Raw genomic sequence first — 69,817 nt, 5'->3', positions numbered from 1 at the left:
GTGCTCAGCTCTGCATCCTCTTGAGTCCCATAAAGCGCCGGCGCCATGTCCTGCCCCGCACCTGGGGGTGGGGGTACCCCGGTGCGACAGGGAATGTCGGGGGGGCCCTGCCCGTTCCTCATCCCACGTCCCGACAGTGTGAGCGCTGCGGGCGGCACACCGCCACCGGCACGGCCGCACTGCCCCCTCCATCCCGGATGACCTAAAGTATCGCCCACGGCCGGTCCAAAGGAGGATCTAGCGCACGCGGGCTGATCCGGGCACTGAGAGCAACTCGAATTTCTCCAGATAGCAAAGAAAGGCAGACGCGTTCTGAGCGCCGAGTGCGGACCCCCAACCCGCGGTCACCCCCAAACTCATCGTCCTCCTATCGGCTGGGGGATAACACCCACCGGGGCCAGGCTGTAGCCACGCGTGGACGGGGCCGTACGGGTGGCAGCACCCCACGCTTTGCCCAGCTCGGCCCACAACACGCAGCTTTTCCAAACGCGGAAAATTGAGTTTAATTGCCGGGGTTCGTGATGGAAAGCCCCGCTGCGGGAGCACCTGCCCGCAGCCCTGCGCCGTTCCCCGTTGTTCTGCTCGGGGAGGCTGCGGGAGGAGTCACCTCGGAACCCGCTTGGCAGCTTCGCAGCGCAGAGCTGATGCCACGACGGGGAAAAAAAAAATGGGTTGAAAAAGTGCTAAATCGGACGGGGCTGAACACACGCACAGACAACGCGTCTGCGGGCAGGTTTTGGTGAGGCTAGAGAAAATACCCCGGGATTTCAGCAGAGCCTCGTTTCTTGCAATGTTCCTACGTTTATTTGAACACCACAGGCGATGGTTCAGGGCGGTTCGCACGCTTTTGTTGTTGTTGTTGTTATTATTATTTTATTTTTGATCTTTTCAAGACTAAATCACCACGAAATGACTCTTTGTAATTGAAACTCCCGGGAACTCACGCGTCCGCGGGCACGGCCGAGCCCGACGGCTTCACACGCTCCCAACCACCGAATCGAAACGAGCGAAGCTCCGGCGGTGCTTCAGCCGCAGCCGCAGCGGGTTTGGAGCTGGTTTTCCTCGGAGACGTTTCTTCCCGGTGTTATTTTCTTTTTCTAGCTCACTTTTTAAATATAACAATTATTTTGTTTCGAGGGACGGGAGTCAACAGCCGCTTTCTCCCGAATGTAACAAGGAAATAAGTAGAGATCCCCAGCCAGTTGCCTCGTATTATTCGGAGGGAAATAGCTGGCATTCCTGCCCCGGTTTATTTTGGAGCCGAAATTTCCCACCCTTCCCGCAGCGGTGGTCCCCGCGGAGCCGGGCCGGATTCCCCCGACCATTCGGAGCTCGGCTGCCGAGAGAGGGGGACTCGGGGGGGGAGATAGGGGGGAGTCGGGGCCGGATCCCGACAGCCGTTCCCGAAAGCAAATCCTAAGAACGACGAAATTATTTCTTCGCTCCGAAGGAAGGGACCGTGCTGGCGGCCGGTGGGGACCGGTCCCTCTGCCCTGTCTCAGAGCAGAGTTAAATCAACAGAATTACCAGGTCAGGAGAACGCGGGGATGTAAATTCTCCTTCCCCTCCTGCCGCCCTTTCCTGGGGACGAACCGACGGGGAAAACTGGAGAAAAGGTTTCTGTTGTTTCCCGGACCGCTGCTGGTCCCTGCTGCGCTGTCAGCTGCAGAGAGGAGGCCGCGATTCCCCAGGGAACAGCAGAGCCCCGGGAATGGGGCAGCGCTGAGGGAATGGGGACAGTAAGGGACCCGACGGGGCGGTGAGGGGCTGGAGCAGCGATGAGACCCTGGTACGGCTGCAAGCATCGCCCCGGACACAGCGGGACCACGCGCATCTGGGGATGTGCACGGAGAGGTGGGGGCCCTGCTGGTGAGGTTCCCGTCCCCGATATTGTGGGTTTTATTGCAAAGGAGAGCGGGAGCTCTCGCTCGGAGAGGAAAAGCGCTTCGCCACGTCGGAAAACTCTCGGTGCGTTCCCCGCTGGTTCCTGCGAGAAACCAGGAACCGGGCGGGGGCATCGCCTCCCGCTGGGACAGCAGAGAAACCCAGGAAAAAATAAAGCCGGGAGCCACCCACAGCCCGGGGGCGGGCGGACACCTCCATCCCTGCGGCTGGAGGCGGGAGGGGAGTCACCAGGAAAGGGGGGGACACGGATAGTCCTCGGGGGCCGCATTCTGTCCCCGTCCTCCCGGCGCCCACGGCCCCGCTCCAGGGGAGAACCGAAAGGAGCGTCCCCCCCGCCGGGAGCGGAGCTGGAGGGACGTTATCCCAACCCCCCCTGCCGGGAGGAGCCCAAACCTCGCCGGGACCGGGGCTACCCCGGCGGCCGTCACGTGGGCCGGGCCGCACCGGGGCCCCCGCCGTAAAGAGCCGGAGCCGCCGCCGCCGCCGCCACTTCCCCGCCGGGCGCAGTCGGGGACGCACCCACGGGAGACGGCGGTGAAGGGAAGGAGGGAGGAACGGGGGAGAGAGCACCGGCCCCGCACGGCTCGGGGACAGTGGTGGTAGTTTTCAGTTTTATTTGGTGTTTTTGTTTTGGTTTGTTTTTTTTCCTATAAACTTTATTTTATTTTATTTTATTATTATTATTATTATTGTTATTCTGGTTTTCCTGGGATTTGCCTGCATGGTCTGTGCTCAGCTTCATGCCCACCCGGCCATGCCCGGCTCCGCTCCCGGCCCGCTGCCATGTGAGTATCGGTAAGGGATGAGGCACCCGGGGGTGGGATGCTCTTTTGGGGGGTGAGGTTCCCCTGTAACTGCGAGGGCTCCATCAACACGGGGAGGCCGATGGAGCGTTATTTCTCTTTTCAACAAGAAAACGGCAGCGTTGGCGGCTGGGGGACATCGGGGCCTCCCCTGGGCCGAGGCCGCTGCCCGACATCGCCGGGACCCCAATGCCCCCGGCCGCAGCGCCCCGTGGTGCCTGGCACAGCCCGCATCCCCCTTCCACCGGCCCTTCCACCAGGCCCCGGTGCCTGCTGCAGGCCCGAAGCTCAAAAAAAAGATATGAAAGGAAATACTTTTAGTTTATATATATATATATAAATCTGTTTTTTTCGGATCTTTGGAAATGCCCGAGCATCTGGGACGGGGCCGGGTAGGACGGAGCTGCTGTTCGTTCAGTGGATTTCTTTGCTCGACCCTGTGGGATGGAGCGGACCAGAGGAAAGCTTAAAGGAGAGATAAATCTCTCTGCGTATACATAAGTTAAAGCTCCCGCTTTAAGGAAAGCTGCGCTTTCACGAGGGGAAGCAAGAAGGGCCCCGGGCCGGGGTCTGCGGGCTCTCACGCAGACGGGGCTTGGAGCGGGGGACGGGCCGGGGGCCGGGAGAGTTGCGGGGTGCTTCGGTCTCGCTCAGACGCGACTCTCGGCTCTGCCCTTCAGGTGCCTCTGAGTGAGAGCTTCGGCAACGTCGGGGCGCAGCCGGCCGGGCCCTGAGCGGCCGCCGCGGCCGAAGACGGAACATGTATCAGGGCCTGGCTCTCGCCCCCAACCATGGCCAGTCGGCTTATTCCCACGACTCCGGCAATTTCCTGCACTCGTCTGCCGGCTCTCCCGTCTACGTGCCCACCACCCGAGTGCCCTCCGTGCTGCAGACGCTGCCCTACCTGCAAAGCTGCGAGCCGCACCAGAGCCACCTCGGCAACCCCCCGGGCTGGGCTCAGAGCAGCGGCGAAACCACAGCCTTCAACGCCGGCAGCCCGCACCCGCCGTCGGGTTTCTCGTACCCCCACAGCCCCCCGGGCAGCAGCCCCCCGGGGCGTGACGGTGCCTACCAGGGTCCCCTGCTGCTGGGCGGCGGGGGCCGGGAGCAGTACGGCAACGCTTTGGTGCGTTCTGTTAACGGGTCCTACTCCAGCCCTTACCCCACCTACGTGACCCCCGAACTACCGCCTTCGTGGACGGCCGGACACTTTGAGAGCAGCGTGCTGCACAGCCTGCAGACGAGGCAGGCGGCCCTGCCCGGCCGCAGGTCAACCTTCGGTAGGTCTCCTTTTCCGTCGCTTCTGGGCTTTGAGATTCTCTCGGTTCGAGTCGGAGCATCCCCCCCGTACGCGGTGTTTTGGTGGGGGTGAGCAGCGCCGTGGGTTTTGTTTCCCGTCGAGAAGATTTTAAGCAGGGATGGAAGGATGGTCCGGGGTAGAGGGAGAGTGGGGCTGACTCTAAACGGAGCGTTCTGTGTGCTCGTGTGTGTGTTTGTGTTACACGGAGGGCAAAGAACGCGTTTCAAAGGAGAGGACAGAGGAGCAGAGGCCGTCCAGCACCCCCCCCCCACCCCCCCTCGCGATATCTCCTCTCCACAATATCGACTTTGTGCCTGTACTTCAATACTTACCCTTGTGTTTAAATTAGCGGGGCAGATTTATAGCTCCCACCCTTTTAAGTAATTTATTGTGGTAAATGAGTTTATATTCGGACAGACTCTCGGTCTCCTCATTCGCCTTCACCCAAACAGGTCCGCAGCTGCAGCGTCCCGCGGCCTTTGGAGGGGTTCATGCGTTGACCCTCGAGCCCCTCACTGTTCCCTGCACCCAAACCTCAGAGTCCCTTTAAAGCAGGACCCAAATAGAAACAATTTGCGGGTCTCTCTGTAGCAATGCTCCCCGGGGGTGTTCCCGCATCCTTGTCCGGCGGCGGCTCGCAAAGCCCTTTCAAAGCCACTTCAAGACCTCAGCCGCGTTATCATCTTGACTGCGGTGATCCAAATTATCTTATCTTTACCCCAAGAACAAAGCGAAACGGGGACACAGCCCCCTCCCCGCTGGCGTTACCTCCCACCCGGGGATGCTCGGGAGCGCTTCGCTTTCAGGATTTTCTCTTTGTCTCGGAAAATCCGTTGCGTTGTGCGGGGTCGGGTCTCCCCGCTCCTACCGAGGGAGGAAAGGTCTCCTGCACTTCGAGTTCGCTGCTTTGGGACCCGGAGGAGAGACTGCCGTCCTCTGTGCCGTTTATTTTTGCTCTTGAATAGTGTAAACCGCTGTTAAGTAGCGTAAACTATACATTTTTTTTTCCCCAGTTAATGAATTATGGGTTGCTTTTTAAATTATTTGTTTTAACTTTTACTTTTCTTCTTTTCTTTTTTTAATTAACTCTTTGTAATTTTTTATCCCCTCCCAACACACATTTTATTTTTATTTCTTTTTTTTTTTTTCTTTACCTTTTTTAATCCCTTCTTTCAGACGGATCGTTTTTAACGCGATCGAAAATAAAAGGGAGGGGAGGAAGAGAGAGAGTATTTTTCTTTGGAAGAAAACAGCGTTTAGATCGAAGGAAATTATTTCTAAAGGGGGATTGGGGGGGGGAGGACAAAGTGGGAAAATACTGATCTCGAATCGGAGGTTCGCTCCGTTCTGCTCCGGGCTGCAAAGCAACGCGCAGTGCTGGAGCCGGGCGGCTCCGGGGGTCATCGGGAGAGGAGAAATATCCGAATGAGCCCCACTGAGGGGATATTTGGGGCCGGGAGGGCCGTACGTGGCTGCTGGGCATTGCGTGGGGCCGGCGGTGCTGAATCTCCATGCAGAACCTGCACAGAGAGGAGCTCCCGGTGAGCACCGCACAGTGATGGAAGTCGGGAAAAGCGCTCCTTTTTACCCCGAGTTCATCATTATCGTGGTGATAATTAGGAATATTTTTTTATAGCCCAATCAGGGATGACATCACAGCTGGACTCTGCTCTGTTCCTAGGGGCATCCATAGCCCTTCTGGGATTTTTAGGTTGAGGGTAGATGAAAATCCCCAATACTTTGCCTCTGAGCAAAATACTGAAAGATGAAGTTGTGGGGGGAGAATATAGGATTTTTTATTCCATGCTCTGCAGGATGGAGGCAAGCTCCTGGCTGTCCCGTGCAGGGCGACAGCAGGGTATGGGGGATTAGGGCCCTGCAGTGCCCCATACAGTGGTGGCACGTTGGCATGGGGCCGGCTCCTGACCTCGGCTCTCTCTTCCAGAGTATTTGGAGGAGTTCCCCGGGGATGGTCGGGAGTGTGTGAACTGCGGGGCCATGTCCACACCGCTCTGGAGGAAGGATGGCACCGGCCACTACCTGTGCAACGCCTGCGGGCTCTACCACAAAATGAACGGCATCAACCGGCCGCTCAAACCCCAGAAGAGGCTGGTAAGATGGGGGCACTGCTGCGCTGCACGGGGGTGGCTGGAGGGCAAGCTCTGGGGGCTGCTGTTGGTGCGTGTGCTGTTGGGATCTCTGTGTTAAGGATCTGCTGGATTCTCAGTCTTATGGTGAATAAATGCTGTTGATGTCAGCCAGAGAAGTTCAGAAGGAGTGAAACTGTGGAACTATTGCTCCTGAAAGGTTGGAGCTCAGCACCAAGAAGGGTGAGCGGTGACTGGAAGAGTTCCTGCAGTTTGGGAATGTATAGGGCTCTACAGGCTGCTCTTGACTCTGTTCCCAGTGTTGTTGCTTTTTTTCCTGTTACAGTAGTGATTGTGTGCTGGTTCTGAATGTGCAAGCAGAGCAGTTGGAAAACACAGGGCTGATCCCAAGCAGGTTGTGGTGGCAACGAGGTGGGGAACAGTTACCACACCTGGAACCTCCTAAGGGAAGATTTGGGGTTTGGTAGTTCCTTGTTTCACAGCAGCATAAAGCATTAATTCCCAGTATCATGGCATTGGGCTTCTTCCAATTGGAATCTCATCGTGAGAGAGGAAAGGAGCCCCCTTTTCTTGTGCGCAGTCACTTTGGGATGTTTAAATTTGGTGGTAACAGTTTTGGTTTCAGAGCCTGTCATCAGAAGCAGTCATTACAAACAGGATGTTTGTCTGAGCCATGCTGGGGAACAGCTGGGAGTTCCTTTTGCTGTTGCTCGGGTGTATTCCCGCAGTTATTTTGTGTGTTGCAAAACAAATTGTTAGCAGTAACCCAACAGTGACGAGTTTCTGTGCAAGGAAACGATAAGAAACAAATCTGGGATTGCATAAAATGCTTCATTCAGCTTTTCATCATGGCAATTTGATTCTATTTGCAAAACGAAATGAGCAGAGGCTCCGTGGCAGATCATTCTGTAATGACAACTCACCCAAATCAGTGCATTTCTGTGATACATTTTATGTTATCCAACGGGATTTGCCCATCTCACCAAAAGGTTCCTGGTCTCTTTTAGTGTAATTACGTTACATATTCACCCCAGCAGCAGGCTCCAGTCTTCACTGAGCTGCAAATCTCAGAGTAACTCTGCTCATTTCTTTGGAGCAAACACAATCTGTGTATTGAAAGTCAAACTCAAACCCTGCGTTTCAGAGCCTGCCATCAAAACACAACAGCGGCTGAATTTCCAGGGCTCTTTGAGCAGCTTTTTCCATGCAGGCATTGGGACAGGTCTAGTCATTACCCAGTATTTTGTCCATTGCTGTTGGCACGGGGCGATCAGTAGCACCCGTGAGGCATTTTTTTTTTAGTAAATATTCCAGCAAAGTTTTCTGGTTTAAGATTGTTTTGTGGGGACAAGACGGGAATTATCACAGCATTTCCAACCGTTTTGTTATGTTGGCTATGAATGCAGTGATAAAGCCCAAGTGAAAGAGCTGCTATTCTTACACAGGGGAAACACTTCAGTGAGGCTGAAATACCTGATAGGGTTTTATTGCATGGAAAAGGAAAGAGGCTGTAATTTTGACTTCCCATTCTGACTTGGGAATGAAAGATTTCAAAACCGTGTCTGCTCTGCCAGTTTGCAGTGCCATATTGCAACAAGGCAGTGGACAGGAGGACCCACTGCTGATGGACAAGAAGGCTCTGGGTGTGCTCTGCAAAGCCACCACCTTGACTGCTCCCTGCTTCCCAGGCTTGGGGTATTTCTCCCCAAATAATTTCACTACTGAGGCTGTCACAGCACCCATGGGAGATGGCTGCCCACAGTGAAACACGCTCCTGGAGGAGCAATGAGAAACAATGAAATACAGGCACAGAGAGGAAAAAGGGTTTATTTTGAGTTTTCTTTTCGTTATGACCTTTGTTCTGCAAGCAGGCGCTGTGCTGCGGTTATTCCAACTTGTGTTTTCACAAAGCAAGTCCCCAGCAGGAACAACGTGGCACATGGAGCACCGTGCAGATGGTGCCTGCAGCTCATGTAGTTGTCCTGTCATAACCAGTCCATTTTTTCCTCTTCTTTTTTTCTGTGACGATGGCAGCATGGACAGCTGCTTTTCTTCGGTCTGTATTAGGACACACAGCGCGGTGGCTTTCAGAAGGAAGGATATTTCTTAGGGGAGGAGGGGAGCAGCACTTTATTTTAGGCAGGATCTTCCTAGCAAGAATTTCTTGATATGTTTCACAGGATGATACCTCAGACCCAGCCCTAAAAGCCAGACCACCTTCCTCACCCCAGAGCAGCTGCTGGTGCTGGGTGCCTCTGCTCATGAGCAGCCCCCCAGCACAGGAGCATGGTACGAGCAGAGCTGCATAGGGCAGCACTGGCAGCAGACCCAATCCTGTGCCCTGCAGCTCCCACACCATACTGACTTAGAATCGTAGAATCATTAAGGATAGAAATGAGCATTAAGATCATCAGGTTCAGCCATCAGCCTATCACCACCGTGTCCACTGACCCTGTCCCTCAGTGGCTTGGAGTCTTAGCTAGTTCAGTGTATCAGAACAATGTGCTGCAGACACTTTCCCGTTGCCATCAGCTGCCCTCTGTCATGCTGTATAAAAGCAGCAAAGCAAAGTCTTTTACAGCTTTTGGCCTCCCTTTGGAGGGACCTGTCCTGCTGGATCCAAATTTTTTGGGATGTCCAAGCAGCACTTGCACATGGTTAATGTGATAGGCACCAGCTCATCGTTCCTCGAGCTTATCAGCAGCACTTGGCTGTCAAGCCGGGTCCGTGAAGAGTTTTTGTTTGAGTGTACGGTGCATTTGTATAAATAAACACTGGAGCACAATGTTGAAGTCAACAACTTCCTAGACAAGGTCAGAGTGGTACAAAAGCAGTGGGGTGGAGGCAGACAGCAATGTGCTTTCTTTTAGGGGAACTGCTGGGAAACCAGCAATAATGTATTGTACTGTCGTCCTTCAGTGAGCAAAAGTAGCCTTGACTGTCTTTTCTTGCTAAATGGGCAAACTGTGGGGTAGGGACAACTCTCACAGGATTTCTGGGTTTTCTATTGTAATGTATGGCCATGGAGGATGGTGTCTGCTGTGCAGGAGGTGCAAACATAGGCAGGTACTGATGGCTCAGCAGATAGCCCAGCAAAGTGTGACACCAGGACAGTGTCTCCCTCCCTCCCAGGGGCCTGCTCAGAAATTTCGGGGCTTTCCAAAGCACTTTGCGTTGGCCTTTATCCATCCTCAGGTGATGACAGATCTCAGCAGCCCATGCCAGGCTCCAAATTCCCCCTCACTCCTGTGGCAGGAGATGTACCTCAGGGCCTTGCCCTTATGGGAGCAGAGTGGGGTGCTGAGCACCTTAGGATGGCCACCTATGCAGAGGGACCTCTGGGTGAGGGTGAGTCTTGGTGGCCCTAAGGCTTTAAGAAAGCTCTATAGCAGGTCCAGGATCATTCTGTGACACCATGCCCCATATTATAGACAAGCTTTTGAGACCTCTGTGCCCAGCTTGTTAGCTCATACCTCAGCATATTATTATTTTTGCCCTGTTATTTCTTGAAAGGCAAACTATTTTCTGAGAAACACTTTGCAACCACTGAATCAAAGCGTGGGCCCATCACTGGTGTCTCTTGAAACTCAACGCTGATCTCTCTTTGACTGCTAACCTTGTAAAAACATTTCATTTTTATTCCTGCTCACCCCACCTCATTTGTCATATTGATTACTTATGATATCAGGGAGTAATGGAAAGATAAACAAACAGGGAGTTCTTTATTGCCTGCATCACCTATCGTCTGCCTTTGAGAGGAATCAGGGTAATTCTTCTCAGGGCTAAATAATGTATTCACACACCTGAATGCAGAGAGCCCGTGATGCTACTGAGATCACTGGGATACTTACTCTTATTAAAATAGTTCACGTGTGAGGCATTAAGCGACGTTGAAATGAAACACCTATTAAGTTGACATGTCTGTATATAGACCATGGATTTTCCAGTGGCTCAGAGTATGGTTGTTAGAAATGATTTTGCTGCTTCTGCCAGAATATTTCCCTTCTTCGTTTGGAAATATTAACGTTGCAGAGCCAGCAATCACAGCACTCACAAAATATGTAATTAGTTAATGTTTGCGTGGTGTTTCTGCAGCCTGTGAGGGAACAGATTATCTGCGAGACGTGCAGAACATAACTCTCCCGGTCCACTCACGGGCCAGTTCAGCTCGGCTCTGCTCAGCTCAGCCAATTGATTCCAGTTGTCTTAAACAAGAGATTAATTGGGGTGTTGCTAACTTTAGTGGTAGTTGTGAGTGCAGAGAAACAGAAGTGGAGTTCACTTAAAGCAACAGCAGGTTTCGGCTGTTTGTGCACTGAAAGCCTGGCAGGTATCTTCCTTCTGTCTCCATCTGAGATACACGCTCTGGATCCTGATCACTCCCAGCACTCGCTGGAGGTTTGTGAAATGGACTGGGAGGAGATCTGCCAGGATTATTGAGCTTAAGAAAAAAGTGCTTGCAAATTAGAGTGATCTCATTTGAATGCAATTTCTTTCATCTGAATTTTGCTATCTTCACATTGCGTGCTCCGTGTTTTCCAGGAAATCATTGTAAATGGAGATTTTGTTTTTGTATGAAAGGAAACTTCTCCTCTTTGCCTTTTCTATGTGTGCATTCATGTGTTTCTTTGCTTGCTTTCAAGTCTTCATCGAGACGTGCTGGCCTATGTTGCACTAACTGCCACACAACCAACACCACCCTCTGGAGAAGGAACGCCGAAGGGGAGCCCGTCTGCAATGCCTGCGGCTTGTACATGAAGCTCCATGGGGTGAGGGCAGGGGTGTGCTGGGTTATGGGATCACTCCTGTTGGGCATGGGACACCAGTATGCAGGAAAAAGCTAGAGCAGAGCCTGAAGAGCCATTGCTCGGTGCAATTAAAGCCCATTCTACTGGTTACTCAGAATTAGATGAAGGGGTAAATGGGACACTCTTGGCAGGCATGTTGATAATACTCATCCACAGAGGGTGGAAACTTTTGGTACCATGTCCGTCAGCCAAGAGAAGTCTCCATCCCCCTGTACAGACTTCTTCAAGCTTCTGCCATGGAGGTTCAAGTCTCTTTATCCCATGACCGCTCCCTCTGGGTCATGTAGGCCCCGGCCATCAGTTTAATTTAGTAGTGCCCTCTCATAAGGGTCACCAATAAATCAGGAAAAGGAAAATAGGAAATAAAGGAAAAAATAAATTGTGGGAAAGCTTTAGCTGTTAGCCTTATACATCTTCCAGCCAAGGCCTGTTGCAGAGAAAAATAGCACTTAGCGAAGGACAAGGTCTTTAGGAGCATTGCATGAGCTGCAGTGTGTAAATAGGAAAGCAATGCATGTGCGGGAAGGAGCTAAGTAAAACACAGTATTAATCATTCCAAACCTTATGAATGTCAAGGTACCAAGACCTCTGGCCATGAAAAAGGAAAGCATCCAGACAAGGAAAAGGAAGCCGAAAAACATTACCAAAGGCAAAACCTCAACAGGTACAGTTCTGCTCCCATCCATCTTAAGAGTTTGGGGTATATAGTTCATCTCAGCAGGCTTTTCTCTGCAGGAAATTATGCAAAGTAGAAAATCATACTGTGTTTTTTCTCCCTGATGATTGCTTTTGCTTTAGGGTCTTCACTTAGTCATAATCCTCAGGTGAGAGGAGGATGTGGGTTGAAAAACCTTGTTGGTATCTTGATCCCAGAGGGATCCCAGTTCTGTGGGGACCAGGTTCCAGACATACAGTACTGAGCTACAGTGGGCAACAGGAAAAAATGGGGCCAGGGATGGTGTGTTTGGGAGTCCAGTTGAAGGGACTGGGACACATTCAGCATCTGCCCCTCTGAGCCGTATAAGGAGTGGCACTGCTGGGCTGTGAATGGATTCTCCATCATTCTTCACAGGCATAGAATCATAGACTGGCTTAGGGTGGAGGGGACCTTAAGGGTCATCTAGTTTTAACCCCAAAGCATCATGCTGGCCAAATACAAAGCATTGCCTTGATGGTGGAGAAAGAGAGCAGTAGAGTTGTGCCATACGGTGCAATGCTAGCTATTGAAATACAGATCTGTTTAGGGGTAAATCTGTGCCTAACATTGTGCCTTCATTGCTCTGTGCTCCTTTTCCTGCAGGGTCCACCACTTCGGCCACAAACTCCCCTTCTTCCATTACGAACTCAGACAGCACGGTCACTTTAAAGTCGGAGCCCAGCACAACCTCACAGTACCCCGGCCAGGGCATTGTGTCAGTGTCCCAGGTAAGGCACAGGGGCTGTGCCCCATGCACACCCTAATGGCTGACCTGGGGGGCCCTGATGAAGCCAAGCAATTTGCTCATTGCATTGAGAGGACACCCAGTGAGCCAGTGGGATCAGCCCTGGTTGGGAGGCTCCATAGCTCCTAGGAAAAGGCCCTTTGGCCATTTCATCTTCCTGGAGGAAAAAATGGCTCTAAGTCAACCCGCAGATGGGCATTTGGTGACCTGTCCTTTGTTAGTGCAGTGCCTGAGCCCATTCAACCTGGTCATGCATGTGGGTGAGATTTTTTTTTTGTCCAAAACAGATAAATCAGATCTGTGCTACACTCTTGAAAAAATAGACATGTACCCAGTGATGTCTGAAGCATACATGTTGTCAATAAATAAGTACAGACAGGTGCTGGGATGCTTTCTCCATGCTCACTGGCCCGGGGATGTACACTGGGAACCTCTAATTAGCACTGTGGATAGCATACTGTGCCCATGATCTGTCAGAGCCCTGCCACAGCATTAGGATAAGCATAATAACTACCTCCTGGCTAACTACAACTTTCCCTTCCCTCCTGGGGCAGGTGCAGAGCCAGTCAGATGAGGCGCTGGCCGGCAGCGAGTTCAAGTTTGAGCAGGAGGACTACCCCTTCTCTCCCAGCAGCATGGCCCCACAGCCAGGGCTGAGCGTGCCGCTGCGGCAGGACTCGTGGTGTGCCCTGGCACTCGCCTAGAACCCTTCGTGCCCATAGCCTGGCTCACCATGGGACGGGCTTCTCTTGGAGGATGTGGGAGGAAGACACCAGCTGGATGGGGTGACCAGAGAGCTCCTCCGCATCCAAGGAGACCCAGGGTGGCCTCCCTGAGACTGCCTGTCTTCCCCCAGAAAGCCGTCCTCCTATGAGATGCAACCAGCAAATAAATGCATCCCAGAATCTATGTTTATTCGCAGTGATTTCTCCCTCCTATGACTCCTCTGTGTGCAATTTATTCCACTTTCCAATAAAGACTGTAATAACGTGGCACCGAATAACTTAATTTTATTAAAATGTAAACTGCGTGGCCTCCCTTCTGTTTTATTGGCCACAACAGGGAGAAGAAAAAAGAAAAAGAAAGGGAAAAAAAAAGCAATAATTGTTTTAAACATTTACTGTTTTATATTAAAAACGAACATCTCTATGGAGTGTTAGCTTCTGAAGCATTCAGTGTACCAGCACTGAGCTGACGAGTCAGACATGAAATAAACACACTGCTCTTCCTTTCCCAGCTCCAAACAAGGATTCTTTTTTATTATTATTTTAGGCAAACCACATGACAAGAATGGTCAAAACCACCCAAATAATAAAAGAGTTCCAAAATGCTGTGTTTCTTTTGTATTTCCTCATGGTTTTCAACATTGCCAGCTCCAAGAATTAGAAAATCGGAAATGAGTCTTCCAGAAGTTCAGAGAAAAGCTTGAGGGGTGGAAAACTGGAGGCAGTGCTGGAGGTACTTTTTGCTTGCATCAGCTTTGGGCACATTTCAGGTGAAGAATTTTCATCTTTAAGCCCTGTGGGTCAGAGGTTTCATTTCACCCCTTCTTTTTCTATTGAAAGCCAAGCAGGAATTAATTTCTTGGGGCTGTGTTGTAGCAGATGATGGCCAGCAATACAAAACCCACTCTTCATTTCCATAAGTTGACACCAGCGTGTGCTTGCAGTGCTGCTGAGGACAACGGGATCACTTCACTCCTCTGGGTTCCCTTATGAGTGGTTATTTGGGATTGCATCAGCACAGCCATGGGCTCAGTGTGGGTTTTGGGGCTGGAATCCAAGTGGGGCAATGAGAAGATATGGGGCTTGGAACTGCACCAGAAAGATGGGCAATGGGCAGAGGTGCTTTGCTGGGGGTGAAACTGTATTGAGCATGGAGATGGGTGGAAAATGAAGGGGGAGTGAGGTCATGAAGTTACGTCTAAGGCCTTCTTTATTTGTTATTGCTAAATAAAAACCCCCAGCCTGCCTGGACAGCTATTTATGGCCAGGAAACTGTCAAGTAATAGCTCCTTAATATAGAAGTTGACCTGTCCAGGGCTTCCTGGAGCAACTCTTCCTCTTGTCAGGAGAGATGGATCGCTTGACTTTTATTATAAACAACAGCTAAAGATGATCAGGGAGAGTGAAATCTGGAATCAAGTCATGACTCATCTGAGATGGAAGAGAGCAGACGCTTTGGGCACTGAAGAGATCGATCCATCCAACACCTCCATACCTCATCAGTGAGCCCACAGCCAGTCCCTTAATGTGAGGGCATGGGGAGTGTGGGGGCAGAGAGGAGCGTTCAGCGGCTCCGCCACTTTAATGCCACCTTTCCTACCTCTGCAGTGAGAGCTTTGGGCATGTTTCACTCTGAATGTAGCCCTCAGGGATTTCAATGTAGTTGAGTCCCTACAAGGTGAGCAGGGTGACACGGACCCCAAATCCAGCTCAAACAGTACCCATGGGAGTTGAGAAGATGGGTGACATCATTGTTCATTGCAGGAGAATTGGAACAGATGACCTTTAATGGTCCCTTCCAACACAATCAATGCTACAGTTTTGTCCCAGGCTCAAGGAAATGTAGGGTCCCAGCTTGACATGCTGGGACACGGGAAGGAGGAGCCCCGGGTGCAGCATGAGCAATGCTCCTGGGCACCTTCCCAAATCTCACATTCGCCAGCAGCACAATGTGAGCCTCAACGGAATGATTTCTGCGGGCGAAGGCAAGGGGTCCTCACTTTCTCATCTGTGTGACCCTGAGGGGCAGAGTTATTTTAAAGGCAAACAAGAAGACCCAAACAATGCCAAGATGTTGACACCAGTGGCTCCAGCGGTTTTATTTATTGCCTGTTGGTAACCGTCGGCGGGCCGTTGGGATACTCTGGGGCCTGGTGGCTGACAAAACGGGGCAGGGTGACAAGAAATGAAACAATTGGGATGTGTGTAATTTTTCCTTCCTGCACTCAACTGGACAGCATCGTCCACGAGGCCAGTTTCATGTTTCTCCAAGGTTTCTTCCAGCCTTATGCTCCCATTCTTCAGGCAGGAGCAGATTTCTGCCCCTAACAGAAAGCTAGCACTGCCTGCACAGCCCTATAGGACAGAAAGAACAAAAAACACATGGGAAACTCGGGGTTGTCCAGGTCCACGCTGTGTGCCCTGCCATGCTCCAACTACCCTGCTCAGCCTTTGTAGGAGTTTGAACATTCAGGACGGCAATGGAGCAGACTGGCCCCCAAACCTGGGGAGAACAGGATGCTGCGGCTGACCTGGTGGTGTTGGGATACCCATGGGATGCCCCAGCAAGGAGGCTACCCTCGTGCCCCCATCGGGCTGCCACCACCACACGCTGTGACCCACCTCACCCCTGCCCACACAGCTCCAAACAAGGCTGATTAGCAGATTAGTTCAGAGTCTGACTTTTATTTCTCCTCCACGAACCTTTCTCCCTCCCCTTGGTGCTCACTCATTTGCAGGCACGTGTGTATTTGCTCTTCTACAGGTTTGGTGGCTTGTGGACAATAATTATCTTTACTGTTGTTGTACAGCTGCCTCGGAGCTATCAATTGCCTTTGTTCAAAGGTCACCTGCCCAGATGATTTTACAACATGACTACGATGATCTGTTCCATTTTGCACTTTATACCAATGCCACAGTGATTTTTACCAAGTCAGCAAGTGAGTAATGAAGCACTTGAGCCTATGAACGCCCAATTCTTGTTTATGATCATATTAATAGCACAATAAAATCAGCTCTCACCCCAGCAGTTGCTTTCAAGAAAAAAATAACAATTTCTTTTTTGTTTCTGCTTGGAACATTGAACGTTGTGGTTTAATTACTACGGAGAACCCCAAAGCTGTGGACTCTGATGAAGCATCTCTTCTGTGTTAGAGAGAAACATTATTCTTTTCAACAGCGGGCGAAGAAGTTTTCAGCACAACTTTTGTGGCTGTGTCTGAATAGCAAACACTGCTCAGCTGCAGGGAGGTGAGCTATGGCTTCTCCTTTGCACAACCTGAGGGACACACCTGTGTATGGCTGCAGCTGTGCACCCATCCTTGGTTAGGCTGACTGGCACTAGCTGGGGTCTGAGCCTACGGAGGTTATAAGGATGAAGGCACACATCTTCTCTTTGTGCTGTTGTTATTTGGCTGCTGTCTGGTGAGTTCTTGTGGCTCCAAGAGTGCTTTCCCAGGAAGAAGGTGGAAATAGGGCTGTGAGCCAGGTACAGCAACACCTATTGGTATTGAAGGGGGTTTGGTGTCCTGTGGGTGTTCTTTGAGTGCTCTGGGAGCTTTTTGTAGCACAGAGATTTGAATTACTGATACTTCCCAGTCTTTCTCCCTGTTATTCTCCAGTTCTTTTTATTGCAAAGTTGGTTGTGTATCAGCCAGGAAAACAGCCTGTGTTGCTCTCCAAGTCCATGTGCTGCAGTAATTAAGTATCTGAGCTTCTTGCTTCTACTGCAGTTCACTCCCAGCTGAATATTCAGTTTCACTATTGTATGCATACAAGAAGCAGCCAAACAGCCAGCTCCTTTCATCCCATCAGGTGGTCCTTCTCAGAGAGGGCTTTGTGGGTAGGGGTGCCAGGAGGCAGTGTCCCCCAAAACCTCTCTTCTACAACATGAATTTACATTGAATAACTCAAAAGCCACTTAATGAGGGACAGTGACATCTTCAAAGTGTTTCCAGAAAGCTCTTCCACAAGGGGAAGCTTGGTGAGAATCAGCACATACCAGAAAGGAACATATCCCCATAGCTTAGTGTCCCCATAGACTGCTGTTTTCTCTAAAACCTCAGCTTTCCATATAGTAGTACAACTTCTACCTGGTAAAAAAGACAAACAAAACCAAGCAGCTTAACCCCCAGTGCTCTAATGGTGCTGGGACCATAGGCATTAACCAGCTGCTCTCCTGCTCTTGCAGGCTGTCTTTACTATTATTGGGAAATGTATTGGTATTGGAATTTAAATAAACTTTTAGAGTGAACAGTTCCACTGCTGCATTAAATGTGGCCAAGAGAAGGTTGTGATTACTGTGTTTGATAACGTCAGGGCTTGAGCTGCATTCAGAGCCAACTCCTTTGCTGACATGGGGTACTGGCATTGAAGCTTTGTTCCACCTCCATCTCTTACCTTGTTATCGAGATGCTCTTTGCATTTCCTGGTAACCCTGGTCCCCATCCCACCTCTTCTTGCATTTCCCTTGGTGTGGGACTGCCCAGAGGCTGAATGAGAGAGAAAGAGAGGTGGGCACAGATGGATGCAGTATGGGGCCCTAATGTTGCTATTACTTCAGGTGTTGGTATTATCCTTCCCATCTGTTCATTCTTTGCTTGTAATAAAAGAGAACAGCTCTGGCTTGTGGAATGAATGGAAATGATGGGCATTTAGCTGCAGGAGCCTGCAGTTAACATCTGGCTGCAGCGCAGTGCTCAGGCTCCTCTTAGTGCTATGGCCCCTGTGAGCAGAGTGTGGAATAGTGCTGGGGAAACCATCCCTCCACGCTTGAGCAGGACTAAGGGGAGCGGCAAGGTGAAGCTGGCTGTGTTAATCATTTACCATGAGAGCAATGGAGGCTATAATAGAAGTTCTGTGTAAGTAAAGGTCTACAGGTATAAATGCGAAGTGGGGAAGCTGCTGCTCAAAGGGCACAGTGAAGTGGCCTTTTGGGGAGGCAGTTTACTCAGATTCACCTTTGTTTGTTCTGTGGGAGTGTTGGCTCTCTGTCACCACTATGGGATGGTGTGGATTGGGACTGCAGGGTGACTGCTACTTCTGAGCCTGACCTTGAGAGCTTTGAGCCAATTAATGATCAACATTAAGCAGGAGTGGAAAGCTAATGAGGGTGATGGCTAATGGTGGGTGTGCAGGGATAGTGATAGTGTTTCTGAGCCCCTCTCTGTAGAAATTCACCAGGAAGGTAACGAGCTTGCTTTTCTGTGTTTTACTTTATTTAAAACATACTATGTCTTCATTAACACATGTACATCATGGTATCTGTATTACTGTATAAAATACATCTAATAAGGCTGGAGCTTCATATGCAACTGGTATTTAGATGTAGCTGAACATGTTGGCATTGCCTTTCCTTGTTACAAGGGAGAAATACATGCTGTCACTCCTCCATAACCAAGTAAATGCCAGCCAACAGTAACTGACATTTCACCACTTTTGGTTGGGGTTACTGGTGATCCTTCCTGCTCACTAAGATGCAGAATCCCGTGGCAAAATGAAAAGAGGAAACTGTTCTCTTGGTGCATCCTAGAGCTTGCTCCAAAATCCAGCCTTCTGTCCACATGTCAGGGTTGGTCTGCTAAGCCTCACTCACCTGCCAGCTTTGCTCTGAGCTCCACATTCAGAGGGAAGGTACCTGTGGTGTTCAGGACAGCCCTGCAGCATGGAAAAGCCACATGGCCTATTGGAGAAGGCTGAGGTCCCAGGAAAGCCGCTCCCAGATTCTCCATCCCTGCAGAAATTTGGTCTCATCAGTATTCCTGTGGTGGGTTTTGTTCCACGCCCAGGAGTGACTGACATTGTCTTGAGCTTTGCTTTTAAATCATGTGGCTATGCTTTGTATTAAAACATGATTAGAAAGGATTTAGCAATTTGAAATATTAATAATGGATAAGTCATTTCCGAGCAGCAAGTTTTAATAGCAGCATGCTGCCTTGGACGGGCTCTGCTCTGAGGTTATTGACTTTGACATTGCTCTTGCCCTTATCTTTAGATACAGATGTAGCTATTGTCCCTAGCTTGTTTTCTTTCCCTGGGCACCTTTATATATACATATATTTTTTTTGAGCTGGTGTCACTCCAGCAGGATGAATGGCCATGAGCTCAGGGAGGGAAGAGCCACCTCTGGTCCAATAACCTTGAGGTCCTATGGCTGGGAGAGCACGAGCAGCAGCTTGGCATGCCTTACCTCCTTCCATGAAGGTCTCTGCTACATCTGTAAAATAAAGGGGAAAGCACTGCATTGCTGGTTTTGAACATGGCACCTGGGGCAGCCTGGAGGCATCCCTGACTGCTTTGAGATGTTATCCTCAGCAGCTCCAGGTTTTGGAAGGTCCCAATGTTTGCCTGGAGTGTACTTTCTTGATTCTTCTTTTTGAAGTCAGTAGTTGCTCTAAAATGAAGATACCTCCTGGTTTTTCCCTTTCTGGCTTGCTTTTCCTTTCTGGCTTGGTTTGTGCATCACCAATCATTTGTGGTGTCAATGGGGCTTGTAACGTAACCGCAAAATCAGTTACATCTGGAGTGCGTTCAGCGAGGTCACTGGGGACAGAGTTTCTTTTTTAAAGGCAGCCTGAATAAATGGCAAGCAAGCCCTACTGCATTTGCAGGAAGCAATAGCCAAAACCACAACAGCATCCATGTTTTCCAGTTAAAATAGCTGTCTTCTATTCTCCTATTGAAATTAGGTTTTCGTTTTTTCAGAGGAAAACAGGCTGGGGGTCTGCCCATAATTAGTAGAAAATTGGCTTGGAATCTGCTTATCTCTTCATCAGAAACCAAGTCTAAACAAACCAGAATCTGACTTGAGGTTTATAAGCTTTTTAACGGAGCATTTGAATGCTTCTGAATTTCCCACTGGATCCAGTGGTAGATTTATTTTTATTTTTTTTTAAGGAAAAAACCATTCCTGATGGTTCCATAGTGCTGTTCAACCAGGAAACCTGGGGACTTCCTTGGGAGGTTTCTTAGAATACTGGCATGCTTTTATTAACCACCGATGCCTTTTTTTGAGGTGCACAATGGGCTGTAGAAAACACCGTGAACATTTAGGTTATTTTCCTATGCTGGGTCAGGCTGCCTAAATGTGTTAATTCATTAAGCTTGCTGTGTTCCTGCTAATTGCCAGCCTGGGTTTAGGCTTCGGGCTGTTCTGAGTGTGTCCTCGAAGCGGAGGCTTATCTCGAAGCTTCCTGAGTCTGTGGAATTGAATGAAAGTCTCACCAGGAAAAGTTGGTTTGTTTTGCTTTTGGTTTGTTTTGTAAGAAAGCAGAGAGTTTCCCTTCCCAGCCAGGTCTGAGTGACCACAGAAGCTCACATGTTTCAGCGCTTCAATCTTTCAGGCTCTCCAGACTCCTGAAGTGCTAAATTAAAAATAAATAGAAATAAAAAGAATCCAGCCAGACATTTTCAGTCCTCCATCAAGATCAGGTGTTAATTCAGATGCAATTTGGATAGAGGATGTGAATGTGCAGCCCTTCCCCATGCAGCTATTCCCTTCCCCAGAGAGGTTTTGTCCAAAATTGAGACACAAGGTCAGAATTAAAATTAATATTAATTAATATTAATTAATATTAACCATCCAGGCAGATCTAGAAGTGGGATGGTTTCATCACACACAACTGTAGGATAGCTTGGCTATTTGGTATACCTGGAACCAGGCTCAAAAGTCCCATTTGGGGATTTCTTGCAGGTCAAATGATAAACATTTTGGGATGAAGTCATCAGCATTGCAGCTTGAAGACTCTCCTGTGCTAGGACTTAGGGTTTCGTTGTCGTATGCATAGCCCTGCTGAGTATAAATGCTGAATAACCCAGAAATCCAAAGGAAAGAAGCATGTTTGGCAAGTCTGTGCTATGAAACTGGTAAAATGTTTAATCTCTGGATTTCGGGCTTGGCTCCCTGACATTGTGGTGATTTGGATGCTTTTTGGCCCACTCCTGATGTGGATGGTCATCTGTCATGTGTGTGTTTTGTCAGTGATGGAGCTGAGATGCGGTGAGGCAGCACGACATGCCAAAGGTCAAATGAGAGGTCAGTGGCAGCAATGGCCCCAGTTCCTGGTTTCTGGATTTTGTCATGGAGGCAAAGCTTGGCTTGTGTTTCAGAATTGCAATTGCTGGTGGGGTTGGCCAGCAGGCATAGAATCATAGAACAGAATAGCTCAGGTTGGAAAAGACCTTAAGGATCATCAGGTTCAGCTGCAAGGGGCATAAGCATGGGGTGGTCCTGCTGAGGGAACCCAACCTGCAAACCTGCCCTGCACCTTCTGTGTTCCCAAAACAATGGGGACCTCACTTGCTACATAAGGGTCTGTAGGGTATTGATACCACGATGGCGATGCTCAGACTAAGATTTCATCTACATATACATCTGACTCCGTGGGTTATTTTTTTTACTGTACATTAAACTATTCCCTAACAAATGGGCTTCCAATCCTCAGTACAGAAGTCCTTCTCTCTAAAAGAAGTAATTTAATGAAAGTCCTCCATCTCAGTACAGGATTTTGTTGGGGAGGGAAATAAACTAAATTTGGAAAACAATTAGTAACAATGTTGCCTTAATTTAACAACAGCTTTTATTAGATTGCACTTGTCCAGTGAGATTAATGGCCATTTTCCTTTGAAACTCTGGGAGTCTTTCCTAGACACTGGGAATAAGTAGTCTCCTTCAAATGTTCTGCTTCCTACAGGATTTACTGGTGAAAGATTTAATACAATTCAGCACAAACATTTTAACCTTTCCATCTAAAACGCTGAATTCAACCGTTTCCTGAATGTGTATAATTTAAAGGCTTGTGTTTTCCTGTGTCATGCTCTCTGAAGCATTTTATGTCGCCTTGCTCCTATTGACTCTTTTAAGAAAACACTGCGTAAGTATACAGTCACTTTCAGATAACTCAGATGTTTACTTTATGAATGAAGGAGGAAATTGAATACTCAAATAAAGTTATGCATCTAAGTGCCAGAAGCTAACTGCCCTCTTAAATTTGCTTGTCTTCTTGAAAGAGCCTTTAAATACAATTTATGATGTAAAGAGCTTTTCCGCACTCAGTGCTGAGGAGGATCTCCACTGACACAGTTATAAATGGATGCTCTCAGCAGGGATCTCCCATACAGGGATGCTCGTAGGGCAGGGACTGATGCTCCTTTGGGAGCACGTGTGCATCCTATTGATCTAGTGTGGGGCTCATGCCAGGATGCCTGCAGGGTTTGGCTACAGCTCTCCTGCAGGCTCTTGGCTTGTTCATAAGCTTATCACCTGGCACAAGACTCCTCAGGTCCGTGTCCAAGCACAACCCTTTGACAGGTATTGTTCTATTTATGGGAAGAGGAAAGATCATTGAGTCTCTTTGGGTCTGTCATGTTGCACAGTGAGGAAACAGGGCTTACTTTCATATTCAGCAATACTCAATGAAGGCTTCTGTCCTTCGGCTCCATGTTCAGATACCAAAACACACCCCTTCCTGGAGGAGAGAGGCTATGAAAAGCCTCCTGCTTTCTGATGTCTGTGTCCAGAAGCAGGGACTTGGGCCAGGTTCTACGTTAGGCAATGACCTTTGAGCCAAGGACTATGGTTATCTGCAGGCTGGGCGGGGGGGTGGAGGCATTACCCATGAAGGAGTTACTTGGAGCTTCTGCCAAATCCACTCTGATTTGTTCCACTCCAGTGGATTCTCATAAATTCTTATTAGACTTGGAATATTTGATTACTATTTTTTCTCTTGGAGACGCAGCTTCTAGTTTTATGCTATTACGTCTGAACCTGTGCTTCAAAATGGAACCATTTGTCTCCATGAATAAGGGCTTGGATCACGCATGTCCAGCAACATGAGATGGAGCCCCAGGTGACTGTGCTGCTGGCTGAGAGTATTTTGGATGAAGGCTATGGGTTTGGAGGGATGAATCCAGATGTACTAAAGCAGGGTGAGCTCAGAGGTGTGCCTGTGGGGGGCAGGGAGAGTTATTGGGTTTTCTGCTTCTTGTTCTGTGCCCAAAGTGGGGAGCAGTGAGACTGCCCTCTTCTCCCAGAGACACTGCTCTGTGCTGTGTGGAAGTTGGGATTAGCAGAATAAACTGCAAATAATGGTTGTTAGAGGAGGTATGGAAGTACTGAACTAAAAATGTGAGGTCCCTGTAAATCTGAGCAAGAACTCAGATGTGCATGTGACCTCATGGGCAGAAGAGAGGGATGGATCCAGAGAGAGGATGGATGAGAAGAGAGGTAGCCTTCCTGTTATAAGGAAGGTTGTAGGGTGTCAAGGAGGCCCATAGAGCCTCTCCCAAGCACTTTGCAGGAGGGAGAGGGCTGGGGAGGAGTCCTGGACCCTTCCCAAAATCCAAAGTACTTGTGTTGGAGCAGAGGTGTGCCTGGGCAACACAGCAGGTGAAGGCAGCCTTGTTAGCCAGGCAGAGGTCACCCCCAAGGTCCCATCTGTCCCCCGGCACTGCCAGCGGGATCCCTATCACACGCTAATATTGGATTATGATCACGAGCCTCCACAATGTCACACTGATAACAACAAGGTTTTTCCCTGGTACAAGCCTGTTTCATTTTGACACATGGGTATGTCAAGTGAAGGGAATATTTTCCCTTCTGCATCAGACTCCAGCTTCACTGAGGTCAGTCACAGGAACGTGTGCGCAAATGTCAAAGCCAGCAAGGATTGTGGATGAGGGTGGAGGGTCTTTGTGAGGCTTTGGAGAAGGGAAGGTGCCCCACTGTGTTCCTCAATGGGAACAGGATGCTGTGGGTCAGATAGTGTTGAAGGTAAGGCTGGCACTGAGACGTGCTAGCAGACCTGCCTGGCTCTGCATTTCAGAAGTAACTGCATAGGCAGCTAAATCCTAAAGAGTTTCCAGCTTTCCCAAATGCTCCTGGACCAGTCTGGAAGAATATGCTTCCTCTACTTTTTCAGGTTCTTTGACATGATGAAGAGCTTGGCATTGGAGGATGTCATGTCCCCATTTACTGTGTCCATCAATGTTGGACAATGTTAGGGGTTCCCAATGTGGAACTGAACCAAGAGGTCATGGTGAAAGCAGCTCACTTAGCTGGGTGGATGAGAAGGTTCTTCCTCAATTCTGTAAAAGAACTTCCATCAGAAATTGATGTTGCTTTCCCAGAAGTATCCTAGGGACTGGGACTCTGCTTCCACTTGAATGTGATCTGTGTGCGTCCAAATCAAGTCTCCTCTGAGGAAGGTGAAGTGACAGTCATCTGAAGGAGAAAATACAGAGACCAAAAGAAAAAAGCAGTTTTGTGTTGGGATCTCCACTGACCAGAGCTAGTTCCCATGCAGGCATTACCTTCTCTCTTCTTCTGAATCCAAGGGTACCTAGGGGAGAAGACAGCAGGACCCTGAGGAAGTGCAGCAGCATCCCTTGAGCTGAGCTCTAACTCATGTACTGAAATGGACAAATACATTGCATCTTGTGTTGCCTGGTCATTTCCTGCTGACATACCCCCTCCAAGCTTCTGCAGGATCCATATGTGTGCGTGTGTGTGTGGATAGATAGATAGATAGATAGATAGATAGATAGATAGATAGATAGATAGATAGATAGATAGATCCAAGTCAATACTGCCCAATGAAATGTCAGTGGACAATAGCAACTAAAAATAGGAAAAACCCAGGAATTTGTCTATAATATTTTTAAACTGGGAGGATGACAAAGCTATACATAGAATCTCAGCATTTGTTGGGGTTGGGAGGGAAAAAAAAAATGAATCTAGTTTTTTCAAAGAGGAAAACAAGGTGTTGTCACTTAGCGTTGTATAGGTTTGGTGCAGGCTTCATTCCAGTGCCCTCCTTGGGTGCTGCATGTTCTCCTGGGGCTCTGTGCTCCTGGGGCCATTGTGTAATAGGGTCAAATGCTGTACTATAATGGCACTGACAGCAAGTGGGGATTTTAGTACCTTCTCCAGTTTGCTGTTTCACTGAGAAGTGGATGGTGTGAAGCTGTGATTGGTGCCGTGCAGGAAATATCTCGGGCACCAGCTGCTGCTTAGCTTTCTGGTCCACAGCATCATGCTGTTTCTGCCCTTGCCTTCAGCCTTCCAGTTTGTGCTGGGCTGGCCTGGAAGCCTCTCCCCAGGTTGCTCCTTGAAGGGTGAAGGAGACTTGAGGCTGCTGCTCCCTCTGCTGACTCTGCCGAGAGCGCTTTGCTCAGCGACGGGAGGAGCCCCACTCCGGACGGGAGTGATGCCCGGAGGGATGAGGGCAGCAGCCCCGATACCGGCACCGCTGCTTCAGTCCGTGTTCCGAAGAGCAGTTTGCATTGCAGCAGGAGGTGAATAAATAGCAAATAGGAGGTTAAGCGTTTCTTTTTTTTTTTCTTTCTGCATTTCTGTGACAAAGTATGGCTTTTATCGAATGGGATAATAAGTACTTTAAAAAAAATCAGGATCCATTCTTGAACCAAAGCAAACTTTTGCCTTCAAATTTAACAGGAACGTGCTGCAGTCTGCAATCTGCAACTAGAGCTCTTTGCTTTCTCTCCTGTAGATCTCCTTAATCCTTCAGCAACTATGAGCATTTTCCAAAGAGGTTTTCTGTATAACCCAGAGGAACAAAGTCACAATGGGAAAGTAGTTCTCCTTATAAACTGTGACCAACTGCAGCTTCCCTCCAGCCCCGCTGGTAACGCCCTGTGGATATTTGCTTCTCAGAGATTAGAGGAACAAAGAGAGAAGAGAGCAGCGTTCCATTATGGTCGAGCGTATAATATTGTGATTATTAATCATACCCCTCCAAATAATTAATCATTTTGTGTGTTATTTGAAGACAAACAGGGCCTTTGGTTCATTATCGCTTATACATACACAGAACTGGAGTCACATCGGTGCTGTCAGACGTGGTTAATCCTTGCCTGGGTTTTGTACATGTCTGGGTATCTGAATCATGTACATGGCAAATGATCTACTAATATGTTTGCTCCACCAGTTTGTTCATATGGAGCCAAATATATGAAAGCATTCAAGCTCCGGAAAGGGCAGATATGGTCCTAATGGAGTTGACAAAGGCATCCAATGTTCAGGGTTGTGTTTAAAAAGAGAAAGGACTTGCTGATGAAATTCTGCTTTATTATTTGGCATGGAGGGGCATGGTTAGTGGGCATGGTGGGGGTGGGTTGGTGGTTGAGCTTAGTGGTCTTTTCCAGACTAAATTATTTTTATTTATATTTTATCCTGCTTGATGATTTGAACTGGGAGGCTGGGAAGGCGATCAGGAAAACTCTGAGACCTGTAGAAATAGATTCTGGAGGTAAAAACAGTAATTTAAACTAGAGTAGAAGGAAGGAACGATAGCTGAGGTTCTTCTGGTGGCCAAGAATGGGAGGCAGGTGATGAGCTGCAGCTCAGACAGTTCCCTTGGTGCTGCAGGGGTGGGGGAGATAACAGCAGCCACCTGGCTGCTGAGGTACCATCCTGTGTTGTCATCCTGCCTGTGTGCCCCACCAGCACAACTGTCCTCATTCTGCCTCCCAGCACAGGGCCTAGTCTGGCTTGAAAATCTGGGCTGTGAATTTTAAGACATCTTTACAAGAACTGAGTCTGTTTTCAGGCTCAGCACTTGGAAGACTTCGCATGAAGACCGTAACATTTTGATTACAAGTGATATAAAATGCCGTTTGCTTTATTTCCTAATTAATGACAGTACATAAGGCAACAGTAAACTCAATTGCTTCCAACAGCTTTTTATATTCACTCAGAGGCATTTTCAGAAATATGACTCGTGTACCCAGCAAAATCTTTCCTTGACCAGATGTAGAAGGAAAGCACTTTTATTGGCTCCATGATAATAGTGCTAAAGAGGAAACAAGCTATAAAAATAAGAATTAAAAAGAAAAAAGAAAGAGAGAATTTGAGAGTTGCTAAACTGAAAGATAGAGAAACAAATACAGGGGAGATAAGAAGGCTTTTTACTGATAGTGGTGTCCTGTGTAAATAATGCAGACACTGAAAAAGTCCCCCTGCAATGAGACTCATTAGAAACACGTACACTGGCCCTGAGCAATTACTTTGATTGTTCCCCAGCTACTTCTCACAATAAATGTCCACAGACCCACCAAGGTTGCAGCCATATTGCTGGCTGTGTGTCCTTGCAGGTATATGGCCATACTGAAAAGAGATAAGTGCAGGTTTGTTGATTATGGACCAGCTCTGGGAGATGTGCTAGCCCAGGGCAGTGGGTTAAACAAGCACCTACAGACAGGTAGAAAACGAAGTGTCCACTTCCATTGGGAATGAGTATGACCCAAGTATATATTGACAAGTGTCTGCTTAGCATGTAGATCATAGAATCATAGAATTACCCAGGTTGGAAAAGACCTTGAAGATCATCAAGTCCAACCGCAGCCTAACCATAGTACCCTAAGCCTAACCATAGTACCCTAATGTAGATGTCATCTTGGATTTGAGTTGGCAAAGTGTGGTCACTCTTGAATTGTAATGAAATCTGTGTAGGCTGTGCCTCCATAGCCTTCAAAGCCCTTCACACAAAAAAGTTGTAATTAAAAAAGAAAACCACACCAGAAGAAATGAACATGGGAGACTACAGCCTTTGGCACCATGTTGGAAGTATAATGTAATAACAGTAAGCTAAAAGCCAATCAGAGCAAAAAATACATATGCTGAAGACATAATTGACTTTGTATTTGTAATGTGCATTGGTAATGTGAAGGTAAAGAGGTGAGTAAATTATACCAGACAAGCAGAAAGACTAAAGCTAACTTGGAGCAATAAAATTTCATGGTAGCTTAGAGAAAGATGAGCAGTGGGAGTTTAGATTGAGCAAGGCAGTCAAATCTGTATGTAAATGCTTCTGAGTTACAGCAACACCCCTTTCTTTTCTCCTGGCATCTCAAGATTCCTTTTTTTCTCTGTGTGTTTTCCAGAGAGGTTGGACAAAGCCACCCAAAGCCCTCCTCTGGAAGAAGCAGGGCAGTTGTTGCTTCTGAAGGCAACACTGTGACTGTACTGCTGTGGAAATTAAAGAAGGACATCTTTGGCCAGACTGGAAATAAAAGGATTCCCAGATAAAGGAAATTGTAATATATTGAGAAAATGGAAGGGAAAGCAAACAGTCTGCTAACATTTTCTCAAATCCCCTTTCTTTGCAACAATGTAATCCTCACAAATGAAAACAAAGCATGTATTTGCTCAAAAGAGTTAATCTTTATTAACAGCCTCAGAATGCCCTTCAGCTCATGCACAACCTGGTTCAAAGGTTTTCAAGAAAAACAACATACCATAAACCAAAGGGCAGCACTAATTGGAAGCAATGTAATGTCTTTGAAAACAGTAATAACCTCCTGTGGGTTAATAAGCGGAAATTAAATTTCATGTATGTTAGCATAACCCATCAGAAAGCACCAGGTGAAGCAAGGGGCACAGGCAGTAAGGATGGGGTTTGGAGTGCACGCAGTCACTGTCTTACTGTAACTCCTATTCCTTGGACAAAGGTGGGATTTCCAAAGGATTCATCTTCAGCTTGGCTGAAGGAAACGTTTTGCTCAATGTGGCCCCCATTTCTGCTTTGGTGGTGAGAGTGGATTATCTTTGAAGAGGAGGAATGTGAATTTGGCAGCCCCTAAAAGCAATCTCGGTGTCACTCCGCCCTTGTCCTGGCACGTGGAGCCCAAGAAGTGGCACAGAATTGATGTGACTTTGACTTGTGCCTGCAGTATGTTGTCCAATTCCAGTGCTCAGAGCTCACCGGTGACCAGGCCTGCCTTCTGTGCTGGATATGCAAGTGAAAGGCTAGTCCTACAAATGGATAGTTTCAGTGTTAAGATGTCATAGAAGAGTAGATAGAAATGCGTGCTGGGAATGAGTTGGCCAATGGTGGCATTGCCTGAAATGGAGATGGCTAATATTTAGTCTGCAGGGTGTGTGTCTCTCACAAGGAAATGGCTTAATCTGGAAAAGGAGGCAGAAATATAAGGTCAGATCCTCGTTCCTCTGCCCTCATTTCCTTTTCTGGCTTTGCTGGCTGTGCAGAATCTGCTAAGGAATCAAGAAATGAGTGTCTTTGAGTCTGGTGTCTGAGGTGTCTCCCAATGGGAAATGTTACAGTGCAAGCCCAACCCTGGGCACTGACAGCTGCCAGGGTGGGTGGGGATGCTGGAGAGCCTCTCATTCAGTGATGCCTTGCAGGTAGTACGGTTTCTCCACCCAATTACCAGTCACTGGCCGATCAAATTCACCATGGGTTGATCACAGTGTTTGGTTGGAGATACCACCACTGACCGTCTGAATTACGGGAGTTTGGTCTTGAATACGTGGCCTCAGATATTCATTGTGTCTTCAATAGCACTCCCTGTACGTGGAGGTTCCTTCATAGTATGGCAGAAAAACATACTGTTATTTGTCTTATTTCCAGCTGTTGGTGATTAAGACAAAGGATGGGAAAGCCTGAAAGGCATCATGCTTGGGCAAGAGAAAAGCACCCCATGCACAGCATGGGTTGTAGAAGGATGGGGATGACCCTGGAGGAGAAACGACTCTCTGTGGCCACAAACCATGAGAAAGCCCTTCCCCAGCCCTCCTCACAGCAAGCTGCTGGTCCTTGGGTTCTATTTTATTTCTGCCTGTCCCTGTGTTTGTGAGACTTCTTGTCTGTAGGCCTCTCCCCCCATGAAGCCATCAATCACCATTGCTGACAGAGGTTCCTGCTGCCCGAAGCGGCCAGGAAGACTTGTTGGAGCCAGAACCCCAGGGGTCAAGTCCAGGTTGTCGTGTCTGAGTGAGGGCTGCTCAGGATATGAGCAGCCTAACATCGTGTTTGGAAGGCAGCAGAGGACCGAGAGGGAGGAGGAGGAAGGATAGGATGTAATCTTTCATCCTGCAAGTGAGCTTTCAGAATGAGAATATTTCTTTTTGCCTGGGTTTTGAAACAAATGCTGCTGGGGGTATGGCTCCAAGCAGCTGGAGGAAGGGAGTCCCCAGTTCAGGAAAAATGTGGCCACCAACTCTCCTGAGAAATCTGCTCATTATTGCTGGCTATGGGAGAAATGCTGGGCACATCACCCTGTACTCAATGGTACTTCTCATGTGCAAGAAGAAACAGGAGAAGATCTAAAGGCCCTGTGACCACTAGGGTCAGTGATGGTGCAGGTTGAAAGCCCTTCTTCATGTGCAAATCTCACCCCTTGGTCATGTCTGCCCAAGGAGGCCAGTTATGTGCACTGGAAGCATTGCCTTGGTGCTGAGCCCCCAGCACACAGCTGTACCCATGAGCTATCCATGAAGAGTTTCAGTGATCCATAGAGGTCCCTTCCAGCTCAGGATATTCTGATTCCATCCAGCAAGGACAGCAGCATTCCACAGTCCAATTCAGCACTCCTGCTTCAAATCAAACCCTACAAAGTGACCCTTTCTCACTGAACACAGCAAGACAACAGTCCCATGGCTGGGCATCCACTGAGCATCCCTCAATTAGGTGTTGAGATGCCACCCTGAGCAGTGATGAGGGACACGCTGGTCACACCCCATCAGAGGGATGCTCTGCCCCAGCCACACATGGATCTCACCCAGCAGCCACGGCACATCCGGGGGAGCCAGCTCTCAGAGAGCAGCAAGCACTCGGTCACACTTGCATTGTTTCAACACATTTACATAATTAGTTTATCAAGAAATGTGTTTGGCCTCGTCTGATACTCAGGAAATGCTGTCTGTCATTTGCAGGCATCCTGCGGGGCCCCGAGGAGCTGACAGACCCTGGCTCCTTCCTATCTCTCCTTAACTCCATTTGCTGGGATCATTTCCCATTATTTTTTTTTTTCCATGTAGCACTCCCTCACCATTTTGGGATTAAAGTAATAGATAACAACATTATGCCTCAAAGAGGGCTGTGATGGGCAGGGGAACAACATGAGTAAGGGCTGGGAAGAGTATCCAGAAAAATGTTAAATGAATAAAAGTGCAGGAACTTTAAATGTTTTCACACCCTTCTAGCCAGAATCTCTGCAGATTGGATCCACTTCATAGAAGTGCCGATAAATGAAAAATCACTGCCACCAGAAGTTTCTATTTGTTAGAGTTCCTCTCTAACAAAGCCAGTTTGAATGAGGATGGGCCTGTTCCCAACCTCTGATGAAGGCAGACTTCTTACAGGGGTCTCAACAATGTGGGCTTGCTGCAGATTTGCTTATTTTGAAACAGAAAGATTCAAGATGGGGTTTAATTCATGCAAGCTGCAGAAATACGTAGTTTTATGATGTCTTCACTCCCTTTAGTCACCCACCTTTAAGTAAAAATAGCTCAAATGGGAAAAAAACCTCATTCTGTTTAATGCCTGGACTAGTAACACAGGAGACATCTTCAGAGTCCTGTCAGCCATTCCATAAGAAATAACACTTCAATCTCCCTACAGGCTGCAGAACCAAGGTGAGGCAGGAGAGCTCTGCACAGACCTACATCTTCAGCACACCTCCTCCAGAACTCCTGTGAGTACTTCTCATGATTCTGGATGAGTTTTCTTTTCTTCAGCACTACTGTTTGGAGCTCAGGTGTGTGGCTGAATCACTTCAGCTGAACAAACTGTATCTGCTGAACAGCAGCAAAGGTTTGTGTGAGCTGTCAGCCCAACACCAATGCTCAGTCTCTGATCTCTGTGAAAGCAGTGCAAAGCACTTAAGTAAGTAGAAAGATTTAAGAAAGTATATGTGATCTATTAGAGCCATCAGCAAAGGGGGGAAAGCTGAGTTCAAGTAGGTCTGACTGGTGATTTAGGATCACAGAATCTTTTGAGCTGGATATGACCATTAAAGGCCATTTGTTTCAGCTCCCCTACAGTGTCCAGGAACATCTACAGCTCAGTCAGTGTGCTCAGAGCACCATCTAGCCTGAATGATGTTGAAGGATGTTGCTGAAGTATGATGCTGTCATCATACATCTGCCCATCATGAGGGGGCTTGAGTAAAAAACAAGTTCTGAAGTTGCTCTTAAAATCTTGTCTGTGCTAATGGAAAGACAGTGTAGGAACTTAGTTTGCCATGGCTGCTCTGCCTTCAGTGTGTTGAACACCGCATGCTCATCAGGAACCTGGTGTGCTGTCATTGTGCTATCCTACTTCCATTGGTGACCTAGAACTGTGGACTGTCCCCTCTGACCTCAAACAGACACAGGACTCCGAGGCTCATCCAGCTGGAAAGTGCTGCCTTTCCCTTTGCTGAAGATTGATATGATTCCATTTTTCCCAGTTGGGACTAAGGCTCCTGTTTATCACAGGGGGAGGTAACGTAGGATGGTGCTGGGGCAGGCAGTGCTGAGTGAGCTTTGCCAGGTACCCCGCTGGCTCTGCCAAAGGCTTTCCTCCAAATGCTTCCTCTGCAGGAGAAATGTGTCTTCTGCTGCCAAGGGTCTGGGAATGCCACTTAACTTGGAGAAAGCACACACTGCAGCATGACAGCCACTTCACCAGTCAGTCCAGGAATGCTCTGTGAAAACAAAACAGTATGTGCTCCATGCCAGAACTGTCCTCACTAGCAATGGAACACATCAGATGTCTGGTGGGTCCAGGGAGCTTTTCTCAGTAAGAACATGAGGAAATGGGAGCCATGAGTTACACAGTAGAGTCTTCTATAGCTTAAGGCATGTTGGCTAAATATAGCTAGAGGAATCTCTAGCTCTTCTTGACATAAATACTGTACAAGCTATATCCAAATCTAGTTTCTTTCCTCATAAAGAGCTCCTCCTAGATCCAAAGATATCTGACCCACTCACATCCTGGATCTTTTCATTCATCTTTCAGCAAATGAATAAAGATGGGTGCTTTTTTTTTTCTCAGATGTCACTTAAAATGGCACCATTCTTTTGACCTAGTATCATAGAATCATAGAATGGCATGGGTTGGAAAAGGACCAAGATAATCATCTAGTTGTAACCCCCCTGCTATGTGCAGGTTCACCAACCACCAGACCAGGCTGCCCAGAGCCACCTCCAGCCTGGACTCTCCAGTCCTGAAGGTCTCCATGATGTGCATGTGTTGGTGACTTACTGGCTGTTCCTGGTTCTCTGTCTTGCATCGACAGCCTCAGCTCTGCTCTGCAGTGGTTGGTAGTAACTCTTGTACCTTCTGTGTTCCCATGTGCTGGGAGAATATAGATGTACAGCCACACCTTGAGCTGTATTTGAAGGAGTCCTTTCTCTTACTGAAGGTCTGTGCCTATGTGTGTGGTGTCCCCAAGGCTCCCTGCCTGCCAGACGTCACACAAATAGGGTGTGAGTCTCTTGTCGACAGCAACTCTTCATATTGTGCAATACTGGGTGCTGAATGAATGAATGAATGAATGAGTGAATGCTGAATGAATAATCCTTCTCCTCAGAAAGAGTTCTAAGCTTTGTTAGGTGCTTTGTTTGGTGGCACAGGAGTTAAGAACAGAGGAACCTTGTCCTCAAGCTGACCCCAAGGCTGTGAGTAAGTGCTTAATTAAGTATGTAGCTAAGTGAAAGAAGTGGCAGTATGGACTCATACATGACTCAGAAATGCAAAGTTCTCACTTATCCCCTCCTATACTCTCTCCAAATGGCTTAGGGGCAGCACCTGGGTAGCAGTGCTCGCTACAGTACTCAGAAACATAGACAGATATACCAAGCTCATTGCCAGCTCTGCTAAGAGAGCACATGTAGGGCAGTTAATTAAAACTCTTTGGAGAACCTCATCATCCATTCTGGGACAAAGCTCATCTCTGCCACCAATGCTGTGACAGAGAAGCTGTTGTTGCTACCTGTATTCCAGCCTTCCTGAGGCTGTCTTACTGCCAAACTCTGCCATGATCTGTGAGTCTTTGTTCATAGATAAAGATGTGCACTCCCAGCTCTTGTCATAGATAACAGCACAAAGAATTGCAGTGACAGTGCAAAGACGTAAAACTCAGCTTCAAACACGCAGCCACTTATTACTGTCCTCATTGCAGCTGCTGAATGGCATTGAAGGTTGTTTGTAAGTGGGAAAGATGATCTGTGAGGATTTGTCTGTATGTCCCTGGTTTCTGATGATGTTTTGCCCCTCTCCATTGCTGGATATTGCCTCTGTATCTGTCATCACCTGCAGTGTGGCTGCTGAGGGTTGGGCTTGGATTAACAGGAATATCATGCTCCAAAGCCTGCTGCAATTGGTGGGAAGATCACAGTGCTTTTTTGCTTGGGTTTTTGTTAGGAAGTGAACCTTGGAGTTCTTTGTGCATTTCAAAAACACAGCAGTTCTCTGCCACAAACCCATAGGATTCTTATGGTCACAGGTATCTGTGAGCAGTGCATACATGTCACCAGCCGTGTCAAAGAGCCAGCCCCTGAGCTGCTGCACTGAAGGTCAAGGGTTGAGACCTCATTTTCTTGTCAGAGAGGTCTGACCTGTCTCTCAGCAGAAACCTGTCATGCTGGTTCACATGCTGCACCAAAGCAAAACTCTCCAAAACCTTTTATGAAAGCAAAAAGCTTGTTTTGAAATAAGTTCTTTGGTGAAGACACATCCAGCCTTCCACTTACAATGGCAACAAGGATAACAGAACATTTTCTTTAGAGCTCTGCACAGAGTTAACTACCAGTTCTGAAGGTGGTATCCATGTCCTTAAGTGAAGCTGTGCCAATTCTGTCAGCTTTGGTATAAGGAACAATTTCTTCTTAGAAAGAGCAGTGATGCAGTGGCACAGCTGCCCAGGAGCAATGGGGAGCAGTGGGGTCACCATCCATAGGGGTGTTCAGGTATTATGGAGATGTGGCACTGGGGGATGTTGGCTGTGGTGGGGTTGGCTGTGGTTGAGCTTGGGAATTTCAGAGTTCTTCTCCAGCCTAAAGGACTTTGCAATTGTACGTTCTGATTTGGGAACCCTCTCGAGTTATGGATGGTGCCTCTTTATTGCTAGAAAAGTTCTTTGTACCTGCATGCCTAGTGGGAAGCATTCACAGGCAGCTTCTCCTCCTGCCACATTGTGAGCAACCTTCCTGCTGGCATGGAAGCTGGCACACCGTGCTCTGCAGCAGCCTCAGGGCAGGAGGTTGGTGGGGCCGCACCGGGCTCCCATTGTTCCCCGCCCGCGAGACAAAGGGTTAAGTAAATGTTTGGAGAAGATAAGGTGCCCTGTTGACAAGCAGCAGGCTCCAGCGGTCTCGGCAGGATCTCTTGCGGCAGTGATAAATGGGGAAGTTTTCAAAGTGGAATCAGCAGACGCCACGGAGAGGGCGGTTTCTGATGCCGTGATTGGCAGCGAGGAAGGAATCCGAAGGTGTTTAATGATCCCACACTCTGCTGCAGTTTTTTTAAAGGCTCTGTGTCTAGCCAGGGGAAAATCCTCTATCAGTCACAGAGGTTTGCACGCCCGGGTCTTTTTTGTTGTTGCTGGGCTTTTTTTTCCACTAAAACATGGGAAACACTGGATGGGATCCTGATAAAGCTCCTCTGGGATTCTTCATCCTCTCACATTGGCTTTGTCCCCTTTAATTTTCTCTTTGAAGTGCCTAGCATATGTTAGGTGCACTGTTTTCTTTGGATAGCTTTAGGCAGGAGCTGTGTTTGGGGGGAAACTGTGTGCTAAACTAACAAGGTTTTTTCCCTATGTAGCTGTATTATTCCAGTTCCTACCATCTCCTTGCTATAGCAAATATACAACCAAATGACACCAAAGGGTAAAGCCCTTGGAAGGAGTTGAACACCCAGCACATTATTGTGCATGCAGGAGGCCAGAAAAGAGTATTCTCCTCCTTTAAATAGACCCCATAAGCTGTTCGTTGGACCAAATCCTAGTGTCTTTTTTTTTTCCCCAGACCACTGCTATATTTTCTGTCCTAATCTCTGGCCAAAAGCTGCCCTGGGTATGAGGAAGAGCTGCCGTGGGAAACAGGCAACAGCAGTTGAGTCTCGAATGGAGCTTTGCTGTGTTGTATCTTCTTGCTCTCTGCAGAGTGAGGACCAGGTACTGGATGATACCTGGTCTGATTCATACCATAAGGAGAGGGCAGGGTGGGCAAGCTGCTGGATAAGGGGCATCCAGGCACGAGGCATGGGCCAGTCCTTGGGGCCACATTCATCCTGGAATGTCTGAGATAGATGGATGGATGGATGGATGGATGGATGGATGGATGGATGGATGGATGGATGGAAGGACGGACGGACAAGTCCAGTTTGGGGAAAGGAACCTGCCCAATGGTGCTGGTGTCAGGCTGGAGGAAGTGGTTCTGATGAGCAAAGATGAAAGGGGCAGGCTATAGCCCAGACAAGGGACAAATGAGTTGGGACATGAAAAGCGGTGAAAATATCTGAAGAATGTAAACACCAAGGTGGAAGAGGAATTATTTAGCATGTTATGAGCTCAGCACTGGGTGCGAGGTGATGGGACAACAAGGAAAACTTGCACTTGCTAACAGGAAAGACATGCTGACTGACTGCTAGGGTTGAAACTCAAAAGGAAAGAAATGGTTTCAAAGGAGCAGTTCTAGAAACAGGCTTGTGGTCAATCAGCCCTCAGACTGAAAAGCTGCCCCTGCGATGCTGGGCACATTTGGGCTCCATGCCTCCAACCATGAGCAAAGTGAGTCCTGGCAAGAATAAACAGCATTTAGTGGTCGTAAGAGGGAATGTGCAAGGCCCGGAGGAATTTTGATTGAGATTTTATAACTTCAAGAAAATCTTTTGCAGATAAATCAGGAGGGGGTTTCATAAACAGTTTGAGAGATTAGTATAGAAACAAATCCCAGTTAAGTCTCAGCGGAGATGCTGGTAATGGAAGCCCACTGCAGCAAAAGGACGTCAGGGGTATTACAGGCACTAAACAGAAGGCTTTCCAAAAATATAAACAATCTGGGGAGGGGGCAGATTGGGAAACCTGTAAAAATAAGCAGAACCACATTAAAAGGCTAAACAGAGGAGCAAAATCCAATGTTGAAATATTGAGGGAGCTTCCAGCCATGGTGTTGGCCAGCTCTGTTCTGAGGTTACACCCAGGGGTGTGCAGGGACATGGGGACACTGCCACCACAGGATCCCAGTAAGGAGTGACAGCGTGCAGCCAAAGCAATCAGTGTCCTCCTCCAGAGATTAAGCATGAGATAAGGGGGAAAATATCCCTTTAATGAGTATCCTAAATGCATCAGACACTAAGCAGATGCCTTCTACAGAGAAGACATCTTCCTAATTTCTGAAGTAATAAAAGAAAGCTGCAGCTCGAAGACTAAAGCCCACAAGATCTGCAGTGGAGGGACCCAAGAACAGCCAAAAGATCTGTCAGAGAGGATGTGCAGGTAATTTATATGGGGCAAAACCTGGACAAGCAACAACTCACTGTAAATAAGCTACAAAAACAGGAGAGAACTGCAGTGATTTCACCTGTTGAGACAAAAATCTATCCCATTTCCACTACAGAAATCACACACATCAGTCAGTCTTGTTCTTAAGAACAGAAGAGGATGATGCTGAGATCTTTCATTTGCAAAATGTTGCGTCCAAAATTAGTATGTCTTCAGCTGTAGGTCGCATCTTCTCTGGGACACCTATGGATGAGTAGGAGATCTCAGCCAGGGTGGTGTGAGGAGTCAGGTATTGATGCTGATATCACAAGCAGTTTCCATGGGTGATGCTGATGTGTTGACGGTTGGAAAAGATGATCCTAGTGGTCTTTTCCAACCTAATATTTGCATGATTCTACATCCATCCAGACAGCAGCCATCAAAAGCAATGAGTGATGTCCTGTCCTTGGGTGGTGTGATCCCTGCTGAGGAGAAACTGAGGCACAGCAGGAGATTACTGCAGAGCTGAAGCCTTGAGGAGGCTGTGCCTCTGCCCCGCTTTCCTCCTCCCGATGCTCCCCACCAATAGCACAGTGACAGCCCCCATAGGTGCTCATCGAGGGACTATTTTTAATCACCTTTCCACCAGCTTTTTGCAGTGCCCCATTCACACTTGCTCTGTGAAAAAGGATGTTAAAGCAGATTAACAGCTGGTTCCTGCCTGCTCCGACAGCTCTGACAATGCGTCCCTCCTTCTCAAGGTGACAGGAACATGCAGCTGCTTAATGGGTACAGAAGTGTCTATTCTTTCCCAGTGACATTTATTGTGAAATATCTGAGTGGGACTGAGAGACATGCAAGGCTTTCCCTCCCTTATCAGGCGACCCTGGTCAGTGTCCTGCTGTCAAGGACTGAAGTAATTTATGTCAGAGCTGCGAGTGTTTACTTATCTGCCCCAGCGCCCGCCTGGGCCCGGAGCAGCCAGACTGGCTCCGTGGGTCTCACCAGCCTCTTCCTGCCACTGGGAAAATCCCAGTGGGAGCAGCAGCAGAAAACGCTCCTGCAGTGCAGAGGGGAAAGATGTGATGCTGGCGCAAGGGGTAGAGCTGGAATCCTGCAGCACAAGGGACACAACCCAACCTTAGCAGCAGCACGTGGCATCTGCACAGATGGCACTGGGAAAGGTGTGAATTTAGAGAGGGTTTTGCAGAGCAGAGCAAAGTAGCACCTTGTCTGTGTTTTCCCTGAGCATCGGAGCTGACAGTCTGCTCCAAAACCTTCCAGTTTTACCAAGCATCACTGCAATCCCAGCCATCTTCCATGCGCAACCACCACTCCCCATCCCAGCCATGGGGACTACTGTCATCCCATTTGGCATCACAGCCTCTGTGGGAACATTTCCATGCTATTGAGAATCAAAGCCTTCAGGCAGGACAGAGAGGAACCAGGACCTGATTGCTCTGCTCCTGGGGGCTCCTTCTTGTCCTCCCAACACACAGAGGGATGTTGGGTGGCCGCAGCTTCCTTGCTGGTGTTCACCAGCTCTTGCTATTGGGAAACCTTTAGCTGGTTGGGACATCACCAGCAATAGATTAAAGGAGACAGACCATCTCTTGTTAAATGAGCTGTTACTCTAAATTTGTTCCTTCTTATCTTTTTTTCCAATCCAGGGCACTCATCAGAAAAGCGGGGGGGGGAAAAGTGTTCCGGTGATGTTCTATTGCTGCTGAATTAAGTTGTGTGCTGGCTGCTTTCCCCACTCAGCAGGGCACAACTAAAGGGCAGAGCCAGCACTGAGGAAGCCCTGGCTGTGCGCTCAACCATTGAAGTAGGGCCCTGTGGTGATGCAAAACCCTCCACTTTCCCTCCGTTCCCTCCAGTTGTGATGCTGGATGATGCTGGGTGGATGGAGGAGCCTGGGAGGCAGCAAACAGCTTCACAAAGTGCATTTACAGCTAGTGGAGAGGGAAGCTGATGGTTCCTTGTCTTTTTTTTCCCACATGTTGGGAGATTTCTGAAGCACAGACCAATCAACCAAAGCATGATGCCTCATATTTCTCCATCACAACCCCAAGCACTGCAGACAGCAACACGCAGCCCCAGAGCTCAGCCCTCTGCTCCCTGACAGAGGTTCCTATGCAAAAGTACAAAAGCTTTGCTAGAAAAAAATAAGATATTTATTATGCCTTTGATGTTCCATAAGAATGGTTGTGGCTTCTGCTTAGGCTCCAACATCCGATTGACAATTGTTTATTAGTTTTAAAATAGCTGAAATTCATGTCAAACATTCCGCATGTTAGAAAAATGTTTATGAAGTGTTATCATCGTTTATTTAACTGCGAATGTTTAGGAAACCAGCATAAAATATAATGGACCACACAGGGCTCCGAGCAGTCTGATGGTGGCAGCCTTGTTTCAAGAGCGCTGCCATCCCCATCATCATGCAGGGTTTGGTTCAAAGAGTGTTCTCCAGGTATTCTGACAGGGGTTTGTGAGACAAGGGACCAGGATTTGGGATTGTTTCATCTTGTTTTAAGGATGTTTCTTCTAAAAAGTTCAATAGAGCAATGCTCACCACTGCTGCTTGTGGAGAAATGGGACCAGGGAGGGAAGGATCGCTTCTTGGCTGATGAGCAACCTGAGTGCCCTGGGAGATCATTCAGATGTAAGGCATCAATATTAATTCATCATGAATATTTACACTACACACACATAATACTCTGCATTAATATTTATAGTGTCCAAGACACTGAGTATTTGTCTTAATATTTTGGAGGGGGGAAAAAAAAATGTCTTTGTGATGGCAACAGGTTTGGATGAAGCTTTAATCCTTGCTTCAGTAATTTCAAGCAAAGGGCACATTGGCAGCCAGCTGTTTGGTGAAACTCTTTGTGTGATCCTTTGCACTCAGCTGGGGCTGGAGGAGAGTGCACACCTTGACCCAAGCAAGCAGCTCCCATTCTTTTAGAATCATAGAATATCCTGTGTTGGAAGGAATCCATAAGGACCACTGAGTCCTTCCCCTTCAGATCACACCACTCTGCACAGTTTACTGCAGGCAGAAGCAGTGCTTTGTCTCAGCTGAAGACCCCTGGATGTAAATATATGGTAAAACAGTCCCTATGGGTGATCACCACCAGCAGCTGCTTGACATCTATGGATGCACATGGAAGAATAGATTTTGGAAGTTCAGCACAAACAGGTCCTGTTTGGGGTAGTTTTCTTTAGATACCTGCAGTGTTAGCAGCAGGGCAGGGCAAGGTAATACCAGGTTATCCTTCCCAGCAAGTGTGAGAAAAGGGGAACAGTAAGAAAGAATGTTTTAGTCATTGGGTTAAAACATCTCTTTTCCACTCATTGGTAGAAATGATCTCATCTATTTCATTATTATTCTTGTATTTATTCTGTGCCTGGAAGCCACCAGCTCTGCAGAGATGCGCTGACACTGTGAGCTCTTCCTGGGATGTTCCTCAGAAGCTTCCATCCAGACATGAGCCATAGGCTTACCCAACAGAGGTAACACGAGGTGATCCATAGCAGCAAAGCTGCTGTGAGCTCTGTCCTAGTGAGGATCCTACCAAGCGTGGTTCTGCTGGAGACAGCCTCCTGCTGGATGGGATTCCATGCAGGATGTTGCAATAGTCATTCCTAGCCCAGAACCAGAGAGGACCAACCCACACTGCAACTCAGATTAATTGCTTTTTTTTTCTCTAACCCACGTCTGACAGCAAAGCATTGCTTCATTGATTTTATTTTTGTCTGTTGGCACACACGTGGGTTTGTTTTCAGCAGCTCTGCTTTCCTGTTGTTTTACAAGAAGACATTGGGTCGTGTCCGTAGCCCTGACCTCTGGGGCCTAATTTGGTTCCCACTAAAACAAGTCTCCCACTTGCGTCTGTGGGGACACTGCACGTTGGAAGGTTCCCCATGGGGCAGAGCCACAACTGGCTGCACCAATGTGCCCAGCACTGCACTTCTGTGCTCCTTCTTTTCCCATCACCTTCAGCTGAACACTTTTCCCCCTCCAATCATAAAACTTCCACTTTTAATATTTTAAACTTATTTCCCATAAAACCCCCAACTACGAAAATTTCTTTTAAAGAAATACACCATTAATGTATCTTTATGACGTGCAGCTGATGCTCACAGCATGGGCTATGACTTTTTTACGTTCCTTACTTGTTCTTGAGACATTTTATTTTGACATCATATCCTTATATGCTAAATTAAAACAAATTTTTATTATCTTCTATATACCAGCAGACAGTGGTGCCTTAAAGCTGTTGTACAGCTCCTCATGTCCATCCTGGGGCACCTTCCCATCTTCCTGCCCGCTCCCTCCCTCCACCTCTCCAAAAACCCATGGAGTGAGTTATCCCCATTGACAGCAATTTACAGTCCCCATTAACGGTCATATAAATTCCAGTGGATCAAGGGAGCTTCGAGTCTATGATATTCAGACGCAGCTAATAGCTCTGGGATAATTGCCATCTCGTGTTTCTGTGCTCTGAGCCTGACTGTTTATATCTCAGGACAAGCAAGCAGTAAAACAAGTTTCCACGTTCCCCCAGTCACCCAAGGAGCCGCCGGCTCCAATAGCAGGCGGAGGGCTGGAGGTGGCAGTCATTTCCTATAGTTAATGCTCGCTGCTTCTGCACAGCTCCCCACTCCCAGAGGGAAGCAGGGTCAACCCTGAGCCCTTCTGCACTCAGGCTTATGGGGAAAAAGCAGCCAGCCTGGTGTTATCTCTGTTAGCAACACAGCTTCATCTCATGCTGTGGAAGGGTGGCACCGGTCTGTTAAATAACATGTGATCTGTAATTTTAAGTTTTGGGATTGATAGTTTGGAAGCTTGATTAATAGGAGTATTTGCTGGAAATCCTTGTTGGCTTTGAAAGCTTGGTTAATAGGAATATTTACTGTGAAAGCTGTGCTGATAAATAGACATATAATTTAATGGTGGAAGGAGAAAATGGCATGCTGTGGGCAATGGGAAGAGCCATCCCCTTCTTGCCTTGATCTCCATCCCCATCACCACCCCCTTCACTATCACCATCACCGTACCCAATCATCATCACCATCCCAACCCCTGTCCCCAGCCACCACTGTCACAAAAGGGAGAAGCAGCAAAGCCATGGATACAGAATGAATTCAGGCTTTAACTTTTTTGATTTTGCAGTAAACCTAAGTTCAGTAAATTGATTTTTGTAGTAATAAAAGCTGAACACTCATAACCCCCAAAGCGATAAACTTTTTACTGCTATTTAGAATTTATATTTTATTTCCAGTCTTTTCCTTGGATGTGCCCTGAGGGGGAGCACTTTATGGGCAGCTCTAGAAATGAACTGAGTGCAAATATTTTTATTTTCCGCTAAGCACCAAAATTTTGATGCATTCTCATGAGACCAAATGCACTACTTAAAAGTACAGGGCAGCCAGCAGAGCAACTCGGCTGCTCGTTCAAAGCACTGTTGGTACAAAGTCTGGGCACTGGGCATGGGGCGAACAGACTGAGTTTATGAGTCCTTGTAATGCAGAGGGGCAGAGGAAACGTATTGAAGTTCCTCAAGAAGAACTGTTCATGTCCCTGTGGTTCAACGCTCTCTTGAAGGGTGGGGAAGTCCCAGGATGCTGAAGCTTAAAATAACAGCACAGTGATGGATGAGAAGCCCATTGCAGGTGCATTTTAGAGGTTTTTGAAATGTCTGAACTGTAACTCTTCTCTCCTTACAAGTTCTGGGCAGCCAGATTCACCTGGCTTTTTATGCAAAGGGATAAAAGAAGCAATACATATAAATGGTATTAATGCTCCCTAAAACATCCAGGAAATATTCCTTCTGTAAAATCTGTATGACAAGTATAGATGGCATCTCATAAGGTGACCCGGATGATTCAGCACTTGGCTGCACATGAGTAATGTGGCCATCCCTGTCTCTGCAGCAGTAACTCCTTTACACCGTGTATTGCCATTCAGGAGATGTAAAGGCTTTCTGCACATAGAAAAGAAGGCTGGAGGAGCTGAGTGCTGGATTTCAGCTTTCTTAACTGTTGCAGTATCCCAGAAAACTTGGTGGGGTAACGACAACTGAAGCTGGGAGCCCTCAGCATTGCTACCTGAGAGGACATCAATGGAGGTTCAGTGCAGACGAGCTGCTGAGTAAATACTGAGAATGGGGAAATATTTGAGCATCGGCCTCTCCATACTCTTCTCTTGCTTGCACCCTCAGACATGTCCTGTTTAAGCTCTGTTTCCATTTTTTATTTTATATTAATTATAGAATCATTAAGGCTGAAAAAACCCACAAAGGTCAACAAATCAGACCATCCTCACTGTACCCACTATATCCCTTAGCCACCTGAGGGGCACCTCTGTCCTGCACCAGGACAACATGGACAGGATGAGCCCTGGAGAAACTTCCTGTTGCTTGGCACCAGCTCTGAAATCTTCCCATCAATGAAGCCATACAATGAGCCATGCTTAATGAATCAGAATGTTAATTATCACTCACATCAATTCAGCAGCCCTGCCTGGATGATGGCTGCCCCCCTCTACTACTCTGAATTCCTCCCTCTCATCATCATCACATCTTCTGTCTCTCTCCTTCATTAGTTTTTATCTGATGATTGAATACCACTGTTAGCTGAAAATTATCAGTGCTAACATGCATGCACAGCACACTGCAAGGGAGCATTGTAAAACATGAGGCAATTCATGCTACAAAGCTGTCACAAACTAAAGAAATATCTCCCTTGTTTCCTCTGAGGCAGAATGAATGAATTGCTGCTGTACAACACTCAGCTCCTGTGGAAAGAAAAGCATAACATCCAGGCACAATAGAAGAAAAAGCAGATTCTTTGCAATTAACATAGGCAATTTGACTGGAAGAATTATAGAATATCCCAAGTTGGAAGAGACACAAAAGGAGCATCAAATCCAGCTCCTGGCTCCACACAGGACACCCAAAAATCAGACCGTGTGTCTGGAAAGAAGAGCATCACCTCAGGGAACTGCCATTTTGGAGAATGGTTTCTTCTTGCTGCAATTTTAGATGAATTGCATTGAGTTTGTGCTGTATAAGCCATACTAGGAGCAGATTCCCACAGTGGAGCCATGTCCAGCTTTGCGAGGCAGGAGGGGAAGATGCTTTTGGCTCCTTTGCCTTCTCTTCATGACATTCCACCTTGAATGCATCTTTAGGTATCTCTTTGCTCCGTAACCCAGCTAGGATGAGTCATTAATTTCTAATTAATTAACCTTTGTGGTGGCCCTCAGCATTCTTAATGTTGTTTAATAAGAATATCCACTGTCACTCCATGATGGACATCTCCATCAAGCCAGAGAATCCCATATGGAAATAATCTAAGCATGAACGGAGCCCAAAATCTGTCCCCAAAAGTAGATCACTCAGAGTCTTGTTTTGCATACAAAAAATGCCAAAGGTGGTATTCTAATGTGTTTTCTTCTCATGTGCTGATGGTCCCAACAAGCATGGTTAGCTGCTCCGGACATGTGCCCCAAGGTAACTCTGCCTGCCCATCACTTCTCACTTGTTTCTAACAGTTTGAATTTGGAGCACCTGGCATCAGTCACCACCAGGAGAAGTATTTGACACTGGAGCCTCTGGGTGGGCTCAGACATGGTCATCAGAATGATCATAGAAATGATTATGCTGTTTATTTACTGGTGGTGAATGGCATTGGCCAAGCTGGAACATTGATCTGTCACCCTACATGCTGGATTCCTGCTGAACACCAGTGGGCAAATGCAGAACTGGGATTCCAATGGACTTTTGGAGAAGGATTGGGCTTCTCAGGCTGCCCGTGGAGCTGCTGCACCCATCGCATTGCTTTGGCTGCTCAGCCCAGTTGCTAAGCAGAAAGGAATATGTTCAGTGTCCCAGGCACTGACAGCTCGACATATACGCAGCCTAGATATCTTGCAAACTAGATAAAGGAGTGACAACATCTCCTTGAGAGAAAACACAGGATTTCCCTCTCTGTGATGCTTCATCTCTGCTGTCTCCTGATTTCAGTCTCACAGGGCACACCACTCACAGCTGCCTTCCCGCTGCCCTGAGGCTTGCAGAGCCTCTTGGAGCAGTGTGGAGCTGCCCTCCTGCACAGTATTTGCTTATCCTGGTTCCTGATGGTCAGTGTGCTCCGTGGGGTGGGGGAGGACTTTGGTTCCCTGCTGTTGTTGCTGGAGTTAGCAGTGCCCCAGGCCACCCCTTGCCCCTTTCTCCAAGCAGCTTTTAACATTGCATAGCTCAAAGAGGTTGCAAAATGCCTTTTTCCCTGGCTTAGAGAGAGGGAGAGAAGAAAATGCTTCTGGATCTAAACCAACTATTCAAACTCTTGCTTTCTAGAATCCAAAGAAATCCCAAGAGTTTGTTTTGCAAAGGAGAAAGTGCTGGAGATTGAAAAGAGGTTACCTGTAATGTGTAGAGGTTAAATACAGAGAAAGGTGCACGCAGGGTTTAGGGCACCTTAAGAATAATGTTAATTATATGAGACTGAGACCCCTGAAGGATACATCAGACAAGAGTTGAGATGGATTTGTACTGCCCCTGTGCTGGGGAATGCAGCCCCTCAGGGCCAACCCTGCCTGTGCCCAGCTGCTGAATGCACAAAGAGATTGGTGGATGGGCACCAAACTCTGCACCAATGGCCAAGCCCAACCAATGTGGTTTGAAGGCATGTGGGAATCCTCAGTCCTAAAACAGCTGTTTGGGGTTGATGCTTGTGAGGCTTAAGATTTATAAAGGTACTGATGTAATGCTTTGTCTCAATGTGCCATTAACCCATCAAGCCACATGCTGCCTTCCCAATGAGACCAAACAGAGGGCAGGAAAACTAATTGGAAAATACATCACCAATCTCCCCATGAAGCCACAACCACATACCCACCGTGAGGGCTGTTGGCTTCCCGTAGTCTTCCCATGGAAAATGTCCTCACCTCCTGCTGCAGTTGGGCGGCATCTCCAGAGGTGCACAGCTGGAGCTGTTTGTGTTTGGCTGGATCACTGGGAAGGATTTCAATTCAAGGTTTTGCTCTGATTTGCACCAGTGCCCATGTCTTAGCAGAGCAGCACTGCCACGAGCAAACAGAGCCCACTGCATGGAGAAGATCATTGAGAAAGGAAAGGGCTCTGCAGTAGGCAGCTCCAGGTTAATAAGTAAACTATTCATCTGATAGGGACACAGGAGAAGTTTGCAGGTATTCAGCCCCGCTCCAATTCAGCAATACCACTTCGCTTTATCTCTCTCCCAAGTAACACAAACATTTATGGAATTACATTTTAAGGCTTTTAAAGGTGTATTTAGAACGTGTTTTCTTTGAAGCGTTATCTTTGCAAGCTCTCATGCGCTGATAAAGGCCGTGTTTGGCTGCCTCTTGAGGAGCACTCATAAGCTGTTGGGTCAGGGTAGTTTCTCCTCGGGGGCTGCAGGACAGCAGAGGTGGCAGTGCTGTGGGTGACAGCCTCAGGGACAGAGTAGAGAACAGATGGGAAATAAAGCCCTCAGTCTCAGCACGAAAGTTGCCATCTCCTCCCTGGGAGAAGGGAAGGAGCGCAGCGAAGCAAATGACCTCACTGCAGGATGGTTCCACTTAGCATCCCCAGCCCTCCTCCTGGCCCTGCCCAGCGATGAAGACGTCGTCCCACAGCTCATCACTCACAGCAGCGCATACTCGCGCCTCGTCCTGCAGTCGGGGATTTGACCCGGAGCTCCTCGAAATCAATGGAAAGGCTCCAGTGGATTTCTGCAGGGCTTGGAGCTGAGCGAATGTTGGCAAACTCCACCACAGCTAATGGGAACTTTGCTGGCAGTGCAGGCTGACAGGTCAGGCGGAGGGAGAAAATTAATTCGTCAAGAGGAAGATTCATCTTCTCTTGAAGTTTCCAAGGAGTTTCTTAAAGGAGCACTCACCACCACCCTTTCCTGCGAGGAGAGCAGCTCTGGATTGGCAGTGATGCTATTGCAAATACCTCGAGGGGTGAGGGGGGGCTGAAGTCTCCCCCCAACTCCCTTTGCCCTGTTTCTGTCCTTCTTCAGCTCAGCTCCTCACCTCCACCCTCGCCTGGAGCCAAAATCTCCATGCTGGAGCCTGGCCCCTCTCGGCCTCCCCTGTGCTGTTGCTTTCATTCATTTTCTTCTCCCCAAATCGCCAGGCACAACTTGTCTGAACGTATGCCGAACCTGATAAGCCTTTGGCAGCCTCAAGAATAGATTGCTTTCATAAAAATGAGAACCATTTCGTGAGAACTGGGGGTGGGGGTGGGGGTGGGAAGGGGGAAGCAAAAGCAAATGCAAAAATAATGTGCAGGCGAAGGCCCATGCAATCACCTGGCAGGAAAAGGCATTCACAAATCAAAGCATAAATCACAGCACTGTGAGCAGCCAGGCCAGGCAGGCGGTGAAGCCCCGCACCTCTAGGCTCTGTTTGCACACTCAGGTCTGCACAGAGCACGGAGCGGGCACATCTTTCACCAGTGTGCAGAAGGGAACTTGCTGAAAAACTCACAAATGAGAAAGGAGCCTCAGGACTGAGATCAAGATCTCAGTGTGTGGGTGCAGCGGTTTTGCAGTTATTGGGGCAGGACAAGGAGATTTGGAGGGATTCAGAAAGTCAGAGTTCTGCCCCAGCCATTGGTGCGGCTCAGCAGAAATAGTGGCCCAAAGAAATCATGTTCTCAATATGAGTTTTACACTTGGAGAGCAAAACTTCACAAATAGAAGAGATGCTTGTGAGGAAGGGACATAAATCCTTGCTTCGTACAGCTGGAGCCATTGCACAATGGCACATGCTGCAGTTCCACCACGCCAAGCTGTACAGATTAGCAATGGGGCCTGAAGGCAAATCTGACATGTCCAAAGATGTTGGCCCTAGAAGGAGAGCTCAATGCTGCTAGCGCCAGCTTAGCAATTTGTATGTGTAAGCACAGTGCTTGCTTAGCTGAGTCCTTTTCTTCACCTTCTGGGTTCTGCGGCTACATGAAACACCCAGTTTCTCTCTTTGCACTCTTTGGTGACAGGCACAGGGTGGGCACCCCCCCTATTATGGAGAAGATGGAAACAATGAGGAGTGGTGCTTCCAGGCTCCATCTGTTGGGTGTCCACCTGGAAGGGGAGAGCAGTGGAACATCTCTCTTTTCAAGGGTCTGTGCCACAGCTGAACTTCAAAATAAGCTTTCTTGTCTTTAAGAAAGATAGTACCGATGGATTCATTACATGGGAATAAATGGCATAGCTGTGTTTTATGGGGAAAGTGTTGAAATCTACCAAACACTAAAGAGCTGTCATCCCTCCCCAGCTCCAGAGAGCAGGAGCCATTCTAATGACAAGTTTTGCTAACGAAGCAGTCGTGAAAAATATTTACTGCCAGAGTTCCTTCAATTGACATTTGCATCTTCTGTAATTTGCCAAACTCTCTGTGCAAATGGAGCTGTTTTCATGGGACTATAATTTACAAGGAGGGTTTTTCCTCACTTCTCAGTGTCTGCTTAAAGAAAAAACCAAAAACACAAACAACCCAAAGCATCTTTGGTTCTGAGATTCACACTTAATTTTTTATTTTGCTTTGGCCAGAGGAGGAGAGAGCGACAAAGGGAAATGGATATCATAGAGCAGAGATGGAGGAGTGTGTGATAGGAGGACTGCTCAGTGCAGTGAGTCATGGCCACTCACAGGAGAGCCAAGAAGTGTCAGAGCACAACAGGGTCCTCCCTGGTTCAGCCAAGCAGGAGCCAGCTGAGAATGGACGTAGTTCCCCTGTCTCCAGGGGAGAAAATAAAGATGGATTTGAGGCAGGATCAGCATTTGGATCCAAGAGGAAATGGTTAAAACCACCAGATGTCACTGGTCTCCTCCTCGGTGGTGAGAGCCAGGCACAGGGACCACAGTGCCAGTGTGCCCTGCAAACCACCCCATCGTTTTGTTTTTAGAGCACCAAATATTCATATGTTGGGCTATTGGGAAAAATCTGAGCAACAGTGACAGCAACAGGTGAATGCAGGTGGGATCATGAAAACTTACAATGTGTTTCCTGACTCAATATTTTGTGCCAAAACCGGGCATGGACAGATGCATTTCCATCATCGTTTTGTGCTTCATTGAGAACAGCTGCCACCCGCTTTCCCACCGTCTTTGTACTCCCCTGCACGTTTGCAGCACCTTGGAAGGCAAACGCTGCTCTCCTTGTGTGTTTGCAGCCCATATGTTGCAGGTTCAAGGAGGTGAAGGAAAACTGAGCCAACATGGGAAGGACTCATCTGCTTCTCCTTCCAACCCAGAGAAAAACCACAGCTAAAGGGCAAAGCAGCACCGGTGTGAGGAGGATGGAGGCACGGCTGCAGCTTTCCAGCCCAAGAAGAAGGAAAAGAGGATTTTTAGCAGGAAATTTGCCCTTCTGTTTCAGTTTGGACAATATATATAGCCACTGTGAGAGGCAAAGGATACATACGGACTGGCAGCTGGTGGATGCAGCCCCTCTGCAGGAAGGACCTTGCACCCCACAGCTGTGCCAGCTCACCTGGCTCTGGTTTGTAGGGCCACAAGTGAGCTCCGTCATCTTCAACAGATCATTCCCATCTCTCAAATTGGCATCTCCTCCATCTGCAGGTTGGGATGCTGATAGTGCCCGTTGCACTGCAAAGAGCCAGGAGATCTGCACCCCTCATCTGTCAGCTGTCCCTGCTCACTCCAGGTCTCTGTGGCCACACTGAGAGCACCGATATCCCCACATGGGACACCTCCTGCAGAAATGGCCTTTTCCAGGCCTGGGAAGCTTCCTGCTGGTGTGAGGTTATTGGGTTTGTGGAGTGATGCCCTTTGCTGTGAGTCTGAACATTTTAATATTCTGAAAGGGGAAAGATCATCCTTCTCCCTGTTAAGCATTGTGCTCTGGTTGCTAACTATGACGGGGACCTCACAAGCTTTTGAAAATAGTGGGAGGACTCAGAGAAGCAAGGTTACACTCTCCAAAAGCAGAAGACAAGAGGAAAGCCCGCATAAAAACAGAATTTACTCCGTCAGTGTAATTGGAGCGGCCGCTCTGCTCCCATCCAGCCTGGTTTTATATCTCTAAGTAATGGAACTAAGAGGTGGGTGATGGGCCCCGGGGAGCCTCCTGCGGATGCTGCACATGTGCAGGACGGGGAAACACTCGTACCCCGCGGGCTGAAACCCCGCATGCAGCTCCGCAGACTCAGCTCCCGGCCGCAACGAGCGCTTTGCAAAGCCGGCAGCAGCCCCTGGCGGAAGCTGCGTGCTACGAGTGCCTTGGTCGCTGCATTGAAGGGAGGGGGAGGTTGTAATCGTCTCAAGCAGAAAGCCAGCTCGCTTTGCTCTGCATTGCTCTCTTTTTGTCGCGAGGGAAATGTGCCAAACCCAGGCACGGGAGGTTATGCTCGTCCGCATTCGAAGCCCCGAGCAAAGGGGACGTTTGTCTTTTGGATGGAATAGGTCAGAGTCCTGAAAAGTTAATGGGAAGATTTACAGAGAGATTAATACAGAGAGGCAGATTTTGAGCTTTCCAGCTGGGAAGCAGAGCAATCTTTGGTATAACCATGATTTCTCCAAGCAGCCTGTGTGATCTCCAATAGACATCTACAAGACAAGGAGGAGACTGTTTCAAAACGCATCACCTTCTGCTATCCAGAAGTACCTCCTCACCCATCGGCACAGCCCATCCACCTGTGGCACCAGACCCTCTTGCTCCCCTTCCCAAAGCCAGAGATGGTGCCGACAGTGCAGCTGCTGAGCAGACACATGGTGGTGCCCCCAAGGCCAGAGCCACTTGTCCCAGTGCCACTGCACGCTGCTGTTTGTGTGGCAGAGCTCTGAGCCTGTGGCTGTGCTGTCACAGAATGGATGCCTTGTCCATGTGGTTGTCATTAATTCCATCAACTTGAGGTATTGGGCTGCATCAAGCAATCAATCTCTAATTCCTTTGTAGAGCAAAAGGAAAGAGAGGAGAAGAAAGGAGGCGAACAATTCCTTTTGCCCATTGGCTCGTACAAAGCACTAGCTGTAAAATAGCCCATACACCGTGTCCCTCCTGCAGAGGAACGAGTCAGGAATTCCATGAGCAAACTGCCACCACCAAACTGTCCCTACAGGTCGGCCAAGGACCGTGGCTTGCTGAGCAGCTGCTTGTTTACCTGCCACCCATTTCCATGGCGTGGGAGTGCAGCCACATTCCTGCGAGCCCCGACTGATCCCCGCCTCTCCGACCCATCCGCGTGCCACCAGGGATGCACAGAGCTGATGTTTGACAAGAAACGCTGCCAAGGATGCTCAGTGCTGCTCTGAGCTTGCTGAACCGGCCAGCTCAGCAACAGGGTGTAAACCATGGTGGGGATGGGGCTGCAGGAGGATGGATGTGATCTTATGCCATTGCGGGGTCTGACCTGTTTTGGGGGGGCTGAGCTCTCGGGGTGTGCAGCAGGGCTGTCCCAATGGGAAACTCAGCCAAGGGGCTCAGCTCCATGCATCAAGTCCCCCTCCTTACCCAAATGCAAATGCACCTCTTGTGTTCTGCACATTTGTGGCTTCAGCAAAGCGGGGGAAGGCTGCTCCTGCCCAGCTGTGGTGGGAAGCACGTGGCAGCCAGCATTTTTCTGGGGGATGCTGCACTTCAAAGGCTCAGGGATGTGTCCCCATCGCCTGGGGCTGCAGCGGCCCACGGCTGGGTGGAAGCTGCTGTGTCAGCAGCCATAGTGGGGAGACAAGCCATGCTGAGCAATGGCTGCCATTTGGGGTCAGCCCCACAGCCCCTACTCAACCTTTGCTCCCCAGAGCATCCCCCATTGCACAGTGCCCCAGGAACCCACCCAGGACAGCAGCATTTCTTTCAACCCCCACCTGCAAGCTCCCAGATGTGCTATTTGGAGAACACTGCCTCTCCTCTGCCAAGTGTATTGAGTTTGCCACCCTGTGCTGTACGTTGCACACCATCCCAAGCCCAAACACTCCTTGTCTGAGCTGCACCACCAAAAAGTAGAGGCAGCGTCCCCTTGAGTGAACCTAACAAATACATGAGTTTAACAGGATGCTGGTGTCATTTCGATTCTTTTTTTCCCTTCCCCTCCAGAAGGAGCCACATGTTATGTAAAAACTTCCCACCTTAATGGTGGCTGAATGATTTAAATGGGTCTGTTTGCTGATGTGATTGATTTCAACCAACAGCACAGGTTGAGCTGTAATTATGGGAAAACAATCAAATCTCTATCTGGGTTCAAACCATACTGGTCCTGCCACTTTTTTTCTATTACGGCAGAACCTGTTCAGCAGCTTCAGCCGAGCTGTGCCTCCTTTCTGCTGCTGGGGCAAAGAAAAGCAAACCAGTAGAGCAGGTCAGACTGCAGAGAAAAAAAAATTATGGCTTATTGTCTGTGCAAGTTCACCCACACTGCTCACTTCTGTCTCTCGTGTCCCAGATGACTGCGCTCAGATCACAGCTTAACAGAGCCTGAGGAGCCCAGGGAGACACGCAGACCCCCATGTGAGTATTGTGCCTGTGCTGATTTTTATCTGTTCCCTGGCATCTGGCACAGGGAGCTGGGAGGGAGCTGGGGAATGGCCCCAAAACCGCACATCAGTGCTTTGGGGAGTGCTGTCACTCAGTACCGGCAGCCCATGGGAAGTATCCCAGGTTTGCTTGCTCTGCTGTCACCTCTCTGAGCTCATGGAGGCTATTGGGATTTTTCCAGCAGGCAGGGAGCTGCAGGCGTGTTGCAAAGCAGCTCTGCTTCTTTGGGGAGCAGGGAGCTGGGCTTCTGGGGACCTATTCTCTAACAAATCCTCTGCTCTGGCGTTGTCGGTCTGAACAGGAAAGGCAATGAGGTGTCACTGGGAATTGGAATGCAAAGAAATGGCATTCTGCTCGGGCTAAGTGCGATAGCTGCACAAGGATCAGAGAAGGCTGTGGGCGTTGGGGTGTGTATGTCGGGAGTCCAGTCACGTTTACATCTAAAGAGCAGGGACCGGAGGCAGGGAGTATCAAAGCTTTCAGTGAGCAAATACAGGCAGAGCCCTGTCCTCAGTCGCACTGGGATGTGCTGTGGGAGCACAAGGCAATAAGCAATGCCCATACCAGGCAGGTGGCACTGCTGCCCTGATATCATCACCTGGTTCTTACAGCTTCACCCTTTCTGTACAGCATCTCATGCACTCAGAAGTAGACAGTTCCCAATATCAGATTCACTTCCTATCCCGATTTTCTTACCCTAAATCAATGGTATTTCTATTGCTGGGAATAGAGTGCCCAATAGGCTTATGTGCCCTTTCTGCTCTCCTCCACCTTACATCCAGGCTGAGGGAAGGGATGGGGATACCAGGGTGTGGAGGAGGAGAAAAGGGCTGTGTCCATTGCCTGCTTCTCATCTGCTCTGCTGCAGTGGTCATGTGATGAGGAATGCCCTGGGGATAATGCCCTGATGGGTAATGCTTCCTTAGGGCACTGAAAGCACCTTAGGGCACCTTCTGAGTGCTCTGGTGGGGGACACCAGTTCATGGTATTGCTTCAAAACCCAGACTGGGTAAAGTGTCCCCATCACCATTGTGTCACCAAGTGTTTGGGAAAAGCAGAGATGCCTCAGCCTTTAAAAAGGCCTGGCTGAGGCTGCCCTGCTCCTAGATGGCTGTGTGTGGGGCTGAGTGATAAGTAGGGACTTGGCCATAATGCCAGAGCTGTGCTCTGAGTTAGAGATTTGTGCCATCATTGCCTTGGAAGAACCATGTGGGATATGAAGGGGAATCCAAAGCATAAATTCTTCCAAAGCTGTGAGTGTGGTTTATGTAGAGCAGACCCTTACAAATGGCCTCTTGCAACCCTCCTTGTCCCAAATCGGGCAGCCAATCCCCCATCAGAACATCCCCACCAGTAGGAGGCCCTGAGACATTCCCACTTGAGAATCTCCATTTGGGCATCAACTGCAGGTGGTCCCAGAGCATCCCTGTAGGGCATCTGTCTTGGGGGAACCCCATCAGCAGGGACTCCTTGGACAACCTATTGGGACATCCCTATTTTCAGGGGTCCCAGAGCCAGAACACTATGCCCTACAAGCTCCTGTAGGCAGAAGCCCCTCAGCTCCACCAGCACTTGTGTGCAGGTGTTTTCCTTTTACAAACAGCATTGAGGAGAAAAGTGGATTCAGTTGAGAACTTCATTACCCACATCATATCCAACAGAGAGAAATTCACACTTTTCATTCACGTTGAGTGTGGTTAGGATGGGTTTTTGTGCCCACGTTGCTCTGGGTGCCATGCATATCCATTCATAACTCCCCAGCCCTCCCCTGTGCTGCTCCCACCCACTGTGCCCATATGGGGGTTTTGGGTAGGCTGTGAAAGCATTGGATGTTTGGGTGCTTTGGGTGCACCTCTGCTCCTGACAGAGCCTTGAGCTATTCCTTGAGCCTCACCACTTCTCAATTAAAACACCTGAAAAATGCAATAATGCTTTATTACCTTCTTCCCAGAGCATTTTGAGGTGTTAATTAAGCGATGTTTATAGAAGCTGTGGTTATCCCGAGATGCACAGGCAGATAAGGGACTCTTTTAAACCATCTTTTGAATCCTTGCTCAGGCTCTTGGAGCAACCCATGCCTTTGCCCAAATCCCACTGTGCTCCAAGCAGCACCATGGCATGACTGCAGGGTCTGAGTGTGTGACCAGGCAGGAGATTTGGACCAGTAATAACATAATAGAAGAAAACTTTGGTGGTTGCCACAGGTGTTAGAGAAAGAAGAAGCATCACCCAATGGACTGAGGGCCCTACAGATTTTCCATGACTGATGAGGCAGTTTTTGTGAGTATAAATTCATTTATTTCTAAAATTAGACTGGAACATAGAGTGGTGGACAAGAAAAAGAAGTCTGGCTAATGAAAGCAGTGCTGCCCAGCAGTCACACAGCAAAATGTGTGTTGCACAAACCCAGGCTGAATCTGAACCTCTCCAGTACTGCTGGTGAGGAAATACCTAATTGTAAAGCCATTAAGCTGAGCTGATCTGATAGTGTCAGAACTTCAGAGTCCTGAGTTTATTTATTTTTGAATGACTTAAGCTCATTTAGCCAAAGAGCTGCTTCATTCTTCCGAAACAGGCAGTGCTGCTCAAGTCCCTCACTTCCCGAACCCCATAGCAAGGGATGGGAAATCATCCTCCCCAGCCATGGATATGGAGAGCAAGCACCAGCCTTGGTACTCCTTCCAAAGTAGCCAGATATGGGGCTGGCCCCAGCACTGGGCTCTGCAAACAGAGGGCACCCATGGCTCTGAGATACGCATAGCCCCATGCCACCAGCACACTGAGGGGCTGCTCCTGGCCCCACAGCATCCTGCAAAGGCTCAAGATCAAATCCCAGGCAGACATATCTTCTGCTGACTCAGGAGTGCTGAGAAAAAGACCAGGACTGTCCCAGCCGTGCTGCAGCTGTGTGAGGGGAGCAGGGCTGCTGCCTACACCCCAGCCAAAATTACAGCCCAGATCCTGACCCACCAGGCTCTGCCCACAGCACTGACTCACAGCAGCTGCCTGCACTGCTAGCGGGGCTCAGACCCGGCTATCACATCCCACCCCAGGTATCTCATTCCTGGCACATCCCAGCATGAGCCCTGAGTGCCATAGATGGGGATGGTGACACTGGGGGCAGCGTGAGTAGGGGCTGATCCAGCACAGGAAGGCCAGAATGGAGCCCACACCATGACACATGCTCAGCTTCCAGGTGCAAAGCCATCCCATCCTTCAGCACTTCAAAGCCTTCCCAACCAGCACCTTACCAAGCAGTGGTGAATCTCCCCATCTCCCCCTCACCCCATATTCAGGACTCAGCAATCCCAACACGCTGCCAGCTGCACAGATGGTGTTCTCGTTAACATCTTTTCATCAGGTTTTTGTCGGAGATGAGCTGGGTATTATTTCACCTGGCTCTTTGTTAAGCGGTGGTTTTTGAGGTTGAGCAGAAGAGATCAGCTCCCAATCCCATTTCACGGTGGCTGATCCTGAGCAGCCTGTTGGCCGTGCGAGCTGCAACAAGCTGTGTGTGCTCAGGAGACATCACCTACTGCTGGCACAGGCTGCTTTCTGCCCACGGGAGGGGCAGCAATGGTTTTTCCTTAGATTTTTATGCTCAAAAGGCAAGGGGGGCTGCTCAGAGGCTCATGTTCAAAGAGAGTGGTTTTGCAGCTGAGTTTCTGATCTGTGTTTTGGTCTCCGTCATGCTGAGCTGAGCGCGGTGAGAGCACACAAGCCCAGCCTGCTGCTTGTGCTCACTGGCGCGTGCCTAATTTCTTTTTAAAATCAGACCCTTTAGGGGAAAGTTTCTCCTTCCAGCTCTGCATGCCCACATCTTGCATATGCAGGCGATCAGGCACACCTCTGCTCTGCATGCAGATAAAGGCACGCGGGTGCCGGCAGGGATAGGGAGCGTGCAGCACCTGCGGAACCCTTCCCATGAGACTATGAGGCTGTTGGGTTTCTCCCCATTGTGCAGAGCTTGCTGGCCCATGACAAACAAATTACACATCCAATGCAGGTGGGGGAGTCTCTGCAGTGTCCCACAGTGGCATTCATATACATGCTGTTCAACAGCACTGCCTGGCCCAGGAGGGATTGCAGCTATCTTGGGGACCCAGTGTCATGTCCCAGTACTGCCCAAGGTTTTGGCTAAGCATTCCCATTTTGGAAGGAGAGAAAATAGCTCAGTGTCAGCATCCCTGCTGGCAGCCTCATGATCATTGGGGTCAGGGCAGATTTTACAACCAGCCACTTGACTTTCAGATTGATGGCTACCTGGTGCCTTTGGGGTTGGACTGAATGGTTTCTGGAGGTCCCTTCCAACACCTGCAGTTTTGTCACTCACAGCTTACTGAACTGGGGGTACCGTGGCTTACTAACACTGACCCTAACCCCACAGCATCAATGGGGAAACCAAGGCAGTAGCAGGGGAGGCAGAGACCTCAGAGACCCATGGTTCTGAGGAGCCACAGACCCCACCCAGCCCTTCACCTCTCCAAGCATCTGAAAAATGGGGCTAATGGTTCTGGTTTTGGTGTCTCCCCAGGTGCAAGGAGGCAGCAGGGGCAGCCAGGGCAATGGCAGCTGGGCGGCCATACTGGGCAAGCACTTATGGAGCCATCAGGTTCCAGCCCTAGAGCTACAAAGACTTTTCCCATCACCTGTTCCCAGCAGGATGGGACACGAGCCCTACCCCCACATAGAGCCCCACAATACCCTGATTTTCAGCTGCTGTGGTGTTCCCACTATCAAAGCCATCACTATTCTGATTTGTCTGCACTCCCAGCTCTGGGCTGATGCAGGGTACACTGTTCTGAAAAACCCAATGAACACACTGCTCTCATTGCATGTGTGGCTGAGCAAATTATTTTACTTCCCATATCCAGGAAGGATATTTGGGAAGGTATTTCTTTGTCCTCTTTCTAAGACTTAGCAAAACACCATATCATAAAATCATAGAACCATTAAGATTGGAAAAGACCATTAAGATCATCTAGTCCAACCAATTATCCACAATATAAAAATTTTATTGGATATCTTTTTCTGTTCTAGACTAAAATCTGAATGATTTGAGACAAAAGGACATCCTCGCATGTGGCCCAGGAGCACAGCAGAGCCCTGAACATGAGCACAGAGAGCTTTGCAGAATTCCTGAACAAGCTCAAGGAAATCCATGAGAAAGAAGTCCAAGGTAAGGAGACAAAAGCAGCCTTCTTAAAAGCTGGCCAAAATCCAATCCTTTTTGATGCTTCCTTGATCTGTTTGGTTTCAACTAACCCTCCGATGATGTGTTTCCTCCATCTTGTTGGTCACCATCTTGGACACTGAGGGAAGGAGAGGATGGGAAAGACGCAGTGGTCTATAAGGAAGAAGCAACAAGAATTGAAGGCCCTGTTACAGAAAACTTTAGATAGTTTCTTCCTCTAGGGAATTTCCCAGTCATACATCATTAAAGTAAGAACCATTCAGTTAAAGAAGCAAATGCCAAATCCAATTGCTTTCCTATTAGAACAATTCCCAGTGCCGGAGTTATGAACAAAGCAACAGCACTTTAGGAAGATTCTGGCTTATGAATTCATTTTTGTCTTTGTGATTTCAGGCCATGGGAGAGTTAGAGGAAACTGTTGAGCAATCTAAACCACATGTTTACATCTATTTTGCATAAAATAGATTTGACAAAACGTAACATCTGCAGATCCATCAATGAAAGTGTTCTCATTGAGCTGTAAATATTCTTCGAGACGCTTTGCAGCCCCCAGAGCTATAAAATACTGCCCACCTGGGAAACGCCTGCTGGAGCTAAAAGAACCAGAAACAAAACTGTAACAGACTTTTTGGGGGAGGAGGGGAAATGCAAATTCATTAAACAGTGGAAATGCAAAACGTGCTCCCATTCTGTACAGCTTTGCCAGTTATGTCAAACCGCGATGTCATTTTGTGCAGGCGGTGTGTTGGTCTTTCTCAGGTATGTGGTTTGCAAAGCGGAGAAGTTCCTTTCAGACGGAAGCCAGGTGATGGCTTTTTGTTGCTGAGGTGCTGTGAGATTTGCAATTAGCACCCAGCTCTCCAGCTCTCTCCATTTCTGTTCCTTGTTCCAGGTCTGCAAACAAAGCTAACGGAGCTGACGACGGAGAAGTGCCGGTGAGCAATGCCTGTGATGCCGATGTCCCAGCAGGTGGAGGGGATGGGTTTTAAGACCCCCAGGCATTTCTGTGCCTCACAGAGGTGCCCATGAGCCCTAAGCAGGTGGTTGCCTGTTTTAGAGAGCATGCTTCATCTATTTGGCAGTGCCAAATTTAAACCTTTTAATCCCAACAGTGCAAGCAGCACAGTGGGCTCAATGCAGAAACCCTTCCCACAGACTGGGCACTGAGGATGAAGCCATAGGTATTGGGAAAAGCCCAGTAATTCTCTTTTCCTGACTTTTTTCTTGCATTAGTGATGCTCAGAGAATTGAAGAGTTGTTTGCTAAAAACCACCAACTAAGGGAGCAACAGAAGGTCCTCAAAGAAAATGTCAAAGTGCTGGAAAACAGGTAGGATTTTGTGGTCACCTATTTGGTGTCACTCACATCTCCAGGTAATGGTGAGGAAGGCACTACTCTGCACACACACAGTGCCCATTTCCCCATGTGGATGCATGGTAACAAGCTCTCAACCATGGGTTTTCATCCAGGCTGCGGGCAGGTCTCTGTGACAGATGCATGGTCACCCAGGAGCTGGCAAAGAAGAAGCAGAATGAATATGAGAATTCCCATTTACAGAGCCTCCAGCACATCTTCATTCTCAGTAGGTACCGAGGTCTGCTGTAAGCTCAGCTTTGGTTTGCTGAGGCTGTGCTTTCTGATGCCTGCACAGAGCCACTCGATGTTTGAATATTCAGGAGAACTTTGGTGATTGAGAGAAGGGAGGGAGGGAGTGATGGAAGCATGGAAGCGCTGGGGAATCAGGTCTGACAAATGCACATGAAGCAGTGGAGCTGGGCTTTCAGCTCTCAGTATCTCCAGAAAAAAGGAGAGATAAGAGGTTGAGCACCATCCTGCTCCATGCAGCACCCAAAGCTGCAGCTCTCCTGGTGTCTCTTTGTAGCCAACGAGATGAGCCGCCTGAAGGAGGAGAACAAAGCTCTCAAGGAAGAACTGAAGAGGCTCCAGGGCCCGGAGTAAGTGCATGTCATTCATGGCACAGGGTGCTGGTGTGGCTTCCCTACCACAGAGCAGGGCTACATCTGGACCTTTGTGTCCACAGTAATAGTTTATCTGATTCCCATGGGTTCCTGTAGACATTAAGACAGCAAAATAATTGTAAAGGTCCAAGTCCTCATTGAGCTTTGCTCATTCCCCTCTTCTCTTGCACCCAATGGCTGACTCTTTGGGAACATGGGGATCCAGCGATAAGGAGGGAAAGATCTGCTCCAGCAGGTTAATGCTGAAAGCCAAGAAACCTGCCAGGCAGGCTGATACATACAAATCAGCTCATTCCTCAAGGGCTTAAAGTCCAGAGGAATTAGCACCAAGGGATTAGTTTAGAAATGTGTTTTCTTTGGAGACCAGAAGCACCACCCACTTAAAGAGAAACTCTCACTTCTCTCCTCCGATGCTCTCCAAGGTCTGAGCAGTTTGGGAGCTGCTGATCCAGCTGGGTTTGCTAAGCACTGAGCTCTGCTCTTCCCTGGGCTGCTGCATTGGAAGGTTCCAACCAACACCCATTTCTTGGCATCAGGATCTAGTCAGGACTTGATTGGTGACAAAAGTGTGGGGCTCAGATTCACAGCAGCTATGGGGACCCAAGGGACCCACCAGCTCAAAATGATGACAGTAGTCCTGAATCCAGCCCTACACCAGACAGGGATGTACAGGTTTTCACAGAGCTTTTGCAACTATTGCAGTGGGGTTTTGTCTTACCCAACTTCATGGCTCCCCATGACATTATCCATGGGTAGGTGGGGAAATCAGACCTTGAGCTGTCATGCTGGCTCTGTCTCATGCTGCAGACTGCAGCCAAGCCAGTGATAACCTGAAAGGGAGGGACATGAGGCTGAAGATCCGGTCTATCCACATGATATATAAATATGTATATTTACACATCAGGTTCTGTAACTCAAAGCTGCTGGTACAGTGGCTCTCAAACTGATGATTCCCTTCTCCTGCCCCCTCCTTTTGTGTCTTTCTGCTCTCTGCAGGGACAGGACCAAGTACCCAGGAGCCATCTCCAGGGAGCGCAGCTCCACACCCAGTTCCCCACTGCCATTACTGTCCCCCAGTAGCAGGAGCACCAGTACTGAGAGAGTGGCTCTTGGAGCAACAGAGGACTCCCAGCACAGTGTGCCAGGGCTGGAGGTGGGGGAAGGTGGGTGCTGTGGTCCAACCACCCCTCGGGTGTCCTGGAGATGAGACACAGTGGCTGATCCATGGGGCAGAACTGCTCAAGTGATGGGCCTGGAGAGCATAGAGCAAGCTGCTTGCAGCTCAGATGGATGCTCTCAGGGGATAGAGACAAATATGCTGTTTTGCTTTGTGCAAACAGTAGTTGGGGATGTTTGGGTGCTCTCACTCTAAGACAGGTTCTGTGCAGGCATGCAGCCACTGCCCATTTGGTACAGAGACCATATGTTTGCCTTGGTGCCAGCTATGCATGCAATGGACGGTCCATTCATTCATGTACTTGCTAGAGACAGAAGGAAATTTCAGCTCAGTGGGACAATCACAGATGCTGGTTTTGTCTTTTTTTGCAGAGAAGGCCACAGGACAGAGAAGCTCTCCGAGCAGCAGGGTTTCCCCAAGCACTATCCTCCAAGAAGCCAGCCTGGCAGAAATGGTGAGTTGACAGAGGGAGCCCAGAATCCTCAGGGCTGCTCCGCATCTGCATTGGGTTAGGAAGGGTAGAAGCAGATGGAGAATGAGCAGGAAATACTTAGAGGGTAAAACAACTACTTAGAATTGGACAGAATGCTGTTGCCAGGGCTAAAGAGGAAAACGCCCTTGTGGTATATGCATTCATTGGGAGAATTGCCACTATCCATGAGCAGATCCTTTAGATTTTGGCATAGGCTTCTGTTTCTGTTGTAGGAAAGTACATCTTCAGTTTGCCCTCCATAACAACACACCTAGCACCCCTGAGTCCCCTCCCCAACACAGTGGTTCCTCTCTTACTAAGAAAATCTTTCTCATGGGGAGATCACATCAGTTCATGTATTGCTGCAGCTTATTCTAAGTGATAATCAGGAACAAGAGGCTGAAGCACTGTGGCAAAGCCTGGAGACCATGTGAATGGTGGAGGTTTTGGATATACAGAATACAATGCAGCACAGCAGACCTGCCCAAGAGCATTGCAGATATCTCTCCATCTGCAGCAGAATGAACAGTGGTGTTTGCAGAGGGACTGGCATTCACTGGTTGCCTTTTTGTGCATAGATACAAGCCAGCCATGCCTTTGAAGCACAGAACATGTGTCAGCTGAGGGATGCTGAGTGATATGATGATTCTGGGCACTGGGAAATGAAGCTGCAGGACTTGGAGCCCTGCTCTCACCATGGGAACCCAAGCCCACGTACACACCCACACAGACACTTCTGTTTTGGCACAGCCTTCGCTTAGCTGAACTCTGCAGAAAACCTGAAGGAGTGGGTGAAGTGAGGTTTTGGTGAGGCTGCAGGCAAGCTGCAAGGATAATTAATGGGGATCACAGGAAGGAATGGTGACATCTCTGTTAAGCAGGGAGAAGTCAAGTCAGAACACGTGGTGAGCCCTCCGCAGCAGATGGGATCGCGACATCCTGGCTTCATTGCTGGGTCTCTGCTGGAAAAGCACCCCCAAAGAAATACCAGGAGCATGGAATGAAGCCCAGAGCCCTGAGCAATGGTTGGGGAATTTGCAGGGTCTTATCTTGGTTAAGCCGCTGGCTTGAGACAAGGCATGTGGGCTCCTTGGCCACAGATCGGTGCAGCCAGAAATTAAAGAATATTGAGGAAAACACAAAGGGGAGCTTTCTTGGGAAAGCCAAAACAATTAAGATTCAGCCACTGATTGGAATTGTATCAAATCACTTCTTACCACCCCTGCTGTGGGAACTGCTGTAAAAGCCAATAGGGAATCTGGCATGGAACAGCCAGGATCAGTTTCTGTTAACATGGGCAAGGAGCTGGGTCTGCACCCAGCACAGCTCTCAGAGCCACATGCTGCTGTCAGAGCCCCACCATACATCCCAATGTCTGACCCAAGTTTTCCTTATAGGCATCCCAGAGGATTGCCAACCAGCTGCACGGCACCATCGCCCTGGTAAGGCACAGCCTGGAGAAGAGTCCCTCGGGGGCTGCAGTGTCCCCACCTGCCAGGAGGACCCCATTGCCACTGGAGCAGGAACGAAGCCCCAGCCTGGAGTTGTGAGTCCTTTGTTTGTGCCCCTTGCAGGAGCAGGACCCCATTAGGTGGCTCCTAAATTATGATTTCCTATTTGTCCACCTTCTTGTCCACACTTCTCACAATGCCCACAGCCCTGGGAAACAGGGGAGGGTCTCCCAGTTGAGAAAAATGACTGGAATCCAACTCAACCAGTCTGGTCTCGTGTTACTTCACCTTCAGACAGACCCAGGTGCCTGTCCCCAGCCTGCAGAGTAAGGACCTGGCTGAGCAGGAGGCAGCAGTCCGTGCTGCTCCTTATCTATTCTAATGGGCTTTTCTGCAGGGCTCAGCGATTCCCAGGGCTTCTCCTCCCCATTGATTTTGGAAGCACAAGAGGCTGTTTGGCTGCAGACTGCCAGCTGCCCACAGTGGGAGGGATCGGCCATGCGTTCCCAGGAACTGCTCACACACAGGGTGCTTGCCAAGTGATGAGCAACATCAGGGACTCAGTTTGCATGGGCAGGTTCACTCACGGTGCTGTCTCCTTGGCACTGTGAGAGATCCACTGAGGAGTGGGGTTGGGAATTGCTCCTCTGTCATCAGGTCCCCCAAGCCACTGGGAGAGTCTGGGGACAGCCATAGTGGGAGGGAGGGGACCTCTGGATGCACGGCATGGTGGCTTCCAGGACAAGGGGTACTGGCAGTAATTTGCTCCAGGAGAAGTCCAGGTTGGATACTACAAACAATTTTCTTCTCCAAAAGAGTGGTGAAGCACAGACTGCCCAGGAAGTGTTCAGGAACCTTGGAGATGTGGCACTGAGAGATGTGGTCAGAGGGCATGGTGGGGTAGGTTGGGGTTGGACTTGGGGATTTTAGAACCTTTTCCAACCTTAAGGATTCTGTGATTCTATGATTCTCAGAATCAGTAAAAAGTCACCACATCCCCACCACCACCTGCAGGAACTGGAAAATCATGAAGGTTCCCCCCAAAATGTGATTTCTTTCCTATTTTAGTTACTTAACAACAACCAAGCCAATATCCCCCAAGACTGCTCCATCCTACGAAAGTCTAAAGCTGACTGCCCGCAAAGAGCAGCTTTGCCTCCTCAACAAGCACCTTGCCCTGCACCAGCTGGGGCTGGCAAGTGGCTACTCTCCATCTGATGGAGACAGCAGCTTCCACAGCCGCTTACTCAGGGCCACAGATGGTGATGGCAGGACAAGGCCGCGTGATGACTGGGATGACAGAGCTGCCCTGCTGAAGCTCCCTGCAGCCGTGGTGTACGTGAGGGACCAGCACCTGGAGGGGAAGCTGCACCTCCTCAAGCACCGTGAGCGGCTGCAGCATCTGGAGCAGCAGCAAAGCCATCGGATCAGGGTGGATGGGGAGCCCAAAGCTGTGCCCAAGGAGCGGCCACTGTCCCCGTGCCTTGGCATCACGGTGGGATGCAAGGAGGAGAGGATGGAGGATGTTGTGGATGGGAAGGTGGAAAGGGAGATCTGGTTGAGCCAGGATGGCTCTGAGCACCGAGGAAAGGTGGAAGCATTGAGAGACTATGGTGTGGACGTCCCACTGGACCTGTCAGACACTGGGCGTGGGAGGGGAATGGGATGGATCAAGCACCAGGAGGCCAACAGCCCACATCAGAGCCTGGGGGACAGCCCCATGCACGGCCCCTGCAGAAGACACGTGATGGAGCGGGACGGCTCACAGCCCCACAGCCGCTGGCATAATGCTGCCCAGACACAGCTCACAGGGCAGCCAGGTGCCATCAAGGAGGAGGAGGAGGAGGATGAAGAGGAGGCAGCTATGGTGAGTACAGCTCAGGTTGGCATCACACCAACCCCTTCCCTCCTGTTGGGATTCTGGTGCTCAGTGCCAGTGTCATTACAATCCCAATTAATGTCCCATTCTGAAATGGCCTGGAAACAGGTGGTTTTGTCATGTGTTTGGCAATGGGGTTTTCCACCCAGCTCAGAGGAAAGATGGGCAGCAGCACCTGCACCCTATTCCCACTGGTTTGGGTAGAGGTGATGCTCATCCCAGCACTTGTCATGGTCATTGAGATGGGACTGGGGATGGCCCTTTTCTCCCACATTCAAGGCAGTGGTTCTATTTGTGGTACTTATGGGATTTCTGCACTCACTGCCCCTTACAGCTCTCTCTCTCCCGGGTGCATCCTATAAACAAGTCAACACCAAGCAACACAGAGACTTCTCCAGAGCCCAGGGTGAGACTGGTAGCCAGTACACAGAAGGAAGAACCAGGTAAAGAGCCCCACGCAAACCTGACATCTGAGAAGACAAATGCCAAAGGTGCGTTTTGGTGTGTGTGTGAAGGCAACCTGCAGTGGGAAACAACCTTTGCAAACACCTGCAGTGCCTGCTGACCACAACAGGTGCTCCCCATCCTCCCAAATTGCTCCTGAGAACAGGGAGGGGGATGCTCTTACCTGCATTCTTCCTTCTTCCCCACCCCATCCTCTATAAAACCTTTTTCCATCCTGAAGCTGAGCTGTGCCTTCTGGTTGGGGGGTGTTTCCTCTTGCTGATGGCTGTGGGGCAGGGCTGGGTTTACTGGTGGGGGGGAAAGCAACAGCCATGGGGAGCACAGTGGGCAACACGTGTATGTCTATGGGGAGCTGCTCCTTACCAGCCCTACTGGCTTGGCCAGAATGTTGAGTTCACCTGGATTAGTTGGTCTGGGCGTGTCGGAGTGGTTTGGGAACACTGGGAGTGGGATTTTGCACAGTGGAGAGAGGAAAAAAAAAAGGGGGGAGGGAGAAAAGCCCTGTGTGATTTACATCTTAAGGAGATATCATCATAGCAGAAGAATTTCAGCTGATTACATTCTGGGTGTGGGAAAATGCAGAACTTTCTTCACTTCTCACCTGAAGGCTGACACAAAGCCCAGTAAGGAGCAAACAAATACTTCCTGCGCTTTCTAGTGGACCTTAACCCCTGGAAGGGCAGCATGAGGATGGGGTTGGGTTCTGGGACATTAAGTGTGCTGGGCAGGATGAGGACACAGCTTCAACCCTGCTGGTACAAGGGGTGGGCAGATGGGGCAATGCTAGGTCCTGGCCCCATGCAGGGGCTGGGTGTGTATAGATATGTGGCCTTGGGGCTATGTGCAGTAAAACCCCTTTTGCTGAGCAGGGAAGAGGCTCCCCCACATCTCCTGCTGCCAAAGCTACTAGTCGTGATGTGATGCAACTTTATTTTAAGAGAAGTAATGGCTGTAAGTTGCACCAGGGGGAGTCCAAGTTGAATATTAGGAACAGTTTCTTCTTTGAAAGAGTGGGGAGACACTGGCACAGCTGCACAGGGAGGTGGTGGGGTCACCATCCCTGGAGGTGCTCAGGAAATGTGGAGCTGTGGCACTGAGAGATGTGGTCAAGTGGGTATGGTGGGTTGGGATGGGATTGGGCTTGGGGATCTTAGCGGTCTTTTCCAACCTCAATGATTATGTGATTCTATGAATGTAGACACCTTGTAATGAAGGGTCTCTGGGCCCATGGCTCTGTATCGTACTTGTTGTCCCCCATGTCAGCCAAAAACCCTTAATTCCGTGTTTCCTTAGATGATGATGATGACGATGACGAGTCCATAAAGCAGGAATCTGATGAGACAGATACGACAGACAGTGAGGTTGGTTGGCTTTGGTTTCTTGGGTCAAATAGTGCCTTTGGACCAGGGATTCCTGTCCTGGGAGCACCGGGAGGAGCAGGAGCGGTTGTCCCTGCCCAACTCCCTCCAGGAGGTGACAGCTCATCCTGCATCAGGTGCCAAGACCCATTTCTACACTGTTACCTAACTGGTTGCTGAGGGGTAGATATGTCACTCTTTGTAGACAGGTTTCTGAACACCAGCCCTTGTTACAGCTCTGTGGTGATGGTCACACAGGTCCCTGGCAATTCAGCCAGGCTGTCAGTGCACTGGCAATCAGGTATTTTGTAGACTGATGGCTCTTCTCATTGGTGCAGGTGGCTTCTTCCTATGAACATGATGTCCTGCAAGAAGCCCAGTCAGAAGGGAAAATTTCTTGCACCAAAGAAAGAACTCATGCACTGCAGAAGAAGAGGAGAAGAGGACAGGATTCCTGGACAAAAGGTGGGGAAGAGGAATTTCTCATTCTGTTTCCCAAGAGGCTCCTTTAGTGCAGCACCCAAAGGCTCTGGGCACCTTCCTATTCACGGGCAATCCTCTGCAAACAAATCCCACCATGCACACCGATGTTTGCCCAATGTGATACAGTAGAGACTTTTGGTTCTCTGCAATAAGCTGTGCTGGACCATGCTCTTGGCAACAGTATCCCCAGCCAGAGCGGAGATGTTAATGGAACTGAATGATCTTTTAGGTTCCTTCCAACTCAATCCATGCATGTTGGCCAGAGAGTACCCTGAGCACCTAAGCTAGCAGCTCCTCATCCCTCCTGTTTGCTCACCACTTGCAAGGAGCTGGCTGGGGACAGCTAAATTCCCAGCAGTAAGATGTTGACATTCAGATCAAGGTTTCTGCCAGCTCAGTTGATTTTCCACTGTGGCCCCAGAGGTTCTCCCTGGCTGACAAAGGAATGTGTTGGGCCCACACTTCCTACAGGTGAATGAGCAGAGAGCTGATAAAGATGAGAATAAGCAAGGGTAGCCATCAAGCCTTATATATGACCCTGTCACACTCTTTTGCTGAATTTTGCTTTCCCCCTGTGCGGTCCCTGTTTTGGGATTAGGCCACAAAGGCCTTGTAATGCCAAATGATGCAAATCCATCACTCTGCAGTTAACTCATCTTGCTGTTAACAGGCTCCAAGAAGGCAATGAGAGGAAGAAAGAAAGTCAAAGTGGAACAGTGCTCACTGGGGTTGACAGAGGAAGCAGAGAGCTGCTTGGCTTCCCACCGTGACCCCTCTGAAGAGAGTTAACTGGGTGGTGCTGAGACACGTGGACTCTGCAGCTGAAGGAGAAGAGCTCAGATCCAGCAGTCCACCAACACTGAGAGCAACTGCTGTCTATAAGGACCCATAAATATTACTTCAGGAGCAGAGCACCCTTAAGCCCTCCATGGGTGTCCCTGGGAGAGGCTCAGCGTGGACCCCCATCCTGGTTCCAGGAAAAGGGACCATGTTCTTCCTCAGGATTTGGTGCTGGGAGGGACCCTGACCTTGCCCCCTGTGGCCCAGAACCCAGTGTGTGCTTGAGCACTGCAGGTCCTGTTGTCCCCATGCATCAGTTCAGTCCTGACTTGGGTTTCATGCAAGTGTGGATCTCGTTTGAGCTGCGGAGCCCATGGATTTCTTTTAGAACACATGGGCTAGGCAGGTGGGACAGACTCACAGAGAGAAAAGGAACAAGAGCATGAGAAAGGACAATGTGCCTGAGATGTCTGGTGTCCCCAGCAGAGCCAGGTGTGTGTTCCTGGCTGTGCCCCTGCAGCACAGATCCAGCTCAGCAGCTCACGCTGCCCATAGTGGTACTGTAAAGAGCTTGTTTTCATGTGGATAAACTGTTCTCATGCAATTATCCTGAATCATGGCCTTCAGCATTGAGTTATAGAGTGCTGCTGCCTGGGATGGGACACAAAGAGCAGGGATGAGCAGAGCTGCATGGGGGCAGGGCTGCTCCTCATACACATGCAGCAAACAGAGCTGAAACAAAAGTGCCACAGACAGCACCTGCCCTACGTGATTCCTGCCTGCAGCCACTTCCTCTGCCAGGCACTGCTCTTATTTTATTGCGGGTTTCTTGGTCCCATTCACACGAACTGGGGGAGGGGGTTAACATGGCAAGCCAAACCCTCAGCCAGGCACACAGCTGGCATGGGCATCTTCTCCACATCGTGTTTCCACCTCCATAGAGCAAGCCGGGTAAAATAAAAATGAATAATTAAAAAAAAGATAAATATATGTATATAAATAGAGACAATAATGATAAAGCAAAAAGACTCATTGCAGCTGAGAAGGGAAAAAGCAGAACTCAACCCCTGGGCCTGGCTCTTAGAACCCACAGCCGCAGGAGCGCAGTGCCGCCTGCTGGGCTGAACCGCTCCGTGCTGCGCCCTGCAACTCCTCCCCAGGGCTGCTGGGGTAAAGGGAAGGGAAAGGGATGGGTGGTGAGTGGGAAAGGAAAGGCATAAAAGGAGAGGAGGTATAAACCTAGAAAAAGGTCCGTTTGCAATCAGGAGACAAGGAGAACTGAAAGAGGGAGGGAAGTTTTATGCAGCTGTAAAATAATTCTCTCCCTATGACGATCCCTCAATAAGCAGAAGTGCTGCCAAGAGAAACAAATTCACCAGTTTCTTTTCTTTTTTCCCCCACAAAGTTTCCAGGAGGTAACACCTATTTCATAGCTGGGACAATCCCATCTCTGTAAAAACAAACCAACTATGTTATGTGGGTTTTTATCTGAATCAAAGCAAACGTAGCAAGTTACTGAGGGGAAATCATACTTCACACACTGTGTTCCATCCAGCCCCTGAATGTTGGCACCCACCTCTGTGCTGCAGGGCCATGGGTGACTGCTGGAGTCCATCAGTGCCCGTAGTTCTGCTGCCGTTCTCTTGCTTATGGGATTCTTGACAGATAAATGCAAGTATTGATTTGGTGATGTCCAGGCAGGCTGAGGCTTGAGCTTGTTCTGCCGTAAGG

General features: G+C 48.9%; 2 protein-coding genes and 1 long non-coding RNA gene across 9 annotated transcripts; 2 read left to right on the top strand and 1 right to left on the bottom strand.

The window, feature by feature from the left end:
- Positions 1-2,393: 2,393 nt before the first annotated feature.
- GATA5 (GATA binding protein 5) lies at positions 2,394-13,358 on the top strand. 4 transcript variants are annotated; one of them, XM_015881678.3, is made up of 8 exons: positions 2,394-2,504; positions 2,642-2,690; positions 3,389-3,988; positions 5,954-6,120; positions 10,760-10,885; positions 11,501-11,588; positions 12,225-12,349; positions 12,921-13,358. In XM_015881678.3, exons 3-8 carry the CDS (start codon positions 3,469-3,471, stop codon positions 13,068-13,070), a joined length of 1,176 nt encoding a protein of 391 aa, XP_015737164.2. In that variant the 5' UTR covers positions 2,394-2,504; positions 2,642-2,690; positions 3,389-3,468; the 3' UTR covers positions 13,071-13,358. The 4 variants fall into 4 exon arrangements, with proteins under 4 accessions (XP_015737164.2, XP_015737165.2, XP_085375819.1 ...); XM_015881679.3 differs by having other exon boundaries at positions 2,642-2,700; XM_085519693.1 differs by lacking the exon at positions 2,642-2,690.
- A 27,287-nt stretch (positions 13,359-40,645) lies between these two features.
- LOC146757846 (uncharacterized) lies at positions 40,646-46,389 on the bottom strand. Its single transcript, XR_014935775.1, has 2 exons — positions 46,273-46,389; positions 40,646-40,922 (listed from the first exon to the last, which is right to left on the bottom strand). It is a non-coding gene; the product is annotated as an uncharacterized LOC146757846 (long non-coding RNA).
- A 6,291-nt stretch (positions 46,390-52,680) lies between these two features.
- On the top strand, positions 52,681-68,700 carry RBBP8NL (RBBP8 N-terminal like). Of its 4 annotated transcripts, XM_085519670.1 has the most exons (15): positions 52,691-52,821; positions 55,053-55,128; positions 57,889-58,027; positions 58,935-58,977; positions 59,276-59,371; positions 59,512-59,624; positions 59,925-59,997; positions 61,018-61,184; positions 61,570-61,652; positions 63,068-63,216; positions 64,190-64,988; positions 65,335-65,491; positions 66,759-66,826; positions 67,162-67,288; positions 67,977-68,700. In XM_085519670.1, exons 3-15 carry the CDS (start codon positions 57,961-57,963, stop codon positions 68,093-68,095), a joined length of 2,061 nt encoding a protein of 686 aa, XP_085375796.1. In that variant the 5' UTR covers positions 52,691-52,821; positions 55,053-55,128; positions 57,889-57,960; the 3' UTR covers positions 68,096-68,700. The 4 variants fall into 4 exon arrangements, with proteins under 4 accessions (XP_015737183.2, XP_085375796.1, XP_085375797.1 ...); XM_015881697.3 differs by lacking the exon at positions 55,053-55,128 and having other exon boundaries at positions 52,681-52,821; XM_085519671.1 differs by lacking the exon at positions 55,053-55,128 and having other exon boundaries at positions 52,701-52,821; positions 61,018-61,157.
- The last annotated feature ends 1,117 nt before the right edge of the window (positions 68,701-69,817 follow it).

The sequence above is a fragment of the Coturnix japonica genome, chromosome 19 (genome assembly GCF_054131305.1).
Source record: "Coturnix japonica strain WE chromosome 19, WE-NBRP24, whole genome shotgun sequence".
Lineage (NCBI taxonomy): Eukaryota > Metazoa > Chordata > Aves > Galliformes > Phasianidae > Coturnix > Coturnix japonica.
Note: the sequence above shows the minus strand (reverse complement) of the source record. Positions and strands in the feature narration are given on the sequence as shown.

Bases quoted from the DNA above. Each gene is read 5' to 3' on its own strand.
- RBBP8NL (XM_015881697.3), top strand. From the start codon at position 57,961: ATGAGCACAGAGAGCTTTGCAGAATTCCTGAACAAGCTCAAGGAAATC. The intron at 59,998-61,017 runs GTAAGTGCATGT...TGCTCTCTGCAG, and splicing joins AAGAGGCTCCAGGGCCCGGA to GGACAGGACCAAGTACCCAG. The intron at 65,492-66,758 runs GTGCGTTTTGGT...GTGTTTCCTTAG, and splicing joins TGAGAAGACAAATGCCAAAG to ATGATGATGATGACGATGAC.
- GATA5 (XM_085519693.1), top strand. From the start codon at position 3,469: ATGTATCAGGGCCTGGCTCTCGCCCCCAACCATGGCCAGTCGGCTTAT. The intron at 3,989-5,953 runs GTAGGTCTCCTT...TCTCTCTTCCAG, and splicing joins CGGCCGCAGGTCAACCTTCG to AGTATTTGGAGGAGTTCCCC. The intron at 10,886-11,500 runs GTGAGGGCAGGG...ATGAATGTCAAG, and splicing joins TGTACATGAAGCTCCATGGG to GTACCAAGACCTCTGGCCAT.